Here is a 72,089-nt window from a genome sequence, read left to right as displayed (position 1 = left end):
AACCAAGAGCTAACCTCTCCTTCGCTATCTTTAGATCGGTAATCGAGAGCTAACCTCTCCTTCGGTATCTTTCAACCGGTAACCGAGAGCTAACCTCTCCTTTGGTATCTTTCAACCAGTAACCGGGAGCTAACCTCCCCCTCAGTATCTTTCAACAGGTAACCGGGGACTATTTCACCTCTACCACTATCACATAATAATGTGTCACGATAATACTCCTAGGCATGCATGGGTACAATCCACCCCTTCAGTATCTTTCAACCGGTAACCGGGGACTATTTCACCCTTACTAGTACTACAAATATATCATAGCATCCTAGCACATAAATATAATAAATTCAACATTCCAGACAGTTATCACAAAGACAATCATCTTTACTACATTCTCCTACTAATGGGTCGGCCTTGGTGCCTTAGACCCATTTCTATTGGAAGGTAACTCACCTCGTAAACTGAGTGTCGAAACTCGTGGAGGAAGTCTCTAACAGCTACTCCGATGACTCCCGGCTATCAGAGATACATAACACTCACTCAGAGTCTATAACACTACTCAGGGTAAAATGACCATTTTACCCTTCGGTCCAACTGGGACATACTTAAGTCCCAGTTCTAGCTTATTACTCTTGGCTCTCTTATGGTCCATTAAAGATTCCCTAAGGGCCCACTCATTGTCCAGTTTTTGAAGTAAACCTTATTTTCTTCAAACAGGCCCAAAAATTTCCATGTCCAATATAATAATTCTCAAGGGCCCAATCTTGGCCCAAAAAGGCCCAATACTCAAGTTCCATATTCCTTAGTCCAAAATGATACTTCACAGTGGGCCATGGGGCCCAAAAGTCCAGGCCCATCCTCTTAGGTCCCAAAAACCCAATTTTCCCAATCTGCATGCGTACGCGCGACATACCTGGCGCGTACGCTGGCCTTGACCAGGATGGGGAGTTTGACCCAGTACGTGCGGTGTACCAGGGAGTACGTCCAGTGTACTGGCCAGCTTCTTTGGGACTTCATTCATGACTTAATCCGTGAAGTCTTTACGTCAAAATTGAAGATCTAGGTCCTTTTAGACCTCATAAACCGTAAAGTCATGAACTTTATGTGCTTGCATGCAAGGTTGGGGTCAAAACATGATTTTGGTCCTTTTAACAATCTTTACGACCCACAAACACTTGCATGGTTGTGGCTTAACCATCAAGGTTCGATTTTTATGACTCTTAGTGCCTCTAAGAGCCCAAAAGGATAGCTATTATGGTATGAAATCATTAAGATGCCAGAAGCCTCAACAATGGAGTCCAAAAGCAACTTTAAACACCCCCTATAAACAAATATAAGGATATAATGGCCAAGGTTGGAACTTGATACCTCAAATAAGTCAGAAGTGGTGCTAATCTTTTGGATCTATGATCTCTTGGTGGATCCTTGCTCCTTCTTCAAGTTCCTTCCTCTTCCTAAGCATCAAAACTACACCAAAAACTCTCAAATCACAAGAACACATAAAAGTAGGCTAGGGTTTTCATGGAGGTTGTATGAGGGTGAAGGGAGGCTGACAAAATGGGGCTAATGCTCTTTATACAGTGAGTAAACCCTAAATTTTAGGTTTTAAAGAGCTTCACACGTACGTTGGGCGTACTCCTGGTACGCAGGTGGTATGTGCTTGGCCTCCGCGCTTCCTTTCCATGAGTACGCTGGGCATACACGATAATGTACGCCCCACGTACGCAGCTTCCTCAACCCATTAGCAAGGCCTAAAGGTCAAAGACCAAACCAAATTACTCCACAACTCAATTAGGATGAATAATAATAATGCCTGGAAAATCCCTAATGCTACATGTGTACAACCATGCTTTCAACAAGCCTTGATCATCAGAAATAGCTGAAACATTTAAATATATGTAATATCCCGATTTTCAAGTATTTATCTTTTAAATCCCCCACCCCCCAGTATGATAATTGTTTGCATTTTGGCCCTTTGTGGTGTTTTGGTGATTTTGGCTAAGGACTTTCTACGTTGGGCGTACGTTGTGTACGTTGGGCGTTCATGGGCGGAGCTTAGTATGCTGGGCGTACTCCGCGTACACATGGTGTACGTGGTGGATCCTCAAACCCTACTTCTTAGGGTTTGGTCTCTCTCTCTCTCTCTCTCTATATATATATATATATATATATATATATATATATATATATATATGTATATGTATATACAAACCCTACTTCTTAGAGCTGGGTACGTTGGATGTACTCAGCATGTAATGCCTTATTTTGAATCGTTTCATAATTTAGTGCTGTGACCCGAGGACCGGTCATCATAAGGCTTAGGGCCTTTGGAAAAGAGACCTAGACCCCCTTTTTCGTGTGGGTACTATCAAGTCTATTACGGTTATGTTAGCAATCGTTATGTTTCATGATTTTGAAATTTTGCAGATGGACGTCAAAACCACTTTGCTTAATGGGAAGCTGGCTGAAGATGTTTACATGTGTCATCCAGAAGGTTTTGTGGACGCTAAATACCCTAATAGAGTGTGCAAGCTTGAGAAATCCATTTATGTATTGAAGCAAGCATCTCATAGATGGAATCTTTGCTTTGATGAGAAAGTCAAAGAGTTTGGTTTCTCTAGGAGTAAGGATGAGTCCTGTTGTATGGCAAAGCTGGTGGGAGTATAGTTAGCTTTCTAGTTTTTTATGTCGATGATATAATTCTCATAGGAAACAACATCTCAACCTTGCAGGAGGTTAAGTACTAGCTTAGGAAGTGTTTCGCTATGAAGGATATATGGGAACCTACTTATATCCTAGGGATAAGGATTTTGAGAAATAAGAGTAAAAGACTAATTGGACTTAGTCAAAGTACTTACTTGGACAAGGTGTTAAAAGATTTTAGCATGGAGAATTCAAAGAAAGGGGAGTTACCGATCCAGAGCAATACCAAGTTGAGTAAGTCTCAAAGTCCGAGTACCGATGCCGAGATAGCGGAAATGAGTCGAGTGGAATATGTTACTGCCGTTGGCTCGATCGTGTATGCTATGACATATACTCGCCCTGATGTGGCTTTTGTATTGAGTATGGTAAGTCGATATCAAGGGAACCCGGGTAAAGCTCACTGGATAGCATTTAAGAACATTCTTAAGTATCTATGAAGGACTAAGGACTGGGTCCTTTTACTTGGTGGAAGTGAAGACTTGAGAGAGACAGGGTATAGTGACACCAACTTTCTGACTGACAGAGCTAACTTCCGATCTCAGTCGGGCTGGGTGTTTACCTTAAATGGAGGAGCAATGACTTGGAAAAGTTCCAAGTAGCAGACCGTGGCGGAATTAATGTGTGAATCAGAGTACATTGCTAAAAGCGAAGCGTCAAAGGGGGCTATATGGTTGAAGAAATTCATTGGAGACCTTGGAGTTGTACCAGCCATAAAGGAGCCTATGGAGATTTTTTGTGATAACGACGGAGCGGTTGCCTTAACTAAGGAACCGAGGGATAATGGAAGATCCCAGCATATCGACAGAAAATATAATTTCATCGGATATTGGGTAAAAGAAGGACTCCTCGTGGTCAAGAGGGTATCGTGAGAAGAGAATCTAGTGGATCCCCTCAAAAAGGGTATGAGTAGGATTAAGCATGTTCAGCATGCAAGGAATATTGGCCTGATGGACAATAATAGTTCTAGTGATTAGATAGATAGTTAGAAACTTGTAACAATATAAATGTAACTGACATTTGATGATTAATTAATGGAAGATTTATTTATGAGTAAAGTATACTATCTTTTGTCAATTGTTTATCTTGTGTTTCACTTTGCATGTTTTACTTCCCGAATAATGGGATTGTTCAAATTATCCACAGTCGTTCATACTTTTGAAGTAAGTTATGAAGTAAGGTTGTCATGAATTGGTTTGTAGATTGTTGACATAGCAAAAGTTTGCTACAACGTTCATGAGTACTCCTGAAATAGTATTTGAGTATTGCATTAAACTCACGATCATTTGAATCACTTCATGGAATTTATCACAAGTGATTGTGAGATGATAATATCGTATAATCTTTAAACCGAGATATATGAGTTGTTGTTTGCGAGTTGGTTGTGCATTGATAATGCGTAAAACGCATCAGTGACTTGATTTTATAGAACGTATTGTTGTGTACGATTTGATGAGTAAATAGTATAAGCATATAAGTCACAGTTTATATGTTCCCTTTATCCCAAGGGGTAAAAGCAATACCTTGGGCCTCTCGATGATTTTGTGTTCATTTATGTGGCGAGCTCGACAAGGACTGAGTTGATGTGTTCAATTATGTTCCTTATCATACAAATCAGAAATCGGGAAACAAACTGGTGGACATTGAGAATGATTTTGATCCATGTCTTATCCCACAAGATATCTTGTAGAACGGAGGATTATATGATCCCTTATCTAAGGACACACAACTAACTAGGTCAGAGTTCGACAACTGCTTTTAAGAGCTACGATTGCTAATCAGATTCTGAAGTCATACTTCCAGTTATGGTTACTAGACTTATCCAAGTGGGAGACTGTTATATTAGGTGTCTAAGCCCATAACTATAATTGGTATATACTTGATTTGATGGTAGCATGGTCTTTTTGGGTTGCCTTCACACTGGCAACTACACAGGATGACCATCGGAGAGAGGCTGATTTTATTTTGAATGATAAATTGGGGCATAAATATGATTTATTAATATATTATAAGAATAATATATTAATTAGAAATCATATTATCAAGTAGTATTTAATCAGAAATTAATTTAGCATTAATTTTGGGATTAAAGGAACTGATTAAAAGTGCAAGGGTAGTTTTCTAATTATTTGATAGTTGAGCTTTTGGACCATTGGATCACCCTTATTTGGGAGGGTCGAAACTCCTAGGTGGTTCTAGGTATTTTCGTCCAAGCCTTAAGATAAGGGAGTCCATGGACTTGCTTAGGCCCTAAGCTAAGGAATTAGGATTTCCACCTTAAAACCCTAGCTGGCCTCAAGTATAAATAGACCCCTTGGCTCTTGATTTCGTGCCACCCCTTGTGAAATCGTAGGAGAGACGATTTTTGGAGCAATTCACTGTCTCTCCTCTCTCTTATATTCATCCTCTTGCCCTAGTGTGTTTGTGAGCCATTAGAGGTACTACAATTGTGGTACTTGTTCTCAAAAGAAAGGATCTTCAAGTTTGAGTTTTTATTACTATATGGCAAGAAACGTATGTGATCTAATATTTCATATGTGATTTTTGAAATTATTAGATGCATATTAGGGTTTTCTATTTGTGTTCTTTTGTTGTATGTCTAATAGTGAAAGCATATATCCAAATTAGAGTTGCATGCACACATATGATTGTTTGTATAAAACCCATCAGTGGTATCAGAGCCTTTAGTTTTTGTTTTCAACTATATTTGATACAATAGTTTGAACTTGACAAATTAGGGATCTTGGCAATTAAACCCTAGGGCTTGTGTTAGAACAAAGTTCTATCAGGGTCGATTGATTCTAAGTGCGCAAATAAGAAAGTATGTAAAGTGAACAAGAATATGGCTTGAAGACGCAAAACTCAATTGTAGTTAATAAGATGTGTAAACCATAATGCACACATGCATTCATATATATAGTCTAACCCTAAGAGATAATCACGGATGGACAGGCCCAATCCGGATATATACAAAAAGCCCTAAGACGCAACACAATAAGCCCCAACAATCTCCCCCTTTGCGTCTTTGGGACCGAGACTTCAACTTTGTTTAGGAACCGAGGGCTTCTTCACCGTCTTGAACACTCTCGGTATGATAGCTAACAGATGGTACCGAAAGGTGATATACCACCGAAGCATATCAGTAAAAAATTTCTTATCAGCATCCGACTTCTGCTTGCACTGATGTATCAGATTGATGATGTGCTCCAAGCAGTCAGTAGAAAACAGATGTTTATCTACCAAAGTGAACAAGAACTTATGAGCATCACCCTTCGTAAACATCACAGTTAAATGAGTTGAGTCAATTTGCCCAATCTTCATCTTGTTCACATCACCAGGATTTTGAGTAGGCTTAACCGTCGGCTTCTTGTTCATTACTCTTGCTATCTCCTGATCCATTGTTGGAACTTCATGGATATAGGATCCCAACATTCTTTTTAAATGTTCTATAATCGGTTCATACTCCTTGGAATTATTGAGCAGAATGTTGACTAGCAAAATCCAATCGTGTGGATTGAGATTGGGAAGGTCAGCCAGTGATATCAACGAAACAAAGTTTGTAGTCCCTCGTGTAACCTTGAAATGGACGTTCACAAACTTGCCAGCTAGAGTCGGCTTCAATACCTTGATAGTTACAATCTTTTGTGCACTCCATGTCAGATATTGAGGTTGACCATATTTTAAGTACCATTCGATAAGCTCTCGGTCAACCTTTGGACTTGGAAAAGGAACCTCAACAGTTGTGTCAAAACAGTGAAAAGTAAATGCCTTCCCTGTAATCGGCATATCAAACTGTGAGTCCTTGGAATTGTCGCAGTCAAACGAAGCAATCGGTTCTAACCAGTAGATACTCGGTGCTTCAATTGCTTGACTGATCAACACATCCTGAGTCCATTCAGGAAATAGAGCCTTCTTACATTGTAAGATATCTTCGGTTTCTTTATTTTGTCGCTCTGTTTCCTCAGCCTCCTTTGTGATCTTCAAATTTTCATCTAACTCTTTATCCCTTTTCTTTCTTTTCAGAGCATCAACAATAGTCTCATCTATATCATCACTATCGCTGTCATGTACAATCTGTTTCAGCTTTTCTGTTGGGCCAGAACCTGAAGCTACATTATCCTTCAGTTCTTTTGTGATAACTTCTTTCTGAGATCCCTCTCCCCCTTGTTTTGGAGTAATAAAAGGCTCCGAAACACCTTTCATTTCATGAAGAATAGCAAGGGCGGGAAGCAGTTTGCTTGTGAGATGATTGCGGATGGTGAGAGTTAGAATCGGATCATGAGCACCAAGTATGTTGGTCAACATGTCCTTAACATTATTGACACAAATACGAAAGACGGATCTTTGGGTCTTCAACAACGAAATTTCCTTCTCTGCTTGAGCAAGTTGGACTTGCTAAACTGCAATCGTAGAGGCTTATCGTGTAATTTCTTCTTTTAGAGTACCCTCTTTGGCAACATCTGCATGCAGGGAGTCCAGTTTGGAGGAAACCAAACTAATGAGAGAGGCATTATCAGCTTTGTGTAACACCAAAAATTTTAAAATAATTTTTCGCATTTAATAAAGACAACTTCATTTAATATTCATAAAAACCATCATTGTTTGTAATTCGTTTCATAACATATATAAAATCCCCAAGATCACATAATATAAATATTACGCGTGTGTGCACTGATCAGGCCGGCGCCTTCCCGCGATCCTCACTAGTACCTGAAACAAATAACACCAACACTGTAAGCATAAAGCTTAGTGAGTTCCCCAAAATACCATATAACACATATTAGCCACTCGAGGCTATAACTCTGTGGGTCCGTGCACCCATACTCTGTGAACCCTCAGGTTCTAACTCTGTAAACAAGCATAGCATAAATCACATAGAAGAATGCAGTGCAACACATAACATACATAACATACAACTACTCTATCACATAGCTCTGGTTACCTACTCAAGGTAAAGTATAGTGAGAAGACTCACCTCGTGTGTCTCGATATCTCACAACCTGGGAATCCCTCGTGCCCGATTCTCCGAGCTCTAATCCTCTTATAACATCATAATGCCCCTAGTTAACACTTTATATCTCTAATGTTGACTATCCCTAAGAAGTCAACACAGGTCCACTCTGGTCAACGGTCAACGGTCAACTTTGACCGGACTCGGCGAGTGCTAGGGCGACTCGGCGAGTCTACACGTTCTCACCAATTCTCTAAGATCCCCTTTCTACACGTCGAGTATCCCCCCTTGACTCGACGAGTTCCTCCTGGAAGAATCGCGGGGCCACCCCGACTCAACTCGCCGAGTCTGAAGAACAACTCGGCGAGTCCCAGTGAATCTTCAAGCTACTCGCCGAGTCTGTTCATCGGAATCGGCGAGTCCATGCCATGCAACCGCTCAAACTGCTTCCTAAGGTCAGGTCTGCTCCGACAATTCACAGGTCTGGCCTTCCTAAACTGGTTCATCACGTAAAGCCCTCATTTCGGTGCTCATAATACACCCCATGACTCATAATTTACATTTTGACCTAAGGCATAAGGATTCCAATCCAAAACCTCCATTGATTCCCGAAATGCGCAGGCATGGGACATTCTGGACTCCTAAGGGTCCCAATATAGGGTTCCAATCGCTTGGGGGACTAAGGAAACACTCAATCTAGCCACAAAAGGGTTCAATAAACCCTAAATCCATATACACATCAACATAGAAGAATGCAACTCGAAAATATTACCTGAATAACGTTGCTCTGTGTCCCCAAATCCTCAGAATGTGGCTTCTCTTGTTGTTCCCTTAACCAAGCCTCCTCCTCCTTGCAAAATAACACTTCCAAGATCAATAATGGTCTTCAACCTTGCTCCAGATGCTCACAATCAAATTAGGGTTTCTCTCAGAGGACTAGGATGAACAATGACGGCCATAAGGCCCCTTATATATGTCCCAAACCTGGACGGTTAGGGTTTCGCTAAACAGCGCAGACTCGTCGAGTCCATATCCGGACTCGTCGAGTCTAGTCACGAACCTGCGACCAGATCCGCGATCCTACTCCGCGAGTCTGAGCTCCAACTCGCCGAGTCCCCTCTTAAAACACCTAAAAATCATATATATAACGATACCTGGAATTCCGGGCTGTTACAACTTTCCCGCACTAGGACTAGACTTCGCCCTCGAAGTCTCACTCTAAAAATAGCTCCGGATGCTGCTCCCGCATCTCACACTCCGGCTCCTAGGTCATTTCCGATCCCTTCCGGTGCTGCCACTGAACTAACACCAGAGGTATCTCCTTATTCCTCAGAACCTTGATCTTCCGATCTCTGATGGCCACTGGTCTCTCGGTATAATTCAGGCTCGCATCCACCTGAATGTCCTCTAATGGAATCACTGCCGACTCATCGGCTATACACTTTCTCAATTGCGACACATGAAAAGTGTCATGGATCTGACTCAATTCCACTGGCAACTCCAAACGGTAGGTCACCCGGCCTACCCTCGCAATCACACGAAAAGGCCCAATATACCGGGGCCCCAACTTGCCCCTCTTCCTGAATCGAATCACTCCTTTCCAAGGAGAGACCTTCAGGAGTACGAAGTCGCCGACCTGAAATTCAAGCTCGGATCGGCGTCTGTCTGCATAACTTTTCTGTCGGCTCTGGGCGGTCAGTAACCTCTGTCTAACCTGCTGAATCTGCTCTGTCGTCTGAAGCACGATCTCTGTACTGCCCATCACTCTCTGTCCCACCTCTCCCCAACAAATGGGGGTTCGACATCTCCTACCATACAACAGCTTAAAGGGCGGCATACCGATGCTCGAATGATGGCTGTTGTTGTAGGAAAACTCCGCCAAGGGCAAATACGCATCCCAGCTACCCCCAAAATCCAACACACACGCCTGAAGCATGTCCTCGAGTGTCTGAATCGTCCGCTCACTCTGACCGTCTGTCTGGGGATGATATGCGGTACTAAAATGCAATCTAGTACCTAACTCCTCATGAAATTTCTTCCAGAACCTAGAAGTGAAACGCACATCACGATCTGAAACAATCGAGGTCGGCACCCCATGCCGAGATACTACTTCTCTCACATACACCTCAGCCAATTTCTCTGCTGAAGAACTCTCACTAATGGCAAGGAAGTGAGCGCTCTTCGTCAATCTGTCTACAATCACCCAAATTGCATCAACTCCTCTGGCATTCCTCGGCAATTTGGTGATGAAATCCATAGTGATCTGTTCCCACTTCCACTCGGGAACCTCCAATCGCTGCAACTTGCCATGCGGTCTCTGGTGCTCGGCCTTAACCCTACGGCAGGTCAAGCACCTCTCGACAAACCACGCGACGTCCCTCTTCATGCAGGGCCACCAATATTCTCTCCTCAAATCCAAATACATCTTTGTAGCCCCGGGATGGATCGAGAATTTCGATCGATGTGCCTCCTCCATCAAAGTAGTACGCGTACTGCCCACAAACGGTACCCAAATCCGACCCTGAAAGGTCATCAACCCTCGATCATCAGTAACGAACTCTGAAACCAAACCAACGACCCGTTCCCTCTTCTGCATCTCCGGTTGCATAGCCTCAGACTGTGCCCCACGAATGGCATCCAGTACTGGAGCTATCACGGTCAACCTCAAACATACATTTCGTAGTGGAGTGCTCTCCCCCTTACGGCTCAACGCATCTGTTGCCACATTAGCTTTGCCCGGGTGGTACATGATCTCGCAATCATAATCCTTGACCACATCCAACCACCTCCTCTGACGCATGTTTAGGTTGGGCTGGTCCATCAAGTACTTCAAACTCTTATGGTCAGTGTATATCGTGCAACGAACTCCATACAAGTAATGACGCCAAATCTTGAGGGCGAACACTACCGCCCCCAACTCTAGATCATGCGTGGGATATCTCGTCTCGTGAGGCTTCAGCTGCCTCGATGCATATGCTATTACATGCCCTCTTTGCATCAGAACTGCACCCAACCCCGAAATAGATGCATCACAATAAACTACAAAATCCTCCATCCCTTCTGGGAGAGCTAACACCAGGGCTTCGCACAATCTCTGGCGAAGTGTCTCAAAAGAGGTCTGCTGCTCGGGTCCCCATGAGAATGCAACCCCCTTTTGGGTCAATCTAGTAAGTGGCACTGCAATTCTGGAGAAGTCCTTAATAAATCTCCGATAGTACCCTGCCAATCCAAGGAAACTCCTGATCTTAGAGGGTGACTTCGACACCTCCCAACTCATCACCGCCTCAACCTTGGTCGGATCGACCAATATCCCTTCCTGATTAACAACATGTCCTAGGAATTGGACCTCCCGCAACCAGAAGTCACACTTGGAGAACTTTGCATAAAGCTTCTCCGATCTCAAAACCCCAAGGACCTCCCTCAAATGTTCCTCATGCTGCTCTCTGGATCTCGAATACACCAAAATATCATCGATAAATACAATCACTGACCGATCCAACATCGGCCTACATACCCTGTTCATGAGATCCATGAATACAACCGGGGCGTTGGTGAGCCCAAAAGGCATCACCACAAACTCATAATGCCCATATCGCGTCTTGAATGCTGTCTTCTGTACGTCCTCATCCCGCACTTTCACTTGATGATATCCCGACCTCAAGTCGATCTTGGAAAACCAAGATGCTCCCTGCAACTGATCAAATAAATCGTCGATCCTCGGTAATGGGTAACGGTTCTTGACCGTCAACTTGTTCAACTCCCGGTAATCAATGCACATCCAGTGTGAACCATCTTTCTTCTTGACGAACAGAATAGGTGCTCCCCACGGCGAGCTGCTCGGCCGAATGAATCCCTTCCCCAACAACTCCTGAAGCTGCGAGGATAACTCTTGCATCTCTGGGGGTGCAAGACGATAAGGCACCTTAGCGATAGGCGCGGCTCCCGGAATCAAATCAATACCAAACTCCACTTGCCTCACAGGAGGTACTCCCGGCAGCTCCTCGGGAAAGACATCTGGAAACTCACGCACCACCGGTACCTCCTCAACTGAACTCGGTCTCTCGGAAGTCGCTCGCGTATCCATCACATACGCCACAAAACCCTTACAGCCCTGCTGTAGACACTGCCTCGCTCTGGCGGCCGAACAAAAGGCTGATCCCGAACGCGTACCCTCGCCGTACACCGAAAGAACTCCCCCACTAGGGTCTCGTATAGTCACCAGCTGACGCTCGCAGTCGATGACTGCGCTGAATCGGCTCAACCAGTCCATGCCCACAATGACACATACATCACCCATCGCGATAGGAATTAGGTCAATCGGAAACTCAACCCCAAAAATCTCTAACACACATCCCCGGAAAACCCCCGTGGCACAAATCACTCTATCATCAGCTATGGAAACTCTCAGAGGCCGACTCAATGCCTCACGACTAGCACTGATATGCTGACTAAAGGCCAGAGATACAAAAGACCGACTCGCACCCGAGTCAAATAACACTAAAGCAGGCACAGAATTCACAAGGAAGGTACCTACGCATAACCTAATATAAGCATAATATTTCAACATCAATATAAATACATGAAAGGAAACGTACCAGCCCCCACGTCGGGCGCAGCGCGGACTTCCTCCGCAGTCAGCTGGAAGGCTCTCCCTCGAGCTCTCGGTGCCTCGGTTTTCATAGGCCGACTCTCTGTAGCTCTGATGGCGGCAGGAGCAGATCCCTGAGGTGCTCCGCGCAGCTGCGGACACTCAGCCTTCCGGTGTCCAGTCTGGTTGCAGTGAAAGCACACTGCAAATCCCTTGGGGCAGTCCTTGGCCATGTGCCCCTCCTTGCCACATTTGTAGCAAGACCCCGCTCGGCAAACTCCGTCATGCCCCTTGCCGCACTTTCCGTAAGTGCGGCCCTTCTGGCTCCCTGGTCTGGGATCAGCAGGCTTGGCCCACTTGGCGGCCGGCTGCGACTGTGCCGGTCGCCGATCCCTCCCCTGAGACTCCGCCTCCTCCATGGCCTGGGTCTCAAGCTCGATCTCCCTCTTCCGGGCATTTGCCTGAAGCTCGGTAAATGTACGGTACGAGGAGTTTGCAGCGAACTCCCGAATATCCCGCCTCAAGACACTCAAGTAGCGGCTCATACGTGCCTGCTCAGTGGGCACGTGCTCAGGGCAGAACATCGCCCTCTCGTGGAACATCCTCGTGATTGCTGTAACAAACTTAGTACCCTGCTTGAGGGTCATAAATTCCTGTGCTAAACGCTCCCTCTCCACCTGGGGAACGTACTCATCTCGAAACATGGTGGTGAACCTCTCCCAGGTCACCGCAGAAAGCTCGGCAGGCATATAATGCGCCGTTGCAAACTTCCACCAGTCCTTCGCTCCCAAGCGAAGCTGGTTCAGCGCGAATCGGACCTTCAAATGCTCAGGAGACGAGAAAGTGAAGAAGCACCCCTCAATATCAGATATCCACCTCATCGCTGCCACCGGACCCGGGGTCCCATCGAACTCTGGTGGTTTTGTGTTGCTGAATTCCCGGAATAGTAATACGTCCCCACCCTGCGGCCTTGCAACAGTCACCGCTGCGGTAGCCGCTGCAGCAGCAGCCTCAGTAAGAGCGGCATAACGCTCGTCGAACGTCTCAATCAGTGTGGTCTTTATGGACCCGAACATCTCCGGAATCTCGGCCCTGATGGCGGCAGCTACCTCCTCCTGGATGATCCGACGAATATCCTCCTCACTGGTACCACTGCTCTCGGACGTGAAACGTGTCCTCACCATGATGTACCGCTGAAATACGACATACAATAAATTTAGAATCCCCACGAACACACTCACACTCGTCAACTCTTTCCTCCTTGATTCTTGGCATTCCAAAGATTCTTACTTGGGCTGCACCCCTCTCCGGTGCTTCCAGTAGTACGGGCCCAATACTACTGTCCGTATCGCACCAGAATACACTCCAAGTCCTCCTCTTCGGATTCCAGGTCTCAAGTACTCTATCATGCGTAGACCACTCTCTAATATATCTATCATAAGTCCCTCGCTGCTACCTACTCACTCTCAAGCATCTCATAGCAGCTCACCTCTCCCTAGACTAAGGCATCACAAATCAGGCCAATCTATTCCTAGTAGCAATGCCTAGCCTACTCTAGCATGCAGATACATCATATCAATATTAACATCACATAATGTAAGGGTATTTTGGGAAATCACCGTTCGGGCGTGGGCTGATCGTACACACATCTCTTGCTCTGCGTCTTTTAAAAATCTTTTAATCTTTTGAAAATTACATCTCAATCCTCAGTTTGAGTCCAAATACGCCCGAAGGTGTACTCGAATCCCTCAAACCAAGGCTCTGATACCAAATTGTAACACTGGAAATTTTAAAATAATTTTTCGCATTTAATAAAGACAACTTCATTTAATATTCATAAAAACCATCATTGTTTGTAATTCGTTTCATAACATATATAAAATCCCCAAGATCACATAATATAAATATTACGCGTGTGTGCACTGATCAGGCCGGCGCCTTCCCGCGATCCTCACTAGTACCTGAAACAAATAACACCAACACTGTAAGCATAAAGCTTAGTGAGTTCCCTAAAATACCATATAACACATATTAGCCACTCGAGGCTATAACTCTGTGGGTCCGTGCACCCATACTCTGTGAACCCTCAGGTTCTAACTCTGTAAACAAGCATAGCATAAATCACATAGAAGAATGCAGTGCAACACATAACATACATAGCATACAACTACTCTATCACATAGCTCTGGTTACCTACTCAAGGTAAAGTATAGTGAGAAGACTCACCTCGTGTGTCTCGATATCTCACAACCTGGGAATCCCTCGTGCCCGATTCTCCGAGCTCTAATCCTCTTATAACATCATAATGTCCCTAGTTAACACTTTATATCTCTAATGTTGACTATCCCTAAGAAGTCAACACAGGTCCACTCTGGTCAACGGTCAACGGTCAACTTTAACCGGACTCGGCGAGTGCTAGGGCGACTCGGCGAGTCTACACGTTCTCACCAATTCTCTAAGATCCCCTTTCTACACGTCGAGTATCCCCCCTTGACTCGATGAGTTCCTCCTGGAAGAATCGCGGGGCCACCCCGACTCAACTCGCCGAGTCTGAAGAACAACTCGGCAAGTCCCAGTTAATCTTCAAGCTACTCGCCGAGTCTGTTCATCGGACTCGGCGAGTCCATGCCATGCAACCGCTCAAACTGCTTCCTAAGGTCAGGTCTGCTCCGACAATTCACAGGTCTGGCCTTCCTAAACTGGTTCATCACGTAAAGCCCTCATTTCGGTGCTCATAATACACCCCATGACTCATAATTTACATTTTGACCTAAGGCATAAGGATTCCAATCCAAAACCTCCATTGATTCCCGAAATGCTCAGGCATGGGACATTCTGGACTCCTAAGGGTCCCAATATAGGGTTCCAATCGCTTGGGGGACTAAGGAAACACTCAATCTAGCCACAAAAGGGTTCAATAAACCCTAAATCCATATACACATCAACATAGAAGAATGCAACTCGAAAATATTACCTGAATAACGTTGCTGTGTGTCCCCAAATCCTCAGAATGTGGCTTCTCTTGTTGTTCCCTTAACCAAGCCTCCTCCTCCTTGCAAAATAACACTTCCAAGATCAATAATGGTCTTCAACCTTGCTCCAGATGCTCACAATCGAATTAGGGTTTCTCTCAGAGGACTAGGATGAACAATGACGTCCATAAGGCCCCTTATATATGTCCCAAACCTGGACGGTTAGGGTTTCGCTAAATAGCGCAGACTCGTCGAGTCCATATCCGGACTCGCCGAGTCTAGTCGTGAACCCGCGACCAGATCCGCGATCCTACTCGGCGAGTCTGAGCTCCAACTCGCCGAGTCCCCTCTTAAAACACCCAAAAATCATAAATATAACGATACTTGGAATTCCGGGCTGTTACACTTTCATATAGGAATGAACCTCTTCAAACTTCGTTTGTTCTTCCTTTAAAGACTGGGAAAGAGAGGCAACCAATTCATGAATTGTAGCACCATTCACATCCGCATGCCCTTTCAAAGAATCTAATAAGGTGTGTGTAGTGCGAATAACTTCATTAACATCAGCAGAAGCTTTCTTGCAAACTAAAGTCGATTCTTTGACAGCATCGGTTGATTTATCCATAGCTTTTGTATATTGCTCTATAGCTGTCTCCACAAAAGCTTTAAGAACAACCCCTCCATAGGCTTTAGTATCAGCAAGCAATGTATCCAACTTTTCATGAATATTTTCTAAGTGTTGGCGGTGAATAGGAGCTTCAATATCTTCATCAGATTGTAACCAATAGGGACTAAAGTATCTGGAGTCATACTCATTACTGTCGCCTCCTAGAGTAGCACCTGAATCAGTTGATTGGGTTGGCGAGAGAGGTATAGTGATGACAGGGGTTTCGGATACAGTAGGTGCCCCCGTATGAGATACGTTGACCGTTGCTGTTTGTTCAGGGATTGTAGTGGTTGTGACTGGGGTACTGATGGGAGTAGATAAAGGTGTTGTGGAAATAGAGACATAAGAAACTGGTGGAGGTGGTAGAGAAGTTTCTGTTATAGAAGTGGGGACAACCGAAACTGGAACTTTTGGTGTCGGTGTTGGAGGTGGCTGTTTCGGAGGTTTTTTTTTTTGGGGTTGTTTGTTTTGGGGAAGGGGTTGGAGTAGGAATTTGAACGACTTCTGGTTTAGGAGGTGATTGTTTTGGAGATGGAGGTGGAGCTGGAATCTTGACTTCTTGAGTTGGGGTAGGAGATCGAGGTGGAGTATTACTTCTTGGAGACATATGAGGAGATTCGGCTTCTTCATCATCTTCATTGTCAGATTGTGGAGGAGTTGGACCCTTAGGTTTTCGTGCCATTCGTTTAATCTTCTTTGGCTTAGAAGAAGTCTCTGTCTCTGACTTTCGCTTCTTGCTTTTGGAAGAATTAGAAGTTTTATGCTCAGTTGTCTCCTTCTTTGTAGTCACCTGTTTACTGTGGTTACTCGGCTTGTCAAGAGCATCCAAAGCAGCTTGTTGTTCGGTAGTGAGAACTCTCTGCTTTGTGGGATGAAGCTTGCTGTAGTCGGCCATCACCTTACTGTGCAGTGTAACACTGCGGTACATGGTCTCCAGAATGGAACCATAGTGATGAAACTTGGATGGGTCGGAGATGATGATCTTCTTCGTATGGAAGGTTGCAATTGACGTAATTAGAGTATCCTTCATTACCGGAACTTCCAGAGTATCAATGGCCCATCGAGTAATAATGGTCCAAAACCATCCACAGGAGATTTCGGATTGACGAGTGGAAGTGTTCAGGCTCTGGACAAGACATCAGTATAGCCCTTGCTAGTCCAGGTTTAAACCAATATACAAACCATAGAGAATAGTCAAGAACCCCTTGCTAGTGCCATCTGATCCAGCACTTTGTTCTACCAAGCCTTTGATCAGTAAAGTGAGAAGACCATTCCACTGAGATGGTAGACAGGACTTCTTGACTTTGGCAATGATTGTCAAGACATCAGTATAGCCCATTTCATACAACATGGAGAAGAGTTGTGCTGTGGTGATAAAGTCAGGAGAAACCACCGAAGAATCGACTGCGAGATGAAGTAAAGAAGAAAACCTCCCTCTGGAAATTGAGGCCTTCTTGTTGTGGATTTGGAAATATATTCGTTCCTTATTCTTGTCATATGATGCAGATGAGTAAACATGAGATAATAATGAAATCGGAACCGCCTCGAACTGGGTTAGGGCAATAACTAGCGGACAATACTTCAAACACTCCACAACGTGCAACATATAGGAATCATACACGAATGGAGTGAGTTCAATAATCATGTTCTGATTAGGCTTGATGGTAAGAAAAGGCAGACGAAGCAGTTTGATCTTGTGCAGAAGAAGAGGTCGCCATTGTTGAACAAGTGAAGAAGGTGAATAGTGGGAAGCGCCGTTACAGTTTAGTAATCTTTGAAGCGATAGAAGACAAGGAATCGTGCAATCCCTTTATATACCGTTGGTAGGAGAGAGAAAATCATGAAGATTGTGACGTTATCTCTAAAAAGTAGACTGAAAAAGCGCGATTTGACAGGTTGGATGTTCCTAGGTAGGCATCAACACGTGTGCGTATAGCGACCGTTCAAATTCACACGCCCAAAAGATTTCAATAATATGCATTTGAATTAGAATGTACCATCGGAACCTGAATTGCCCTTGATTCACTAGATGACAAAGATACTCAAGCATCTCATCAATAGAATGAGGAAAATTAAAAAAATTTCATGCATCAGAGTGACAAAAGATAAAGTAATAAAGCAAATGTGTATGGGTTGTGAGTGATGTTTGACAATTAGACGAAAAACAGAGGATTCCGGACAAGAATCACTTCCTTCGAAGTCAAGAGAGACTCAAAGTGCTTGTGTGGATTCCTGAGAATACGATCAAGTGTTTGTTAATAAACATTGAAAGGCTTCTTTTCATGACATAGGCTTATGGTGGCTTATCTTCAACCGAACATCAATACTTAGAATAAGACCGAGTGTCGGAGGAAGTACTTGTGAGACCGATGTGGTCTGTTGAACAAGTAGGCAGGTGTTAGTTTGTGATGACAAAAGAGTGTATAAAAATCTCAAAAAAAAAGGTGGATCTTTATGGGAAGAATAGTCTTGGTAATAGACAAATTCATAAAAGACCTCGCAAATAAAAGAGATTTCATTCGGTACCAAGTAAGTTCTTGAATATAGAAATTCACCGTTAATTAATTGTGGGTGTTGAATTTTGGGTTTCACTCAGCACATGGTATATATAGTCTAACCCTAAGAGATAATCACGGATGGACAGGCCCAATCCGGATATATACAAAAAGCCCTAAGACGCAACACAATAAGCCCCAACAATCTCCCCTTTGCGTCTTTGGGACCGAGACTTCAACTTTGTTTAGGAACCAAGGGCTTCTTCACCGTCTTGAACACTCTCGGTATGATAGCTAACAGATGGTACCGAAAGGTGATATACCACCGAAGCATATCAGTAAAAAATTTCTTATCAGCATCCGAGTTCTTCTTGCACTGATGTATCAGATTGATGATGTGCTCCAAGCAGTCAGTAGAAATTAGATGTTTATCTACCAAAGTGAATAAGAACTTATGAGCATCACCCTTCGTAAACATCACAGTTAAATGAGTTGAGTCAATTTGCCCAATCTTCATCTTGTTCACATCACCAGGATTTTGAGTAGGCTTAACCGTCGGCTTCTTGTTCATTACTCTTGCTATCTCCTGATCCATTGTTGGAACTTCATGGATATAGGATCCCAACATTCTTTTTAAATGTTCTATAATCGGTTCATACTCCTTGGAATTATTGAGCAGAATGTTGACTAGCAAAATCCAATCGTGTGGATTGAGATTGGGAAGGTCAGCCAGTGATATCAACGAAACAGAGTTTGTAGTCCCTCGTGTAACCTTGAAATGGACGTTCACAAACTTGCCAGCTAGAGTCGGCTTCAATACCTTGATAGTTACAATCTTTTGTGCACTCCATGTCAGATATTGAGGTTGACCATATTTTAAGTACCATTCGATAAGCTCTCGGTCAACCTTTGGACTTGGAAAGGGAACCTCAACAGTTGTGTCAAAACAGTGAAAAGTAAATGCCTTCCCTGTAATCGGCATATCAAACTGCGAGTCCTTGGAATTGTCGCAGTCAAACGAAGCAATCGGTTCTAACCAGTAGATACTCGGTGCTTCAATTGATTGACTGATCAACACATCCCGAGTCCATTCAGGAAATAGAGCCTTCTTACATTGTAAGATATCTTCGGTTTCTTTATTTTGTCGTTCTGTTTCCTCATCCTCCTTTGTGATCTTCAAATTTTCATCTAACTCTTTATCCCTTTTCTTTCTTTTCAGGGCATCAGCAATAGTCTCATCTATATCATCACTATCGCTGTCATGTACAATCTGTTTCAGCTTTTCTGTTGGGCCAGAACCTGAAGCTACATTATCCTTCAGTTCTTTTGTGATAACTTCTTTCTGAGATCCCTCTCCCCCTTGTTTTGGAGTAATAAAAGGCTCCGAAACACCTTTCATTTCATGAAGAATAGCAAGGGCGGGAAGCAGTTTGCTTGTGAGATGATTGCGGATGGTGAAAGTTAGAATCGAATCATGAGCACCAAGTATGTTGGTCAACATGTCCTTAATATTATTGACACAAATACCAAAGACGAATCTTTCGGTCTTCAACAACGAAATTTCCTTCTCTGCTTGAGCAAGTTGGACTTGCTGAATTGCAATCGTAGAGGCTTGTCATGTAATTTCTTCTTTTAGAGTACCCTCTTTGGCAACACCTGCATGCAGGGAGTCCAGTTTGGAGGAAACCAAACTAATGAGAGAGGCATTATCAGCATTCATATAGGAATGAACCTCTTCAAACTTCGTTTGTTCTTCCTTTAAAGACTGGGAAAGAGAGGCAACCAATTCATGAATTGTAGCACCATTCACATCCGCATGCCCTTTCAAAGAATCTAATAAGGTGTGTGTAGTGCGAATAACTTCAGTAACATCAGCAGAAGCTTTCTTGCAAACTAAAGTCGATTCTTTGACAGCATCGGTTGATTTATCCATAGCTTTTGTATATTGCTCTATAGCTGTCTCCACAAAAGCTTTAAGAACAACCCCTCCATAGGCTTTAGTATCAGCAAGCAATGTATCCAACTTTTCATGAATATTTTCTAAGTGTTGGCGGTGAATAGGAGCTTCAATATCTTCATCAGATTGTAACCAATAGGGACTAAAGTATGTGGAGTCATACTCATTACTGTCGCCTCCTAGAGTAGCACCTGAATCAGTTGATTGGGTTGGCGAGAGAGGTATAGTGATGACAGGGGTTTCGGATACAGTAGGTGCCCCCGTATGAGATACGTTGACCGTTGCTGTTTGTTCAGGGATTGTAGTGGTTGTGACTGGGGTACTGATGGGAGTAGATAAAGGTGTTGTGGAAATAGAGACAGAAGAAACTGGTGGAGGTGGTAGAGAAGTTTCTGTTATAGAAGTGAGGACAACCGAAACTGGAACTTTTGGTGTCGGTGTTGGAGGTGGCTGTTTCGGAGGTTTTTTTTTTGGGGTTGTTTGTTTTGGGGAAGGGGTTGGAGTAGGAATTTGAACGACTTCTGGTTTAGGAGGTGATTGTTTTGGAGATGGAGGTGGAGCTGGAATCTTGACTTCTTGAGTTGGGGTAGGAGATCGAGGTGGAGTATTACTTCTTGGAGACATATGAGGAGATTCGGCTTCTTCATCATCTTCATTGTCAGATTGTGGAGGAGTTGGACCCTTAGGTTTTCGTGCCATTCGTTTAATCTTCTTTGGCTTAGAAGAAGTCTCTGTCTCTGACTTTCGCTTCTTGCTTTTGGAAGAATTAGAAGTTTTATGCTCAGTTGTCTCCTTCTTTGTAGTCACCTGTTTACTGTGGTTACTCGGCTTGTCAAGAGCATCCAAAGCAGCTTGTTGTTCGGTAGTGAGAACTCTCTGCTTTGTGGGATGAAGCTTGCTGTAGTCGGCCATCACCTTACTGTGCAGTGTAACACTGCGGTACATGGTCTCCAGAATGGAACCATAGTGATGAAACTTGGATGGGTCGGAGATGATGATCTTCTTCGTATGGAAGGTTGCAATTGACGTAATTAGAGTATCCTTCATTACCGGAACTTCCAGAGTATCAATGGCCCATCGAGTAATAATGGTCCAAAACCATCCACAGGAGATTTCGGATTGACGAGTGGAAGTGTTCAGGCTCTGGACAAGACATCAGTATAGCCCTTGCTAGTCCAGGTTTAAACCAATATACAAACCATAGAGAATAGTCAAGAACCCCTTGCTAGTGCCATCTGATCCAGCACTTTGTTCTACCAAGCCTTTGATCAGTAAAGTGAGAAGACCATTCCACTGAGATGGTAGACAGGACTTCTTGACTTTGGCAATGATTGTCAAGACATCAGTATAGCCCATTTCATACAACATGGAGAAGAGTTGTGCTGTGGTGATAAAGTCAGGAGAAACCACCGAAGAATCGACTGCGAGATGAAGTAAAGAAGAAAACCTCCCTCTGGAAATTGAGGCCTTCTTGTTGTGGATTTGGAAATATATTCGTTCCTTATTCTTGTCATATGATGCAGATGAGTAAACATGAGATAATAATGAAATCGGAACCGCCTCGAACTGGGTTAGGGCAATAACTAGCGGACAATACTTCAAACACTCCACAACGTGCAACATATAGGAATCATACACGAATGGAGTGAGTTCAATAATCATGTTCTGATTAGGCTTGATGGTAAGAAAAGGCAGACGAAGCAGTTTGATCTTGTGCAGAAGAAGAGGTCGCCATTGTTGAACAAGTGAAGAAGGTGAATAGTGGGAAGCGCCGTTACAGTTTAGTAATCTTTGAAGCGATAGAAGACAAGGAATCGTGCAATCCCTTTATATACCGTTGGTAGGAGAGAGAAAATCATGAAGATTGTGACGTTATCTCTAAAAAGTAGACTGAAAAAGCGCGATTTGACAGGTTGGATGTTCCTAGGTAGGCATCAACACGTGTGCGTATAGCGACCGTTCAAATTCACACGCCCAAAAGATTTCAACAATATGCATTTGAATTAGAATGTTCCATCGGAACCTGAATTGCCCTTGATTCACTAGATGACAAAGATACTCAAGCATCTCATCAATAGAATGAGGAAAATTAAAAAAATTTCGTGCATCAGAGTGACAAAAGATAAAGTAATAAAGCAAATGTGTATGGGTTGTGAGTGATGTTTGACAATTAGACGAAAAACAGAGGATTCCGGACAAGAATCACTTCCTTCGAAGTCAAGAGAGACTCAAAGTGCTTGTGTGGATTCCTGAGAATACGATCAAGTGTTTGTTAATAAACATTGAAAGGCTTCTTTTCATGACATAGGCTTATGGTGGCTTATCTTCAACCGAACATCAATACTTAGAATAAGACCGAGTGTCGGAGGAAGTACTTGTGAGACCGATGTGGTCTGTTGAACAAGTAGGCAGGTGTTAGTTTGTGATGACAAAAGAGTGTATAAAAATCTCAAAAAAAAGGTGGATCTTTATGGGAAGAATAGTCTTGGTAATAGACAAATTCATAAAAGACCTCGCAAATAAAAGAGATTTCATTCGGTACCAAGTAAGTTCTTGAATATAGAAATTCACCGTTAATTAATTGTGGTTGTTGAATTTTGGGTTTCACTCAGCACATGGTATATGTATCTAAGATCATAAACACATATGTTGTGCAACCATAAACCTCAGTGGTAAGAACCGAGAGTCTCAAGGGTTACTATTATGAACCGATAGTAGATGGAGAATGGTTTGAGGATGGTGAAAGAAATGAAAGTACCTTCAACTATATAGGATGACAAAGCAGTGAAACTCTTAACTCATATGAGAAGAGTAAGGTAGCTCTAGACTGAGTAAATAAGAATTGCTTGTTTGGGAAGAAACAATAGGATTCGATCGAATCATTAAGGCCTAGCACTAGGTCGTAGAGGCTTGAGTCAAAATACAGCAGCATGCTTCCAGGGACCCTTAACTAGTTCATAAAAGACACATCATACCCGTACTGGCTCCATTTTCTGTTCTACGTGTATCCTTGGGATTGAAATGAGGCAAGAACAAATAAATATAACACACACACAAAAAAAAACCAAAATTTTGAATTTTTAAAGTTTTCTGAAAAAGAATAAAAACAGAAAAAGAAAAAGGTTTAAATAAGCATTAAACAATTTAAAGACAAGAAAAGAAACAAAAACACAATACAACCAAAGCCTTATCTTAGTGGAATGAAGCGAAATAGACGGAGCGATCGGTGCATTTCGGTTCCCAAAAAAAATTTGTGGAGCCAAAATAGACCGAGCGATCGGTGCATTTCGGTTCCAAAAAATATTGAGGAGCCGAAATAGACCGAGCGGTCGCTCCATTTCGCTTGTCTAAGTTTTAGTGATAAGATTGAGGATTCGGTACCGAGTCTGCTTCCATCATACCCAAGCCTTGTAAGATTCTGTTAAAGAATGCTTCAGGTAATGCCTTAGTGAATATATCGGCCAATTGATCACTAGATCGAACAAAGTGTACTTCTACGTTCCCATCTTCAACATGATCTTTAATGAAGTGGTATCTAAGTGCAATATGCTTAGTCTTTGAATGTTGCACCGGATTGTGACAAATCCTTATTGCACTTTCTGAGTCACAATAAAGAGGTATCTTCTTCATGCTTAGCCCATAGTCTCTCAGTTGATTTGAATCCAGATTACTTGAGAAGTGCAAGAGGCTGCATCAATATACTCAGCTGCGGCTGTGGATAATGACACACAAGTTTGCTTCTTGGACTGCTAGCTTACAAGTTTTCCATCAAGAAATTGGCATCCACCTGTGGTGCTCTTTCTGTCCAGTCCACATCCTCCTAGATCAGCATCAGAATAAGATTGAATGAAGAATCCAGATCTTGCAGGGTACCAGAGACCGAGTGAAGGGGTTCGCTTTAGGTAATGGAATATGTTCTTCACAGCAACCATGTGAGGTTCTCTTGGATTAGCTTGAAACCTGGCACAATAACACACAGAAAACATAATGTCTGGTTCTCTTTGACTTCACCAAGTCCCTTTTTGCACTACTGTACTTAGTGCTAATTTATTCCTAGGCTCACCCTACGGTAACTCCTCCAACCTACTCTCCGCCATCAACTGCATGAGAAGTTCCTGTCACTTTCACCTAACTAGCTTGCAGATACCATTACATATCACTAAGACCAGATAATTCTTTGAATGAGAGGCCCTGCCCTACAACGGTTGGACTCAAACAAGAGTTGCGGAATAGGGATAGACCTAACCTTCTGAAATTTTTTAATCCTCGCAATATGTAATGTAATGTATCTGTTTACTAGTTAATTGAAAATAACTAGAACTCCTATTAGCACAAAGCAAGCAGCATTCGGGCATTGAGTAGCCCATCCCAAACATATCCTATCCGGGCTATCATGCAACTCAATAAGCGTATACAAAAGGCATAACATGCATCTTCCTAAATCCTTAGCCCTATTCTAGCATGTAGTTCTCATATACACATAGCAGGCATAAAAGGCATCCTCCCTAGATCCTTAGACCTAATCTAGCATGCATTTCTCATAACCATATCATAAAGTGTGCAGGTATCTTGGGGAAAACTTACTTGAGCTCGGCCGGTCGCGCACATCACACACCTTTCTTTCTCAAAACTTTCTTACTTTAACTTTTAGAAAACATTTTCTTGTGAGAATATTTCAAACCCTCGGTTTGAGTCCAGGCACCCTGAAGGTGTGTCCGAATCCCTCAAACCAAGGCTCTGATACCAACTTGTAGCATCCCAAAATTCGAGTCCAAAAATTTCGTTTTTAATTAAGTGTTTTATAAAATCGTTTACTAAAAACATTGTCGATACCATATCAATCCATAAACCATCATGAACATGTCTCAAAATCAAAACATCGAATAGTAATAAAATCAGAGTACAATCCCATGAATCACATTATGCGGAAAATCCAATGTGCGTGTGATGTGCAGCTACCACGCCGACTCTTTCCCCTTCGATGAAGAGGTACCTGAAACAAAACTGAAAACTCTAAGCACGAAACTTAGTGAGTTCCCCCATCATACCACATGTCACACCCCAAAACCAAGAAAGGCGGAAACATTTTGGGGCGGAGGACGTCATGTAATGTATCACAACAATGTAAAGTAGTAAACAAGCAACAACATCATCCATTGCATTAATAGTATAATTTTAATTACAAGTGTGTTCTTTCATAATACACAACAACATAATGAATAATCAAAATAAAAGATGAGTCTGAACGGCTCCGTCTTCACAATACCTGGTCGTCGAACCTGACTATTTGTGACCTGAGAATACAAGTTATTTTGATAGCAAGTATCAGCCCAAAAGCTGGTGAATTCATAAGTATTAATGTGTCTTTAATTTGTAAAACTTGTAATGAAAGACTTGAAATTGTTTTGAAAGAAAGTTCGTATAAGTATGAAAATGTTTGTAAAACAGCTGTAAACGTTTGAAAACCCTAGAAATCCCTATGATTCCTACTAGTATAAAAGGGAGTCTTCTACCCAGACCTAACTTTTTTGAAAGTAATCTTCTATCAAGAACTAACTGTTTTGAAAGTAGTATTTTACCAAGACCTAGCTGTTTTGAAAGTAGCCTTCTACCAAGACCTAACTGTTTTGAAAGTAGCCTTCTACCAAGACCCGACTGTTCTGAAAGTAGCCTTCTACCAAGACCCGACTGTGCTACTATTATTATTATTATAAGAAATTGTATCCTTTGGTACTAGGATACTCAAATATAATTCACCTCATCGGTTGTGTGAATGAGTCACAAGATAAAGGTAATAATATAAATAACCTAAGTATTATCCTTTTGTACTAGGATAACTAACAGTGTTAACTGAAGACATCCGTAGATGTACATTTACCTCTGTTGCTAACAGTTGGGTAAAGGAATAGTTAGTCCCTTAAAGTATACCTGTAATGGTATCAACCGTTGACATCCGTAGATGTGCATTTACCTATGTAGCTAACAAGGTTTTAGGAATGGTTAGTCCTGCAAAGTATCCCTTGGTACTAGGATATTACGTCCAATCTATCTCGTCGATTATGTGATTGAATCACATAATAAAGATAAGAAGGAGAATTATATAACTGTATCTATACATGTAATATGTAATAGTAAATCATCATATATTATCTATGTAAACATACTCATGTAAGCATGTCTATGTGAACGTATTCATGTAAGGGTATCTTATGTAAACGTATTCATGTAAACGTATCTATGTAAACATATTCATGTAAGCGTATCTATGTAAACGTATTCATGTAAGCGTATCTATGTAAATGTATTCATGTATGGGTATCTATGTAAATGTATTCATGTAAGCGTATCTATGTAAATGTATTCATGTAAGCGTATCTATCTAATTGTATTCATGTAAGCGTATCTATGTAAATGTATTCATGTAAGCGTATCTATGTAAATGTATTCATGTAAGCGTATCTATGTAATTGTATTCATGTAAGCGTATCTTTGTAAATGTATTCATGTAAGTGTATCTATGTAAATGTACTCATGTAACATGTAATGTACTAGTATAGACTCATGAATGAACTGACTCTTGTGTGATTCCATGTACTTTTGGAATGGTAAGTAGTATCTCCTAACTATACCTATAATAGTTACTAATGGTGTATATGTATAACTTGAAGTGTGTCTTTGCTACCCAAAGGTACTGAACCGACTGAAGAAAACTTTTATGTCTCTATATGTATACATGATATATAACTGATGGTTAAACGACCTTCGAACGGATACCTGATACCCACCAGACCACATCCCAACGGGGAAAAGGAAACAAAGCGGGTTAGCCTTCGTAAGTCCTTTAAACATTACTTATATAACTATACATATACAGGCATGCATTTGATAATATAAAAGCATAAAAGAAGTTTTGTAAAACCTTTGAAAAAGATTAATATCTAAGGAAAGATCGACTTGATGTCAGTTTATAAAACGGTTTGAAAGTATTTGTTTGATAAAACAGTTAAGTATAAAGGAACCTTTGTTTGAAACACAATTGTAAAAGAGTTTGAGATGAAAAACACGGTGTATAATGAACAGTTTAATAAAGAGTTTTAAACATACAAAACGTTTAAGAAAATCATTTGAAGAAATTTGTTTGGTAAAACGGGTAACGTATAGTAAATCCATTTGCATGTTAGTTATTAATCACATGTGATTGATATAATAACTAGCATGTTTCAACTTGTATCCCCCCCCATAAAGCATTTAAAAAACATTTAGAAACATTTAAAAGATTAATTCAAGGGGTATGAACTCACCTGCAGTGAGCGGATCAGAAGGAAGTGTCGAATATGGTGCTAGGTGACAAATGGAGACTCGTACACACACACACGAGCCTAGTTAATAAACATATATATATATATATATATATATATATATATATATATATATATATAACTAATTAGTCAATTTATAACTAATAAATTAAGTTGGGACACTCCAGAACATGGAAACACTTTGATAAAAGTGTTAGGAGGCTATCGGGTTGCAACAAAGGAGTGCAAGGCTTCATACGGGAGTTTATGGTCCAATGACCATGTTTGTTAGAGCTTACAGCCCAGGGGAGTAAACTCCTTGCCGTAAACTCTCATTTGGTCACCAAAAGGGGCTTAAAACTCTAGGGGTTCAAGTGGTTAAGTGCTCCAAAGCTTAAACAAGTGTTTGGGTGAGTTTAAGGTCTTAAAATGACCCTAACTTGTGTTTACGGTTTTTGAACCATGTTCTTGGGAGTTTACTACCGTAAACACATGAGTTTATGGTAGTAAACTCATGGTAACCCATCCATTTCGTGAACTGAGGTCCTTAGGTCGACGGTGTAAGGTTCTAGGCTACTAGTCAAGGCTTAAAAGGGTGTTTAGGGCATTAAAACACACTTTGGGGGAGTTTACGGTTTTGGGAGATTCCCAAACCGTAAACCCATATTCTAGGGGGTTTTATGGTGCTTTTCTCGTGCTAAACACATCAAGGAAGGATTTAGACATGTTTCCTAAGCTTGTGAAGGGACTAGGGTCGTTTATGCACACTTTTGGGGTGTTTACGGTTTTGGGAGATCCCCAAACCGTAAACCCATATGCAAGGGGTCTTAAGGTGTTTTTCATGAGCTATAACTATTAGGGAAGGGTTCCATACTAGTTTCTAAGCATAAGGGAAGACTTGGGAGCACTTTGGCACCCAAAATAGAGTTTAAGGTCCAAGGAGATCTTGGGCCGTAAACTCCTTCTTCTTGTGATTCTTGAGTGATTTTTAACATATCTAAACATCTAGTAAGCTTTAAAACACTCTAGAGTAGAAGTACTTACAATACGGAGCAAAAGATTGAAGATCATTGGGAGAGAATTCGAGCTTTTCTCTAGATGAAATGGAAGAAATGAACTAAAAATGGCTAAGTGCCCTTTATATAGTCCGTTGAGTTTTTGGTCCAAAAATATTATTTGAGCCGTAAACTCCAACCTCGTGGAGTTTTGAAACTTTCATGATGCACAAAATACTCTAGGGCATCCTCTATCCTGCTATCACCCGAAGTGTAAATCCTAACATATTCAAACTTGTTCCAAAAAGTTTGAAACTCAACAACAACTTTTCTGACTTCTATTGTATTGAAGGTTTGTACAAAATAGAAATTTCGGGTCGTCACACCACATACCACATAATAATGTCTATTCCTTGGTATCTTCCAACCGGTAGCCATTAACTACCCTCCCCTTCGGTACCTTTCAACCGGTAACCAAGAGCTAACCTCTCCTTCGCTATCTTTAGATCGGTAATCGAGAGCTAACCTCTCTTTTGGTATCTTTCAACCGGTAACCGAGAGCTAACCTCTCCTTTGGTATCTTTCAACCAGTAACCGGGAGCTAACCTCCCCCTCAGTATCTTTCAACAGGTAACCGGGGACTATTTCACCTCTACCACTATCACATAATAATGTGTCACGATAATACTCCTAGGCATGCATGGGTACAATCCACCCCTTCAGTATCTTTCAACCGGTAACCGGGGACTATTTCACCCTTACTAGTACTAAAAATATATCATAGCATCCTAGCACATAAATATAATAAATTCAACATTCCAGACAGTTATCACAAAGACAATCATCTTTACTACATTCTCCTACTAATGGGTCGGCCTTGGTGCCTTAGACCCATTTCTACTGGAAGGTAACTCACCTCGTAAACTGAGTGTCGAAACTTGCGGAGGAAGTCTCTAACAGCTACTCCGATGATTCCCGGCTATCAGAGACACATAACACTCAATCAGAGTCTATAACACTACTCAGGGTAAAATGACCATTTTACCCTTCGGTCCAACTGGGACATACTTAAGTCCCAATTCTAGCTTATTACTCCTAGCTCTCTTACGGTCCATTAAAGATTCCCTAAGGGCCCACTCATTGTCCAGTTTCTGAATTAGACCTTATTTTCTTCAAACAGGCCCAAAAATTCCCAAGTCCAATATAATAATTCTCAAGGGCCCAATCTTGGCCCAAAAGGCCCAATACTCAAGTTCCATATTCCTTAGTCCAAAATGATACTTCACAGTGGGCCATGGGGCCCAAAAGTCCAGGCCCATCCTCTTAGGGCCCAAAAGCCCAATTTTCCCAATCTGCATGCGTACGCGCGACGTACCTAGCACGTACGCTGGCCTTGACCAGGATGGGGAGTTTGACCCAGTACGTGCGGTGTACCAGGGAGTACGCCCAGTGTACTGGCCAGCTTCTTTGGGACTTCATTCATGACTTAATCCGTTAAGTCTTTACGTCAAAATTGAAGATCTAGGTCCTTTTAGACCCCCTAAACCGTAAAGTCATGAACTTTATGTGCTTGCATGCAAGGTTGGGGTCAAAACATGATTTTGGTCCTTTTAAAAATCTTTAAGACCCACAAACACTTGCATGGTTGTGGCTTAACCATCAAGGTTCGATTTTTATGACTCTTAGTGCCTCTAAGAGCCCAAAAGGATAGCTATTATGGTATGAAATCATTAAGATACCAGAAGCCTCAACAATGGAGTCCAAAAGCAACTTTAAACACCCCCTATAAATAAATATAAGGATATAATGGCCAAGGTTGGAACTTGATACCTCAAATAAGTCAGAAGTGGTGCTAATCTTTTGGATCTATGATCTCTTGGTGGATCCTTGCTCCTTCTTCAAGTTCCTTCCTCTTCCAAAGCATCAAAACTACACCAAAAACTCTCAAATCACAAGAACACATAAAAGTAGGCTAGGGTTTTCATGAAGTGAGTAAACCCTAAATTTTAGGGTTTAAAGAGCTTCACACGTACGTTGGGCGTACTCCTGGTACGCAGGTGGTATGTGCTTGGCCTCCGCGCTTCCTTTCCATGAGTACGTTGGGCATACACGACAATGTACGCCCCACGTACGCAGCTTCCTCAACCTATTAGCAAGGCCTAAAGGTCAAAGACCAAACCAAATTACTCCACAATTCAATTAGGATGAATAATAATAATGCCTGGAAAATCCCTAATGCTACATGTGTACAACCATGCTTTCAACAAGCCCTGATCATCAGAAATACCTAAAACATTTAAATATATGTAATATCCCGATTTTCAAGTATTTATCTTTTAAATCCCGCACCCCCAGTATGATAATTGTTTGCATTTTGGCCCTTTGTGGTGTTTTGGTGATTTTGGCTAAGGACTTTCTACGTTGGGCGTACGTTGTGTACGTTGGGCGTTCATGGGCGGAGCTTAGTATGCTGGGCGTACTCCGCATACACATAGCGTACGTGGTGGATCCTTAAACCCTACTTCTTAGGGTTTGGTCTCTCTCTCTCTCTCTCTCTCTCTTTATATATATATATATATATATATATATATATATATATATATATATACAAACCCTACTTCTTAGAGCTGAGTACGTTGGATGTACTTAGCATGTAATGCCTTATTTTGAATCGTTTCATAATTTAGTGTTGTGACCCTAGGACCGGTCATCATAAGGCTTAGGGCCTTTGGAAAAGAGACCTAGACCCCCTTTTTCGTGTGGGTAATGTAGCTTAGATGATTTGGGATTTCGGTTTGTATTTTGGAGCCCAAGGGTATATTGATAAAGTGGCAGATCGGGCCTTTTATGAATTTTGGATTTTAGTTTAGAAAATTTTATAGCAAGGGGGACTTGATAGAAGTGTAGAGCTTCTCATTACCTTTTCGTGGATATAAATATTGTTGAAATGAAGTGGTTATGACTGTGTGACGTTGGGAAGGATTTAGAGAACTCATTAAGCTCTGTGCTTATGGTTTTCAGTTTGTGTTTCAAGTACTTTTGGTTCAACAGGGAAGAGCTCAAGGTGATTGCAACACATACACACTATATTTCTCTGCAATTTTTATGACTACTTAGATGTTTCATGATGTATTAGACACACTTTATTTTACTCTGGTTAATTATATGTTTGGAATAATCGTTTTAGTTATTTAAAAAAATTGAAAGTTTTTGGTATTATTTTTGGGACGTTATAAGTTGGTATTAGAGCCTTGGTTTTAAGGATTCGAACATACTCTTAGGTTTGTCTGAATTCAAAATGGGGATTTGGTAGATTTTCAAAAAGAAATGTTTTATAAAAAGAGTTTTCTAATAAAAGAAAAGGGGCGTGTTGCATGAAATCGACCAATCTCAAGTAAGTTTTCCTAAAATACCCGTACATGTTTATGTTATGCTTTGAATTGTGAATCTATGAATTACATGCTAGATTAGGCCTAAGGATCTGCTCAAGTTTGCATGATAGAAAGCTAAGAGAGATTCCTTTATATACCTACTGTATGAGCTTGTAGAATTGCATGCTAGTACTGATCAGTCAATGATAGGATGGCATGTTTAGGTTATGTTTGTTTTGATACTCGATGCTCGATCGCTGCTTGCTTTATGCTTTAAGAGTTTTTGTTAACCTCAGCTAACTAGAGAGCGAGTATATTAAGCTACATATTGTTGAGAATAGATACATTTAGAAGGTTAGATAATAACTCTATTACGTAGCTCTTGTTTGAGTCCATCTGTTGTAGCGTGAGACCTTTCATTCGAAGAATTATATGGTTTCAGCGATATGTAATTGTATTTGTGACCTAGTTAGAGTATGTTAGGGGAGTTCCTTATGCATATGAGGGTTGGGAGTAGTGTGGTGGTTGCCCCAGGTACATTTGCCATTTCTAGGTTTTTGGCTTGGGTAGGCCGGGTTGCTTTAGATCTTCCCAAGTAGTTTAGTTAGATCCATAGCGTGTTTCGCGTCTCTCAGCTGTGGAAATATTTGGCGGATGGATTGGCCTAATATGTGAGGCCTTGTAACCTAAGAGGAATTAGATGATATGCTATATTGAAATCTTTCTTAGTAGTAAGTGAGATTGAGATGTCCTCTGTTTCGATGTGACTTGCAGTGTTACTGCACAAATGTTGCTTGCTTTGTGATTTGTGGGACTCATGATGATATGAGGCTAATATTAAGTGAATATGTTAATTCACATGTGGCATAGGTTAAATAATCTCAGAGTGATTTATTTGACCTGACTGCGCAAGTCTCGTTTGATTCTAACCATTGTAGGGATGAGTCTTTCACTCGATGGATTATCTAAGCTTTGATGCATGTGATTGTATTCATGAAGTAGTTAACTGAGATTATTAGGAGTTCTTCAGCAGCTCATGGCAGGGGGAGGTCGAGAGCTTAGGAGAGCCTAGGATGTGTTGTAGTGGGTTGGCCTATGTTGTTTAGCGATGGGTATTTATTTGAGAACGTTTGTATAATAATGATAGGGTGGATGTAGACAAGAGTGGTTACTTAGAGGACCCGAGATGATTCTTGAGGAAAGTATGGTTAGGCGTGGAAGGTAGTATTAGGCCTATACTACTAGAATCACATGATCCATACTCGAGTCGAGTAAAATTTGGGGGATTTTAAGCAACTGGTTAAAGAAGGAGGCATGGTTTGGCACCATGATCTGTTGTGGCATATTTCTACCTTTATCAGTTTATCGGGTATGATCGTCCAACTTGAGGATGGGTCAGATGATTGTTCGGGCCTCAATGGCCAAGCCAGTTAGGTTTCAACGGTGCAAAAATATGGAAGGTACTTGATTCCAAGGTCCGGAGGTCCTTCTTCTAGTAGTGACAGTTGAGTCGCGGGACTCAAGAAGGAAGTGAGTATGAAAACTGGCTCGAGGATTGCAGCTAGAGTTTCAGTGATTGGCAGATGGATTAGGATGTCAATATCATAGTCAGGGGTTATGAACTTCCAACTTTCCATGATCGGAGGAAAGTGGGAGTATACATGGAATTTTCAGATATGGGATGTGTTGGGTTTTGAGCATTCTAACACTTCCTAAGTGTACATGCAACCCTAAATACCTTGGATCTATGTTTTCTCTATTATACATGCAAATAAGAACTTCCAAGGTATTATCCTAATCTAGCATATAAAACAATGGATATAGTAGGATAGAATACATACCTTTTTGGTGTAGTAAGTCTTCATGAAGCTTGAGTGCTTAGTGCCCCAAGTGTGACACCTCAAATGGAATCACAATCATCAAAACACTTGGAATGACTTGAGAGAATTCTACACTCATCAAAATCAGCTAGCCCTTTCTTCACTATCTCTAGTGGCCGATTTTTCCTCAATAATAAGATGCTTATATAGTTACACAATTAGGGTAAACTCTTAATTGTCATGGCTTTCCATTTCCTTGGATCCATGGGTACAAATACACCATGGAGCATCCATGGACCATCCTATGGGTTTTAGCCCAACTTGATTATCCATGGAGCATTAGCCCACTATACAAGTATGGATGATTTACACAATCAACCCATATATTTAATTAGTCTTCTTTTGATCACTTAATTAATCCTAGATTAATTCTTGATCAATACTAATTAAATAATCTTATTATTCTTATTATTAATATACTAGAACTTATAATATATTAATAACCATAAGTGTCTTATTTCTCTCATTCAAGTGCATGATGGTATGCAACCCAAATGGACCATGCCGGGTCGGGTCAAGTCTTACCAAATATAGTTATGGACTTAGACATTAATCCAACAGTCTCCCACTTGGATAAGTCTAAAACTATTATTGCGTATGACTTCAGGAACCAACCGGCAATCGTAGCTCTCAAAAGCTTCTGTCGAACTCTGACCTTGTCGATGAACTCTGACCTTTGTCAGTGACTTGTCCATTAGATAAGGGATCATATATTCCTCCATTCTAGATATCATATGGACTGAGACATGGATTATAATCATTCTCTCTGTCCATTTGTTGTTTCCCGATTTCCGATTTATGACAACTGACTAATTGAACAAATCAAATCAGTCCTGGCCCGGCCGAGCACTTCCATTTGTCATCATCAAATCATCGAGGGGCCCACAGATATCGCTTTTATCCCGAAGGTAAAAGGAACGGATAAACTTCGACTCATATGGCTTGTTCTACTACTTGTTGAATCATACACAAAAGCACGTTTTATAGCACCGAGTTACCGAATGCGGTTTCGTGCAATCAATGTACTACCAACTCATAGTAACAACTCATATCTCTAGGTTTGAAGAATATAAGATATTATCGTCTCATGATCACTCGTGATAAAATCCATGAAGTGATTCCAATGAGCGCGGGTTGAATCCAATACTCAGAACTTATGAGCACTCATGATTGCTGTAGCCTTGTCCAACACCTTAGACCTCTACAACCCATCATGACAGTCTTAATTCATATCTACTTCCAACATATGACCGACTGTGGATGGTTTGAATAACTTAGTCATTCCGGAAGAATAACCCAGTTTATTCGGGAAGTCAAAACATGCAAAGTGAAACACAATAATAATAGAATCCAATATGGTATCAACCCTTTGAACATAAATAAAACACCTTTTATTTATCACCATATGATTACACATTATTCATTGTACACTGTTTCAGCTATCAACTTTATTCTTGAATTTAAAACAATAGTTGTCCCATGCTCCAAGCATGTACACTATGTTTTCTTAAACACTAGTCATGCCACACACCAAGTATGCATACTATGTTTGTCTATGATCTTTACTTTGTGAACTAGATCAATTGAACATAACTTCAATGATTCTCTTTTCACACTCCCAAATCCTTACTGCAAATGCGAGAATTCCAAATTCATGCCATTTACAGAAATCTGTTAGATTCTAAACTTATATGCATTGATCCTCTTGTAACGATTATGCACAAAGTCAGAAAGACTTGACAACAATCATTACAGAGTATTCCAAAGGAGATCAGCTCCTTGGAAACATCCTTCTTGCATTAAGTTTCCTAATCTTAAACAGATTGAAAATTCTAACTTTGAAACATTTCCAGATTCCATTTTGACTATCACTTCTGAACAAGAGTTGCCTCCTTACAGATTATGTCAATATGGTCCTTCCAGAATTATCACTATACTTCCAACTGTCCTTGAGCAACCAATCTTTGGTAAACCTTAGATTGTCCTCGACAATTGTTTAATCCTTTTAGTCATATCCAGTTCTAAACCTTTTCCCTTCTTAATGCCCCAGGCATTTGGAAAATTTTAGAACGGATGATTATAGCACATGTAATCGATCCTATATCCGAAGCATATGGGACACGATTCATGATGTCTCACATAAAGACTAAACCAGTCTTTTGCTATAACATTTCCATTTCAATTTGCCAAGTTCTCATAATTCAGATTATGAAAAGGGATGCCGTAATCATAATCGAATTTTAGAACGCAAATAATGGACCCATATACAGAATTTCCTTATGTTGAGCCATTCCAACATGAAATTCATATATTTCCTTGACTAAATGATTAAAACCTCAAATCTAAACCTTATAGATTTGATATGAAGTATAATTTCCTCTCCCTTAATTATAGCAAAACAACTCTTTCCCAATTGAAACTTTTGTTTTTCTATAATTAACATTGCTAACTTGCTCCCACTAACATGATGATTAATAGCATAACACTTATGCTCCCACTAGCTTTGACATGTACTCAGAAATCAGCTGGACTTCTAGAAATCAATACTTCATTGACTTTCTTACCAAAGTTCAGATTTCTGATGCTAGATTGTTTTGATAAAGCTGTATCAAAATCATACACCTTCCCTTAGATAGCACACTTGTGTATCTAAACAATTATGAAGAGGGATACCGTAATCATAATGTTTAGACCTTTTTGCCACTTCTCACAAGTCCAAATTAGTGTGCCGGTTAACCACACGCGCTCCACTAACGACTTTGAGAATGCAAATATCACAATTGCTATCTAGCTAAAATCTACTTAGTGAAAGTGTTTCCTCACCATCATTTTCATGAATCGGAGAGAAACCTTATGACACTTAGATTTACTGGTGTATGTGTTCTTATCCATGTGAATTGTCAAAAACCATAGTCATAAGACAAGGATAATGACAAATCCAAACTCATATGGATTGAACTCAATCTTAACTTCTTGCCACCTGGCAGCTCAAGGGCCTGCCATTGCTTCCAAGTTGTTGTGCAACAAATTGAGAACTCTAAGAACTCATATGCAAAACCAACTTTAACTGGAATGGGCACAGACTATGTCAACACGATAGGTTATAAACCTCAAGTCGTGTGCTAGTGAAGAACTTCAGGTTTTACTCTTGATTAGTTCTTGAGACTTTCAAGACCTTTAAGACTCCCACTGTCCTCTTGACCTATAAGACTCCCTTGTCAAATATCCAAGAGATAGTGCGGATTCTAATCAAGACAAACACTTCACACAATTGGCCTAAGTTGGTCTTTGTTTTATCCAAAACATCACAACTTACCAATTTCAAATGTACAAGAGTAGAAAACTTTTACTCTTACATTTGACAAGTGTTTTAAACCTTCTTTAAGACATGTCACTCAAGTTACAATCTTGGAGTATGACTCTAATACTTGTATTGGAACGAAGTATGACTCATCTTCTTGATTTAACCACTTCAACAATTCAAGATCCCTCTTCTTAGTCATAAGAATGCACTAAGATTTCCTTAGAGAACTAATTGTGCTATGGTTTCTTAATCATTAAGATGATCACAAAAGCTGATACTAAAGTACTCTCCCATCTTTTCAGATTTGAGAAACTTTTATCCTTCTGCCTAAATTGATTCTTCTTATCGATCTTTTGTGGTGGACTTAATCAGTGCACAAGAATGTGTACTCGATCCCTAAGTCCTTTACTTGACTCACACATCCATGTGAACAAGTAATTAGTCTTAATTTTCCAAAACTTGAAAATTCTCATTCATCATGCTATACAACTTGCATGATTCCAAGTTCCGGTCCAATTGAAACTTGGGTGATGAGAATCTTTCCTTATTTGGTAAATCTAGACATTACCACAAATGAAAGACTCAATTTCATATTTCCACTCTTGCTCTTAATGGAATTATATAAGCAACAATTTTTTCCTCAAATGCCATTGTAAGGATATTTTAAAATAAATAAAATCAAAAATTTTCCTTTTATTTTAAAACTTTGCGGAAAAACTTATCCTTACAATCCATATGAAAAACTTGTTGTTATCTATTCCTTAAGCAATATCTCATAACTCCTAAGAAGTAGCTCAAGAATCCGATCTTCAAACTATGCGATAGAAATCCATCTACGCCATCAGATTCAGCATATTCTTTCTTTAAGTTTCTTCACTTTTTCTTTGATTCTTAAAACATCACCATGTGACCCAGTCACATCATGTATCAAGAATCTCAGAATAGAAACTTAACAGAGTTAGATAGTGGAATTTACCTGAAGTAGAGTCAAACTTATTGACTTTAACATCCTTAGGTAAATTTGGCAGCTTCGCAACCAATGCCCCTTCCTTTGGCAATGGACCCTTTGATAATGGTACACGGGACTATCACAGACTTAGCTTTTCTCTTTAGCATTTGGTCAACCGAGTTGACTATGGCCGATCCCTTTCCATTGGGAAGAGAATGCTTTCCGAGATTTCCTGTGTCACTATTGTCAATGTCCATCAAGTTTTAAGAAAGTTGATCTTAGATAAGATCATTAAGGGTCTTGTCATAGTCTATTTCATAGGTGTCCCAAAGGAACTCACTATGTGACTTAGAAAGTGATTGAACCACCAACTTTCTCAAGACTTTGACACCCAACTCTCCCGGCTTGTCAATATGTGACTACATCTCCAAGATGTGATCACACCTAGACCTTGCCTTGCCAATAGGGCTTGAGTGACCTTAAACTTTTCAAGAACTTGTGGGTTAGGGAGAATAATTGGAGGAGGCGAAAGAAGTATGATTTCCATGGGACATCATCTTCATTTAGGAAAGCTTGTTTCAAGAGATTTGGAAGATCATAGGTGCCTAAACCAGACAACTTTTGGGAGATATTCAAGATAGTTGATCTTAAGTCCTTAATATGACACCCAATATGAAATATTAAGGCTAGGACCCAACAAACTATTTTATAACTTAGAAGAGGTATGCCGTAATCCAAGCTATAGAATATTTGAAGGTAGGTGAATGACGATTCACCAATTTCCACCAAGATAAACGAAATGTATAATTAGGTTTTAATTGGTTTTGAAACTCCTAGATCTTTGAGATTCATTGAACTTTTCAAAGGCACGTTTCAATCTCGAGTGTGCCCTTCAGGTTTTGTGACTGGGATGCCGAGGATCACAAAACAAGGTGTGAAGTAACCATGCAAATCACTTGGTACCCTTAATAAATTACCCCTCAATCGATGTGCCGGTTAACCACACACGCTCCATCGATACTATGATAAATATTAAGTCACCCTTTACCTACCTTGTTAAGTCCAAGTTAGTGTGCCGGTTAACCACACACGCTCCACTAACGACTTAGACAAAGTGTAAAGTGTAATTTCATGGATTAGCACCTTATTCACATTTTTCCTAAGTAACTAAGATTGGGTATTATTAAAAGTTTAGTTACTTAGTATTTTCATTAATACTTTTAATGAAGGGAGAATTATAGTCCTGTCAAACCCGTTCGGCTAACGACCCTCCACCGGTCAAGCAAGCGGTGGGTGAGAGTGGACACCCATTAAGTTGCCATTTTATAGGCAACAACCTTATACCCACCTTATAGACCGGCTTCGTGAATGAGGCGTACTAGCGGTAAGACTGACTTTACTCTCATACATATATATATTATTAACTTATAATATTATAAAGTATAAGGGTTGAATTTTAACTTTTAAAATTCTAAGGGCTAACTTGGAATTAAAGTATTCATTAGAGAAAACTTTACAAATTCCAAAACTTGAGGGCAAGTTTTGAAACTATTCAAAACTAATTAATTCCATAACTTATGTGTTTAAAGTAGTTTTAATCCAAAAACTCTTCAAGTTCCATAACTTGAGGACAAGTTATGGAAGACTTTAAACTAATAAAAGAATTAACTTTTCTTTATTTTATAACTTATGGAATTAATTAAGGTTACACCTTTTTTTTATTTTATTTTTATTTTATTAAATGAAGAGACTCTTGGTCCTCCATAACTTGAGGACAAGTTATGGAGTCATAAAACCATTTAATTAGAACTAGACTCTTCATTTTGTAACCTTTGCCAATTTTTATGAGTTTTATGATTCTTAAATGTGACTTTTCATATAACTTGAGGACAAGTTACAAAAACACATTTTAGAATCAATTCTTAGATTAATTTGGATTAAAACCAACTATCACATAATTTTCATCATTAATCCAAATTCACTCATAAAACAAGATAACACAAAAAACTTTTGGTGATCCATAACTTATTCTTAAGTTATGTAATCCTTTAAAACATTAACACCAAATTTTGTAACTCCAAAAAAACTTTGAATCAATTTTTTTTTTTAAAACCTTTTCAAATCCATAACTTATGGAGGTTTCAAAAAAAAAAAAAAACTTTTTAGATCAAACTTTTAAAACTAATAAAATAATCATATTATTTTATCTTTTATTAAATTTGACCTAATTCAACTCATAAAGCAAATTATTCAAATTTTACAAATAATTAGTTTTTCACAAGAACAAGTAATTATTTTAAAATTTGACAAACTTCATGTTTTTTTTTTTCAACTTTGAAAATAAAATATTTGCATCAATATAACAGAAAACAACCCGTGGCTCTGATACCACTGTTGGGTTTTGAGCATTCTAACACTTCCTAAGTGTACATGCAACCCTAAATACCTTGGATCTATGTTTTCTCTATTATACATGCAAATAAGAACTTCCAAGGTATTATCCTAATCTAGCATATAAAACAATGGATATAGTAGGATAGAATACATACCTTTTTGGTGTAGTAAGTCTTCATGAAGCTTGAGTGCTTAGTGCCCCAAGTGTGACACCTCAAATGGAATCACAATCATCAAAACACTTGGAATGACTTGAGAGAATTCTACACTCATCAAAATCGGCTAGCCCTTTCTTCACTATCTCTAGTAGCCGATTTTTCCTCAATAATAAGATGCTTATATAGTTACACAATTAGGGTAAACTCTTAATTGTCATGGCTTTCCATTTCCTTGGATCCATGGGTACAAATACACCATGGAGCATCCATGGACCATCCTATGGGTTTTAGCCCAACTTGATTATCCATGGAGCATTAGCCCACTATACAAGTATGGATGATTTACACAATCAACCCATATATTTAATTAGTCTTCTTTTGATCACTTAATTAATCCTAGATTAATTCTTGATCAATACTAATTAAATAATCTTATTATTCTTATTATTAATATACTAGAACTTATAATATATTAATAACCATAAGTGTCTTATTTCTCTCATTCAAGTGCATGATGGTATGCAACCCAAATGGACCATGCCGGGTCGGGTCAAGTCTTACCAAATATAGTTATGGACTTAGACATTAATCCAACAGGATGTAGTCCCGACATGAGTCTAGAAGATTGTGGTTTTCTTTGTCGATGGATATGGCATGGTTGGAATGCACAAAAGGGTTTTGTGATATGGTTGCTTTAATATGAGCTCAGGGGTATGCTTTCTTGAAATTAGTTAGGAAAATTCCTAGTTGATTGTTTTAGGAACCAAGGCAAGTGAATCAGTAAGAGCAACTTATGTTGTCTCTAATGTATCCTGACTAATAGAATGATGCTTCTTATAATTATAAGTAATGCCCACGATGAATTGTGTGTTGGGGAATTAGGTGAGGTGTGTGGTAGCTCATTTGTTTCTTGATGAGGAAATGGTGTCATGAATGGACATAATTATTGTTGTGCATCTGAATGGGATCCTGATATTAGTGGTGGTTATGATTGGGAGGTTTTCAAGGTTTCCATCAGAGATCCATGATAACTTTGTGTTCACTTGGTCCTTATCTAGAAGGCTTGTTTGAGATGAATTATGTCTGCACCATCATTTTGTGGTAGTTCGAACCCTAAGTGGGGGAGAACCGACTATTTTGGTTGAAGGATCATTGCTATGGTTGAGTTCGTAATCTGAGCAAAATGGGTCATAGGGATTTGTGGTTCGGGTACATAGAACTTCATTTTAGGATTTCATCAGGACGGAGGTTCATAGCAGGTTATCATGAGATGTATGTGTTCATTAATGTAAGAGTCGTCTTCACGACAAGAAGATGTTGGATAAGGAGCTTGTTGTAGCCAGTGGTTCCTTTCAGAATTTTGTTGAATAGATCAAGAGGCATTTGGGATGCTCAGGTTGAGCATCGAGGGATGAGGGATTCCCCAATTAATTATATAGATTGTTATCCTTGTTCTAGGGTGGCCAGTATCGATCGGTAAATTAGCTTTAGATTTTGGTATGTTTAGTCTCTCAGGGGTATTGTGCAAGCAACGGATTGGGTTATTCGGTTAGTTGTTAATGTTGTCTCGGTCGTTGGCCTTTTCGTGCATCATCAAAAATGGAGGTTCTTCAAAATTTCAAGTTGTGTCATTTGAAGTTCAATGGATGCACTTACCTACCCTCAAGTTCCATGTGTTGTATATTTTTCGTTGGTTTCTGGGTATGGTTACCCTTAGATGTGGTGTGGAATTTTGGTGCATAGCAGGCTAAGGTTTTGGCAGCATTTCTATACCACCTTGGGAGTTTTATTGAGCTAGTTACATAATGGTGAAATATGTTCAGTTTCAATCAAGGTGTGGGATCTTGTATCGATTGTTCATGAGGATGTTTCTATGACGGTTGAGGTTCGTCTAGTTGGCGTTGCTATCAGTATGTGCTGTGAGAGGAATTGTACATGGTAGAAGAGTATGGCTCATGTTGTGTTCGGATAGCATTGAGAGGGATGTTGTTTGGTTTCCTGCAAGTTGTTGGACTGATGGTTGAGTATCTTTAGCTCCATATAGTACTATTCGTGAGTCTTCATGCTATGGAGGTGATGATGACAAGATCGGTTTAGTACCGTAAGCTTATTGTTTGGTGGATGGCAGGTGTCAGGATGTATCGTAAACCAGTGATTGTATGATCTATATGGGTAAGACCCGATACTATTTTGATTGAGACTCTTAGGTCTTGGACCGTTAGTTTTCTTGGATTTTTGGGTGTTAGTGCATTGTGGGAGTCGGGAGATTCGAAGACCAACTGGTTGGATCATGTAAGCAATTAAAGGTTATTAGGAATGATAGTGGTGCACCAGTAGCCACTTGCAAAGTATTTGCATGATGGAATTTGGTTGCCTGAGGGTTGTTTATAAGGAGTTTGGTTACTAATGTTGGGCATCAGTTATGGAATCTTAAGCCATGAAGTCCACTGTGCATGTCTCGAGCGATCCGTCAAGTGGGGTACTATAACACCTGATTCCCGGTATGTATTAATTCAAGGTTTCTTGTATTTGTTCTGGGACTCGACGAGTTGATGGCCCATCTCATCGAGTAGAGTCATGACCACGTGAGAGTTTAAGTGGCCTTATTTAAACAACTTATCCCAAGGTTTGCACCTTATTTAAACAACTTATCCCAGCCTCCTTCGTCCCTATCACTCCCATAAGACAGTATATCGAAACCCTAGCCTTGTTTGTGTGCTCTAAGGCCATTTTGGTGTATTTTGGTGGGTTGTGAAGCTTGAGAAGAGAAAAGGAGCTTGGGAGTGCAGGTTGGGGCTTAAAGATCCAGGGGATTTGTTCCATTTCCAGTTCATTCAAGGTAAAAATCTCTTGTCTTGGTCTTCTATGTGATTATTCATCTTTGGAGTTGGGATTTTGGGGGCTTTCTAAGCCATTTTTGGATTACGAGTCGGAGTGTAATAACTAATAACCATTAAATCCTTCTGTCAAAGGACCAGATGAGAGCAGAGAAGGTCCCTTAGTTGTTCAAGCTCATTAGAGGGCCTGGGAGTCATGGGACTTGACAAGTGCTTAGAGCAAGCTCGACGAGTCCAAGGGAATCTCCTAAGGACTCGACGAGTTGTTCATAAAACTCGGCGAGTCGTAGAATAGACGTGTTCATAAGAGCGAGGTGGGCTCAATGAGTTCAAGGTGAACTTGGCGAGTCAGATAAAGTTGGCACTGAGCGTAAGATCGAAGAAGAACCTATCGAGTTCTTGCCAGACTCGACGAGTGGAGACGGGGATTTGCATCGAGTTGAGGGGTATGGAGTCGACGAGTTAGTAGACCAACTCGACGAGTCAGGTCAACTGGAAGTTGACTTTGACTAATGTTGACTTTGACTAGATTGGTATGACCCCGGTTAGGGTTGCATACTCAAATGAATAACTTTGAAGTATTGTCGTGTAAGGATCGACGGGTCGTGGGTAGTCGACTTGTACGCTGAAGACAGTTCAGACACTGCACGGCATCGAGGTGAGTTACCTTCCAGTAGGGGTGGGTCTAAGGCCACAATGCCGACCCACCATTAGGGGTATTTTGTGGATAATTGTCTCTGTGATAATTATCTTGGTATGTTTATGTGATATGGTCATAAGATATGTCTGTATGATATGCAATGTGTATGTTAGTGGTAGTAGTAGGGAATAGTGTTTCCCTAACATTGGTCGTTAGGATCGAAGGGTAGGTCGGTACCCAGATATGCCCGACTGTATGATTATATCTTAATATTGTATGACAGCAGTGGGGGTAAAAGAGTCCCCGGTTACCGGTTGAAAGATATCGATGGAAGGTACCAGTTGAAAGATACCGATGACGATTACCAGTTGAAAGATACCGATGGCAGATACCGGTTGAAAGATATCGATGGTAGTTACTGGTTGAAAGATACCGATGATATGATATTATATGTGATATGATGGGGGAACTCACTAAGCTTTGTGCTTATAGTTTTGGTTTTGGTTTCATGTACCTCTTCGTCAAAGGGGAAGGAGCCGGCGGTGTAGCAGTGCATCACATACACATGGTTTCCGCATTGGGTTTTTGGGATTGTACTCTGATTTTTATTACTTTTGATGTCATGTGTTGGGACACAACATTATGATTTTTTAATATGTTGTTTTATTGACAATGTTTTGGTAAAATGTTTTATAAAATATTAATTCAAAAATGAAAGTTTTGGTCTTTAAATTTGGGATGTTACAGGTACACCTGAGCTGACATGGTATTCGGATGCAGTGTGAGAATTTTTGGATTGACCATCCTTGTGCTCGTGGGATCAGCAGGTTGGTGATGACTTGTTAGGAAGTCAAATGCGTATTTGAGGTTGTTAGGTGCAACCTCCAAATCAGGGATTTGGTGTAATTCACTATCGGTATATTTTGAGCATTCTTTCTGCATAGTAGAATGGTATTTCTAGTCAGGGACTATGGAATGAGTGCGATGAATGAATGATCAATAGTACTAAGGAGTAATCTTTGCTATATTCTTAGGAAGTTCCTGTTTTAGGTGGTTATCTCTATGTTATGAGGTCTTCCAGTCGGCTAGAGTAAGGTAGTTGTTTCAGTTCTTAGGTAGGGCAGCCAAAATTTCTTCGTTTGGGCAGAGGGCAGGGTGTTAAGGTTCATTCCTTCGAAGGTATAAGCAATTTCTACCAAGGCATGGCTTGGATGGTAGGTTTGGGAGGCGGTTGTCGGTATGGGATAAATCTTAATACTTACTCAGAATTCAGGAAGTTTAGGCAGGATCGTGTAGCGGAGGAGGACGTAGCAAGGAATGATTTCGAGGACAAATTCTTATTTAGGTGGGGGAGAGTTGTTGTAACATCCATTAATTTCACAAAAAAATTTAAACTTTTTCAAACATCCAAAAACACAATTTATTACAAATTGTTTTCAAAATAGTTTTTCATCGGATTAATTCCCATAAATCATACCACAAAACATGCGGAGGTGCACGATCAAGCCTTCGTCTTCCCGCGATCCTCTATAGTACCTGAAACAATAAACCAAATTGTAAGCCCAAATCTTAGTGAGTTTCCCCCAAAGTACCAACACCCAAACAGATAACATAACAACATGTATACTGAGCCTTCAGCCTGACTGGACCGCCTCGCAGGGCCTACAGCCTATCTGGACCGCTCTCGAGCCTTCAGCATGACTGGACCGCCTCGCATGGCATACAACCTATCCGGACTGCTCGACAGGCCTTCGGCCTTACTGGACCGCCTCGTAGGGCCTTCAGTCTATTCGGGCAGCCCTGGGTATGTTGGCCTTCAGCACAAAGCAGGACCTCCTCAACCCAACCATACACACATATATGCCAACATACTCTTAAGACATAAACAATCAACAAACAAGAACATATCGTACAAATCCCTAGGCATAACATTATCCTATCTACCAGGATATCGATCTAACAAATCATAACAACACAACAACATTCTATCTACCACGATACCGATCTAATAGATCATAACATCATAACAACATCCTATCTACCAGGATACCGATCTAACAGATCATAACTGCATACAAGCATACTATAATCAGATTAATGATCCAAAGGGCTGGCCTTGGTGCCTTTGACCCTTTAGTACAGTGAGGAAAACTCACCTCATAATGCCGAACTGAATTGTAATCCTCTAACTGCTGACTCACCGAAAATCCTGAACTATCACAATAAACGAACACTAATCCACAGTTGGATTATCAATATTGACTATGGGTTCAACATAGGATAACAGTCTGTTTTTCCCTTTCTCTAATTTGGGCCAAGGCCCAATTCCAAATCCATGATCTAAAAGGTCCAAATATACAAGGCCCATATTTGGCCCAATTTTCCAAATTGGGCCCACTCTTAAAATGGGGCCTCATCCTATGGCCCATTTCCAAAATTGGTCCAAAACATTATCATTCATAATTTCCAGCAAGGCCCCAAACCAAACTGGCCCAAAGGTGGCCCAAATCTGAAGCCCAACTCGCGAAAACCCATCAGAGGGCATATGCGAGGCATACCCCAAGGTTATGCGGGGCGTAAACGAGTCTTGTGTTGACTGGAAAATAGGGACGTTGACTCAGTATGCTGGGCGTACTGCTCTCTATGTGGGTCGTACGCAAGCTGTACCAAAACCCCAATAAGTGCTTAATGGATTAAGCATGTAAGCCTAAATTCTAGTTCCATGGACCAAATGTGTCTTAGAACCATAAAGTCTCAAACTTTATTACTTTGGACGTCCAGAAAGTCCTTAATGCAAGGTCTTAATCCATTAATACCTTTCTACCATTTCATGGGACACTTTTAGCCATTGGGACCACATTTTTATCACTTATAACCCCTCCTAGGGTCTGAAATGACAGCTTAACATGTCTAAAACATAACATGCACAATATTGAGACTTTTTGGGACAAGAAAGGTGTCATAAAGCTATCAAGGCAAGATCTACATCATACAAACAAATGTAGAAGCTTTTTACCTCCTGGAGCTTCTAGAGGACAAGATAATCTCAAATCTTCAAGCTTGTCTCACTTCTCCGACACCTTGATTCAACTTCTTCTTATTAAACTACTCAAAACACATACTTTTAGCTCACACACTCAAGAGAGAGGTTAGGGTTTGGGGAAAAATGCTCAAGACTATGGAGGCTGAAATGGTAGAGGGTTATGAGCTTATAAGGGCGCTTACAGACTACCCAAACTGTAAATATTATGGTTTTCCCCTAACGTTAGTATGCCCAGCATACACAAGTGTACGCCAAGCGTACTAGGGCGCGCTTATTACGCTCATCGTACCCTTATGTACGTGTAGTGTACTCCTACTAATCTAAAGTTACAACTTTAGCCATTAGGGCATCTCATGGCTACACCCTCCTATCCCCAAGGACTAAAAATGACAAGGATGATAATAAAGGGAGGATTCGAAATATCTGTTAATTCGGGATGTTACAACTCTCCCCCAGTTTACCTAGACTTCGTCCTCGAAGTATGATGCAGCAAACAGATCTGGATAATGCTCCCGCATCTCGGAATCCGGCTCCCAGGGCCACTCGGATCCCTTCCGATGTCGCCGCTATACCTTTACTAAAGGTATCTCCTTGTTACGCAGAACCTTTTTCTTCCTTTCCAAGACAACTACTGGCTGCTCAATAAAATTCAGGCCTTCGTCAACCTGAATGTCATCCAATGACACCACCGCCTCCTCATCCAATACTCACTTCTGTAATTGCGAAACGTGGAAGTGCTATGAATCTGGCAGAGCTCCTCTGGAAGGTCCAGTCTGGATGCCACACCGCCAAACCTGGCAATAAGCCGAAACGGTCCAATATATCGGGGACCTAACTTTCCCCTCTTCCCGGAGCATATCACACCCTTCCTAGTTGAGACCTTCAGCATCACCATATCGCCAACCTGGAACTCCAACTCGGATCAGTGTCGGTCGGCATAACTTTTCTGTTGACTCTGAGCAGTCTACAATCGCTGCATGATCTGTTGAATCTTCTTGGTAGTCTATAGAACTACCTCGGTCCGACCCATGACTATGTGGCAAACCTCGCCCCAACAGACGGGGGTACAACATCTTCGACCATACAACAGCTCGAAAGGTGGAGCACCAATGTTGGAATGAAAGCTTTTGTTGTACGAGAACTCTACAAGGGGTAGGTGGGAATCCTAGCTCCCACCGAAGTCAATGACGTAGGCTCTCAATATATCCTCGAGGGTTTGAATGATCCGCTCACTTTGGCCGTCTGTCTGCGGATGGTAAGCGGTGCTGAAATGCAATCTCGTGCCCAGTTCCTCAAGGAACTTCTTTCAGAAATAGGAGGTGAATCAAACATCACGGTCTGACACAATAGAGACCGACACCCTATGGCAAGCAACGATCTCACAGAGATACACATCGGCCAACTTCTCGGCTGACGAACTCTTCCAAATAGCCATAAAATGGGGGCTCTTGGTTAATCAGTCGAAGATGACCCATATCGCATCATATCCCTTCGTGCGTGCTCAGTAACTTAGTAATAAAGTCTATCATGATCTGCTCCCATTTCCACATGGGAATCTCCAGAGGCTGCAGCTTTCCATGCGGCCTCTGATGCTCAACCTTTACCATCCTGCAGGTCAAGCACCTCTCGACGTATCAAGCGATCTCTCACTTCATGCACGGTCACCAGTTACTCAAACTCAGATCCCAGTACATCTTGGTGGCTGTTAGGTGCATTTTGAGCACCATTTTGCACATATTTTAGTCCCTTCTTATGCATCTATTTAGCATAATTGTCCTTCATTTGTCTTGTATTTCATCATATTTCATGTTAGTCTCTAGAACAACCTTATTTGCACATTTTTGATGTCTTTTTCAGGTAAACCGGAGGTTCGAACGCGCTTTGGGAGGTGTCGGGAAGCATTGGTGAGGATTTCAGGATGATCGGGGGAAGAACGAAAAAGTTGGAAAAATCAAGTTTGGAATTGGAGTCAGAGAGGTACACGGGCCATGTTGGATTTACACTACAAAGAAGCACGGGCCATGTTGACCAGAAAAGAAGAGGCTATTGACCAAGTTGAACACAGGCCGTGTCATTTTTACCTTATGTCCAACACGGGCCGTGTTTGACCCAGAAACCAACTTTTGGCAGTTTTTCCTATCTTTCATATTACGGGTTAAGGGCCATTTTTACAGACACACAACATATCAAAGCATATTTGGAGAAGGATATTCGAAGGTTTTTGCAAGGTTTTGATTAGCAATCATTTGGAAATATTATTTTTATTATTTGTAAGTTGTAATTGCATACATTTCCATCTTTTAAACTTGTGATCTTGTTCTAGCCATGTGTGGCTAGAACCCTAGTTTCTCCAAATTCATGTTTTGACTTCTTGGTAGTGATTTCAATCATATGACATGATGTTTGTTTTCAATTTCTATCTAATGAATTTGATTTTGCTTTAATCGAATGTTTGATTCTGATTGTGATTCTTATTGGCCATTTGAATTAGGGTTAGGTCATTCAAATTATCTCTTTTACAAAATCCGTAATTGTTTTGTGAAATTGAACAAGTAACAAGCATTAAATTGATCTCTATTGAATGAATTTAGTGTAAATCTTAATCATACGCTCTTACACTCCCTAGCTTGTGAGGAGTATTGGGTGTTGTTGGGAACATTCACATAAAACTTCATGCGGTCTTTTAATCTAATTCTAAGAGCTTGTTTAGATTAGGTTAGTAAGGTTAGGGTTAATCAAAGAGCTTGTTTTGGTTAATTAATGTGGTGAATGGGAAGTGTTAGAGCTTATTAACACTTTCAAGTACTAACTTAGATAGAACTGAACGGATATTGTGTCATCTTTGAGTCACATTGCTAAGTTGTCATACATGAAGTTGGATCCCTTACAAAATCTGAATTTAATTCAATCATTTAGCTGATTACGTGTGTTTTTAATTTGTTGTTTAGTCATTGAATTCTAAACCCCCCTATTTATTGTTGGTGACCACAGTACCTTGCGCAAAGAGGTATAGACTAATTATCTTGTGTCTCTGTGGATCGACCATACTTGCCTTGTACTTCCATTTAGTGCAATATAGTGGGATTCTTTTGGAGTGTAGCGTACCCCTATCATGTGTTGGGTTTGACACGCCTAACAAATTGGTGTCGTTGTTGGGTACACGATGTTACTAATTTTTTATTCCTAGATCTTTTCGTGTAGATACACCATTACCACTTGATTCGGTGATAGAGAAGATTGTAAGGAGAATACGGAAGCAAGCCAAGCTTCGTAAGAGGCAACCGGTTTTCGGGACTTCTTCATCATCTACTCCCATGGTCATCAACATTTGGGAGGACATACCATTCTCAACTATATCCACATCCGAGACAGAAAGCCTATCACTCTCATCTCAACCATCCTCACCCAAAAATACCACTCCACCCTCTTCACCTACCTATAATACCCTAAACACTACACCCACAAAAACTTCAACCACTACTCACACAATGGGAGATAACCATGGAGGGAATCCACCTCCACACCCACCACCTGAGCAAACTCTACCTCAATGGTCAAAGCAAGAGGTTACTCAACAACCTCTTTTCATCGCATATCCGGCAGCCAAAAATCTTGAACTTAAATCCGGACTCATCCACCTACTTCCTTCCTTTATAGGTTTGGAAAATGAAGACCCTCACAAGTTCCTCACCGAGTTCCATGTTGTATGTATGGGCATGAAACCACACAATGTCACGGAGGATCAAATCAAGCTTAGGGCATTCCCCTTCGTATTGCAAGATGTAGCCAAAGACTGGCTTTATGACCTCCCACCGGGGATGGTAACTACTTGGGTAGATCTTGCAAGGTTGTTTTTGGATAAATACTTCCCAGAGATGAAAGCTTCAGCCCTACAGAGGGAAATCATTGGAATCAAGAAACATAAGAGAGAGGATTTCCACACATATTGAGAGAGATTCAAGAAACTGTTTGCCCGTTGTCCTAAACATGGAATTACCGTGTATCAGCTTCTCCAATACTTCATTGAAGGCATGACTCCAATGGAAAGAATACTTCTTAATGCCTCCAGTGGCGGATCTTTACCCGACAAGACTCCCACCGAAATCCACAACTTAATCAAGAACATGGCTGAAGATTTTAAGCATTCAACTCATGATGAAGAATGGTACACGGATGCACCCCGAGGTGTAAAGGAAGTCCAAACTCCTCAAATTGAAGCTCAATTGTCCGAGCTTACAAACGTTGTAATGATGTTGGCTAAAGACAAGGGTGTGCAACCCACACCTTGCCCTTGTGGTATATATAATCAAGTAGGGCACCCAACTGACATGTGCCCTCAACTTCAAGATGAGGAATATGAAGAAGCAAAAGCCATGGGAGGCTATTCCAGATCAAATCAAAGAGGATACGATCAACCACGGGGCGACCAAAGATGGAACAACAATCAAGGTTGGGGAGGAAATCAACAGGGAAGTTATCACCCAAGTCAACCAAATCAATACCAACAAAGACCACCTTTTCCACCACAGAACTTTCAGCCAAGGCAGCCACAACACCCTCCTCAACAAGCAGGTTCATCAAGCATGTCCTTAGAGGACATAGTGAAGAGTTTGGCCACTAGCACCCAAACTTTCCAACAAGAGACAAAAGCAAGTATAAAGATTTTGGAGCAACAAGTTTCACAGCTTGCTATTTTTGTAAGCAAACTAGAATCTCAAGGAAAGTTGCCCGCCCAAACAGAAACGAACCCAAGGCACATCGTGTGTACCATCATTTTGAGAGGTGGAAAGAGCTACGATGGTCCAAAAGTGTCGGTTGGTCAAGAAGAAGAAGAAATAGTGGTAGAAGAGGCAACCAAAAAAGATAAGAAGGAAGATAAAAAAAACCGAAAAGAAGCCCTTCGTCACTGAGTCTAAAGCCACACCTGCTCCATTTCCCGAACGATTAAAGAGCACAAAGAAAGAACGGGAGGAGAGTAAGATTATGCAAATGTTCCAGAAAGTTCATATTAACATCACACTCCTCGAGGCCATCAAGCAGGTACCTAGGTATGTAAGGTTCCTTAAGGATCTTTGTGTATCTAAAAAGAAATTGAAAGGAAACCAAATTGTAAAATTTGGGGAAAATGTATCCGTGGTTTTGGAAAAGAGGATGCCCCCAAAGTGCAATGATCCTGGTGTCTTTATCGTGCCATGCAAATTGGGGAATCTTTATGTACCTTGAGCCATGCTCGATCTAGGTGCATCCATAAATGTCCTACCATATTCTATCTTTAACCTAATTGGTTTAGGAACATTGAGCAAAACCAGTATGATCATCCAACTTGCCGACCGGTCTTTGGTACATCCAAAAGGTGTATTGGAGGACGTGTTAGTGCAAGTTAATGAATTTGTTTTCCCGGCTGATTTTTATGTCTTAGATATGGGAGATGATGACTCTCCAAGTTCAAGTTCCATACTTTTATGTAGACTTTTCCTTAAAACATCTAAAAAATATTAATGTCTACAATGGAACTTTAAGTATGGAATTTGATGGTGAAGTTATCAACTTCAATGTTCATGAAGCAAAAAAGGTTCCTTCCGATGTTCAATCTGTCAATCTTGTGAATTTGATCCAGCCCTCAACTAAAAAGGGATTAAATTTGTCTAACAATGAATTTCTAGAGTTAGTTTTGTCACAAAAACTAGATAGGAACAAAGCCAAAGAGATTGCAAAGGAGTTTGATATGAATAATGAGGTGCTGGAGATTTTGGAGTTTATTGATGACAAGAAGCATATGAGGACTGATGATATGAAACCCAAGCCACCTACTACCAAAGCCAAATTCCTTCCACCGGTGGAACAAGCACAAGATTCGGGAGCAAAAACTCCACCAAACCCTTTAATGATAATAAATGTTGATTAGGAGAGCACTCAGACGGTCAACAACTCAAATAAACTATCGAAGCAGGAAGAGAACGAGTTGATAACCCAGCTGAACAAATACCAAAAAAGGACTGAGTGGACAATCTCTGATATTAAAGGTTTAAGTTCTTTTTGGTTTGTGCGAAAAAAGAAAGCCAAAGGAAGGTTGAAGGATCCATTGAAAGAGGTGGCAAGAAGATTGATGTGTTGGGGAGGCCCACATACTTAGAATGAAGCATATGCGGGGGCAACGTCGAGCCAACGACTTAAAACAACGGCGCCTAACCGGGAGGCAACCCGGCGGTATTTTTGTTTTTCTTAAAAAAACAATTTCCATTTCTTTGTGTAACACCGTAAAAATTCAAACAATTTTTCACATTTTAAAAACCATGTATTTTCAATTACATCAACATTTTAAAATATTGTATCATCACTATCTCAATACAAAACCCCCAAGATCAAAACATATGAACTCCAGTGTGCGTGTGTACGAGTCATGTCGGCGCCTTCCCGCGATCATCACTAGTACCTGAAACACCACACTTAACACTGTAAGCATAAATGCTTAGTGAGTTCCCCAAAATACCACATAAACACATATCAGCCACTCAAGGCTGTAACTCTGTTGACCCTCTGGTCGTATATCTCTGTAGGACCCTCTTGGTCCCATAACTCCGTGGACCCACTAGTCCTAACTCTGTAAACTCCGAATCGTGCATATCACATATCACAATAAATCACAACACATAATATCATACAAATACACTGGCATATAACTCTAGAATACTCTGCCACATAACTCTGTTACTACACTACATAAAGTATAGTGAGAAGACTCACCTCAGATGTCTCAGTATATCTCTGACTCGGTAGAAATATGATCTAGCCTCCGCCTAATCACACAAAGTAAATATTCTCATAAATATAACTCTCGAGACTAGACTCAACCCTCTCTAGGTGAAAGACCATTTTACCCCTCTATGAGCTCAAAGGCCACATTGTTTACCCAACCCTAAAAGTCAACAAAAGTCAACGGTCAAACTTTGACCCGACTCGTCGAGTGCACTTGGGTGACTCGGCGAGTCTACACTTGTCTACTGACTCTCTTAGTACCTTTTGGCACGTCGAGTCCCTCCCCTTACTCAACGAGTCACACCTGGCATGAATCGCGGGGCCATCCTGACTCAACTCGCCGAGTCTCAAGAACAACTCGGCGAGCTCCGCCTTGAACTTCAGTCCCCAAACTCTCCCCGACTCACCGAGTTATTTCCCCAACTCAGCAAGTCTACTCACTGAGTGATTTACGGGAAATCCTCACCCTACTCACCGAGTCTAATCTTTGGACTCGGCGAGTTCATGCCATGCACAACCTCCATAGACCTCCTGAGGTCAGATCTGTTCCTTTAATCCATAGATCTGACCTTCCCAAGCATGATAATCACGTAAAGTTCAAACCTTGACACTCATATAACATCTAAATGGTCTAACTTGGTGGTTTAGCCCCAAAAATGACATCCTAAGCTCATGGCTCCCAAAATAACTCATAAAGCTCCAATGGTTAAGGTCTCCACACCTCTTTGGGTCCAGATCCAAAGCATAGACTCGAGAAGGGACCAATTGCTCCACTTATCCATCCTCTAAAGGGGGTTAGAAAACCCTAACTCTAAGAATCAACACCAAAACTGAAGAAGGTCCGAATAAATACCTCAATATGAACTCTATGAACTCTAAAGTCACCAAAACCGCACCTCCTTCAGCCTCCTCTTGCCTTGGTCACCTCTTTCTTGCAAATACACCAACAAAAAGATCAAGAATGGCCTCTCCTTCCTCACAAACGCTCTAGATCTCTTAGGGTTTCTCTCTGGGGTTTGGTAGCTGCAAATGATGGCCCTAAGGGCCTTTAAATAGGTCCCAAACCCAGGAAATTAGGGTTTCATTAAACAGCGTGGACTCGCCGAGTCCACTCATGAACCCGCCGAGTCCGGCTGTGAACCCGGATACTAATCCGCGACCATACTCGGCGAGTCTAAACACCAACTCGCCGAGTCCCCTCTCAATCTCCAAAAATAAAAGGAATAATTAATATACCTGGGAATCCGGGTGTTACAATTTGAGTTTTTGGGTTTTCAATGTTCCAAATGCATTTAAACATAGTTTAAAACCACCAAACGGACTTCGGGATGCAAAAACATTTCATTTGAATGAGAGTGAAATTTTTGGGTTCAAAAAAAGTGGAAGTGGCAATCAGAGGGGTACACGGCCCGTGTTCCTCTTGCCTTACAATGAACACGGGTCGTGTTCATCAATGGCAAGCACTTCGACAGTCAGAGGGGTACATGGCCCGTGTCATTTTTCCCTTAAGACCAACATGGGTCGTGTTCAGCCAAATCTCACATATTTTAGACCCAACACGGGTCGTGTTCGCGTATCAGACCTAGTGGTTTTTAATGCTAAAAATCAGGTTTTTGCCCCATTCTTCCACACACTCATTCCAAAACAGCCCCTTTCCCCCAAGAAAACCCCAAGGTCCGATTTTCATCAAAAATCCCTTGATTCTTCATGATTTTGGTTTAAATCTTCAAAAAGGTTTGATTTTCATCTTCCCTACTTCATCTCCTACATTTAATACACCATCTTATTGCATTTTCATGGTGGATTTGGGGGTTTTGACAAACCCTAGGTCCGAAAATTTCATAGAATTTTGGTGTTTTTGTTCTTAATTCTTCATGTAGGCAAGCTTCGGGAGGTTGAAGACGGTCTTTCTCACCAACAACAACACATTTCCACTAACGATTTGGTACATTCTTTCCTATTCTTCACTTTTGGAATTTGTGTTCTTAAGGTCAAATTGCATGTATCTCTGGTCATTTTAGACTTGACAATAACTTGGAAATCAATAAAAACTGAGTTTCCCGTGAATTTTTGGTGGCCAAACTTCAGTTGACCGGACCCGTCGACAGTTGACTTTTTGACCCGTTGACTTTTCATCTTTGCCCCATCTTTTGCATATGGAAGGTGAATGTTCTGAACGACCGAGGCATACTAAGGCCTTGGCCTGTCGTCATAGAATCCCATTACCGCCATCTAGGTCCCCCATCACCCCAGTCTCAATCCCCACCTAATTCGGCCCATGGTGGTGTGGTTTGTCTTGGCCCCATTCAAGCTGCCAAACTTGAGGCCTTTCTCCAATGCGCGCATACTACCCAACAATTTGAGCATGTTCCATCTCTCCGCGAGTTGCACATTTACAACCAAGTCCACACCTTGTTCCAGAACATTGGATGGAAAGGGTTGTTAAGGTTCCACGAGCTCAGCTATAAAGTTCCAACAGCCAAGTTTTTGTCTTCAGTCTATTTGGACCACGGGGCCCCCACAGAACACACCTTTGACCCCAATGAACCAATCCCAGGATATAGTGATCTTACGTGGTGGACCGACCTTACGCGTCAGCTTCCCTATGTCTCAAGTTCGGATAAGGCCTCATCTCTCATCCACCCTATGATGAAAGTGGCCCATAGGATTATTGCTTCACTTGTTGTCCATAGAGAAGAAAAAAGCACCATTAAAGCCATTGAGCTCAAAAAACTATATGCTATGGCCCACCCAGATGATAATCTCATTCCTCACTATGGCTCATTCATGTGTAACAAACTCACCCACCTTAGCACATCATGGTCCGGAAAAATATCTTGTGGTGACATTGTCACTTTATTTGCCAAAAGTGCTCCAGTCGGGGCCCCATATCCTGGAATTCACCAGCCTCTACCTGGTGAGACCTACCTTACCACGGGAGTCCTTAAGTCTATTAGAATGTTTCGGGCGGAGGACGGGAACCATAATTGGACCATAGGTCAAAACCACGAACCAAGGCTCCTCATCACCCCTGCGAACCGGGATATCCTTACCCTCAAGCAACCTAAAAACTTCACCCCCTGGCAAATCACACCATATCTCTTCCCCGACTCCTTCTCTGAAGTGGAAGAAGAGGAAGATGGAGAAAGTGACGAGAGTGGTGGGGCAGAACTACAAAATTCTCCTCCTATGGGTGGTGCCAGCTCATCCCATCAAGTTGGACGCCCAGCCTATCACCAGCAATATATGGATCAATTTAAATCGATACATACCCACCTCGACACTTACAATCAAGATCCCACAAGCATGACTCAAAGTTTTTCTTCTTTCACCACTCAATACGCACGGGATCAAGAGCGCCAACGTAAACATGAGGAGGACTTTTGGGCTTGGACCCAAAACTCCGATTATTTTCCTTATCCTCCTCCTCCTCCGCAATAGGTTGTTCCGCCCTCTCCAAGCATCAGCGACAATGCTTATCTTTAAGCTTGGGGAGGGGTAGAGTTGTACATTAGGTGCCTTTTTCATTTTTCATATCCATGCATCCTTTTCATTTTTCATATTCATGCATATTTTCAAAAAAAAAGAGTACAAGATGATGAAATTCTTTACATACAATAGCTCCATGAAGTGGGAAATCGAGAACTCAAAAAAAAAAAATACTAAGGTGACCGGATAGTTACCGGAAGTGTAGAATCAGCTATCATAATTAGGGGACCCAAACACCGTAATTCGAGACCCCAGCCTTAGATAATAATAAAAAAATGGCATACTGAAACGTTTTGTTGGGCGGTAATAACAACTTTAGGATGATTTGCTTCTGAATGTTTAAAAAGAATCTTTATCGGCAACTCTAGACCCACAGAACACGGACCTATTTGTTGACACGCATTACCCTTGCAGTAACAGAGAGCTTAAGTATCAGATCCACACAGTCAAGAAAGAAGAATGGGTACAACTGTCATATCTAGTACCCAAATAAAAAAAAAGATGCACTTAATCAAATAAACTTTCAAAAATTCAAAAGTTGATTGAAGAATTCAAAGCTCAAAAAGAAGATACAAATCCAAGTTTAATCAAAATTAAAGCCATCTCGAAGTCAAATCTGGTGAATGAAGAACTGTGTGATATGATACTTGTGGCTCTCGAAAAGTGAAAGCATAGGATCTGGGGCCCTTCGGGTGGGCTCACTGTTTCAGCGAAAGCTGATTCGCCGTGACGGGTTCTTAAGGATGCGTCGATTCTGATTCTTGACCATCTAGTCTTAAGGACATGAGATCCGGACTCTGTTATTTTCACCTATAAAGCTAATTAAGGTATGGAGTTTAAATAAAACTATGGTTGGGTTATTGGGTTACATCGTTTTGGGTCTTCTTCACTTTGGGAGTCTGTGATATGTGGAAGGAAGCAGGATGGTTGCCTAGGCATTAGCGATTGGAGCCACATTGATGTAAAGCCTGATCGTACTTATATAGATGATTTACTTGTGTCTTAAACTTATTTTTGGTACATTTTGCTTCTTTAGTGCTTTTGTACATATTTTTTTTTTCTTTTTCATGGTTTTCATTGTATGCATTCATTCCTAGCCTTTAGGATCCTTCTGTCCCTTTTTTCTCTATGTTTATTCTTGCCATCTAGAAATCATCCTGTTTTGTCTGGTTCTTGTTCTTTCTTGGGGACAAGAAAGGTATAAGCTTGGGGAGATTTGTTAGGTGCATTTTGTGCACCATTTTGCACATATTTTAGTCCCTTCTTATGCATCTATATAGCATAATTGTCCTTCATTTGTCTTGCATTTCATCATATTTCATGTTAGTCTCCAGAACAACCTTATTTGCACACTTTCATGTATTTTCAGGTAAACCGGAGATTGGAACGCGCTTTGGGAAGTGCTAGGAAGCATTGGTGAGGATTTCGGGATGATCGGGAAAAGAACGAAAAAGTTGGAAAATCAAGTTTTGAATTGGAGTCAGAGAGGTACACGGGCCGTGTTGGATTTACACTGCGAAAAAGCATGGGACGTGTTCGACCCAGAAACCAACTTTTGGCAGTTTTTCCTATCTTTCATATTACGAGTTAAACGCCATTTTTACAGACACACAACATATTAGAGCACATTTGGAGAAGGATATTCGAAGGTTTTTGCAAGGGTTTGATTAGCAATCATTTGGAAATATTATTTCTAGTATTTATAAGTTGTAATTGCATACATTTCCATCTTTTAAACTTGTGATCTTGTTCTAGCCATGTGTGGCTAGAACCCTAGTTTCTCCAAATTCATGTTTTGACTTCTTGGTTGTGATTTCAGTCATATGACATGATGTTTGTTTTCAATTTCTATCTAATGAATTTGATTTTGCTTCAATCGAATGTTTGATTCTAATTGTGATTCTTATTGGCCATTTTAATTAGGGTTAGTTCATTCAAGTTATCTCTTTTTCAAAATCCGTAATTGTTTTGAGAAATTGAACAAGTAACAAGAATTAAATTGATCTCTATTGAAGGAATTTAGTGTAAATCTTACTCATACGCTCTTACACTCTCGAGCTTGTGAGGAGTATTGGGTGTTGTTGGGAACATTCACATAAAGCTTCATGCAATCTTTTAATCTAATTCTAAGAGCTTGTTTAGATTAGGTTAGTAAGGTTAGCGTTAATCAAAGAGCTTGTTTTGGTTAATTAATGTGGTGAATGGGAAGTGTTAGAGCTTATTAACACTTTCAAGTACCAACTTAGATAGAACTGAACGAATATTGTGTCATCTTTGAGTCACATTGCTAAGTTGTCATACATGAAGTTGGAGCCCTTACAAAATTTGAATTTAATTCACTCATTTAGCTAATTACATGTGTTTTTAATTTGTTGTTTAGTCATTGAATTCAAAACCCCCCTCTTTACTGTTGGTGACCATAGTACCTTGCGCAAAGAGGTATAGACTAATTATCCCATGTCTCTGTGGATCGACCCTACTTGCCTTGTACTACCTCTTAGTGTAATACAGTGGGATTCTTTTGGAGTATACCGTACCCCTATCATTTGTTGGGTTCGACACGCCTAACAGTGGCCCCCGAGTGAATAGAGAAACGAGACTTATGAGCCACCTCCAGCGCGATCTGTCTAATCCCGATAGACACCGGAACCCATGCCCGACCGCAGCAGGTCAACAACCCACGACTGTCCTGAACAAACTGGGTGATCTTGCCCCTAATCCTTTCAATCTTCCAATTTTCCTCTCGCAACCCTCAGCCCGGGCCTCTCTGATCAATCCCAATATTGGAGATTCCACAAAAATCCTCATACAAGATGTCGGAACCGAAGATCCATCCAACTTGTGGCTTAAGGCATCCACCACCACATTCGCTTTACCCAGATGTTAAAGGATCATGCAGTCATAATCCTTGACTATGTCCAGCCACCCGTGCTGCCTCATGTTCAGGTTTGCTAGATCCATGATGTGTCTCACGCTCTTGTGGTCCATGTAAATGGTACAGCGGACCCCATTGAGGTAATTCCTCCAGATCTTGAAAGTGAACACCATTGCTCCCAAATCAAGATCATGCATGGGATATCTCGACTCATGAGGCTTCAGCTACCGTGATGCGTAGTCTATCACCCATCTTCTCTGCATGAGGACCACTTACAATCCGGTGATGGATGCATCATAGAAAACCACAAAATTCTCCACTCTCACCGGGAGGGTCAAGACTGGAGCCTCGCACAGTCGCTACCGAAGGGTCTCAAACGTTGTCTGCTGCTCAAGGCCCCACCAAAAATCTACCCCTTACCTCGTGAGACGACTGATGAGTACTGCACTTTTGGAGAAATCCTGGAAAAATCTCTGGTAGTACCCTACTAAACAGGAAAATCTTGATATTCGAGGAAGATCACGATACCTCCCACTGCATCACTGCCTCGATTTCGGCCGGGTCCACCAATATCCCCTCCTGGTAACGAGATGTCCAAGGAATTGAACCTCTCGCAACCAAAACTCACATTTCAAGAACTTAACATAAAGCCATTATCACCTTAAAACTCTCAAAAGCTCATGGAGATGCTCCTCATGTTGCTCCTTGGTCTTGGAATACACCCAGATATAATCTATGAACACAATAACTGAGCGATCGAGCATCGGCCTGTTTTCCCAATTCATAAGGTCCATGAATACAGTTGGTGCATTTGTGAGCCCAAAAGACATCACCACGAAATTGTAATGTCCGTAATGAGTCCGAAACGCGGTCTTCTCCATGTTCTCCTCCCTCACCCAAACCTGATGGTACCCGGAACTCAGATCTATCTTTGAAAACCAAGATGCTCCCATGTAACTGATCGAAGAGGTCATCTATCCATGGGAGGGGATATCGGTTCTTTAGCTTCAATTTGTTCAGCTCCCTGTAATCAATGCACATCCGGTGTGAACCGTCCTTCTCCATGACGAAGAGAATCGGTGCTCCCCATGGAGAACTGCTCGGGCAAATGAAGTACTTGCCTAGCAGCTCTTGCAGCTGAGATAACAACTCATGCATCTCTAGTGGTGCCAATTAGTACGATGCCTTGGCAATAGGGGCTGCACCTGGAACAAGGTCAATCCTGAACTCGGTCTGCCTCTCAGAAGGCACTCCGGGTAATTCCTCCGGAAATACATCAATTAACTCTCTGACAACTGGAACCTCCAAAACCGAGACTTGATCTCTGACCCGTGTATCCACTACATACACCGAATAACCCATATACCCATGCTGAATATATTTTCGAGCTATGGCGGCTGAGCAAAACCATGAACCCAACCTGGTGCCCTCGCCATAGATAACCAGTTCTCCCCCACTTGGGGTTCGAAGCACTACATGCTAACCCTCACAGTCGATCATGGCCCCAAAACGACTCTGGTAGTCCATATCTACTATAACGCAAACATCCCCCATGGGAATCAAAATCAAGTCAATCTTAAAAGGACACCCCGAATATCTCTAGATCACAACGCCGATAAACTGATGAGGTAGATACCTTGTTTTTGTTGGCGATGGAAACTCACAAGAGACACTCTAGCTCTCCTAATGGCAAACCGAACCCTATGCGAAACGATCAAGAGATAAATGACTGAATCGCCCCCGAGTCAAGCAATACAAGAGCAGATAAAGAGTTCACTAAAAATGTACCTAACATAGTGGGAGCCTGCACCATCTTGGCAGCGAGTGATGGACAGTTGACCTTAGTATGGCCAACCCGATGACAATAATAACATATCCTCATATTCGGAGCAGGGGCGGACTAGCGACAGTCCCTCACAAAATGACCCCCTTGCCACATTTGTGGCACCCACTACCAGATCGACATGCTCCAGAATGAACCTTCCCGTACTTCTCACAAGTATGGCAACGTTGACCTCTCGTCCTAGAATCGGCGGCCTTGTGTCGCTTCGGCACCGACTACGCCTGTGTCGGGTCCTGCCTCTGCTCCTTCAACTGAAGCTCGATCCCCAACTCACGCCACCTAGCGGCCTCCTGTAAAACCAGTAACGTATCACAATGTTGGATAGCAATGAACTGCCTGATGTTAGTCTTGAGCATGCTCAGATAATGGATCGTCTAAGCCTACTAGGAAGCAAACTCTGGGCAAAACATCTCCCTCTCGGTAAACATCCGGGAGGTCTCCGTCACTGACTATGTACCCTGCCTCAGATCCAAAAACTCTTGAGCCAACCTCTCACACTCAACCCTAGGAATATAGTGAGTGTGGAACATCTCCCTGAACTGATCCCATGCCACTGCGGCTAATTGCTCATCAAAATACGACCCAGTAACCAATCTCCACCAACCCTTCGCTCCGGACCTTAGCAGGTTACGAGCGCACCAAACCTTCTGGTCAATAGAGCAGGAACAAGTGAAGAAACATCCCTCCACATCAGATAGTCACTTCATAGCTACAATCGGGTCCTAAACTCCATCAAAGGTCGGGGGCTTCGTGTTATCAAAGTCTTGATACTAAAACACTCGTCCTGACCCAAAACTCGCAGTTGCCACAGTTGCATAGGTCGTAGCAGATAATCCGCATAAATAACAGGGACCCAACTCCCAACAAAACCCTAAGAGATGTTAATTCCTTGCTACGTGTTGGATTATCAATCTTGACTATGTGTTCAACATAGAGTAATAGTCCATTTTTTCGTTTCTCTAATTTGGGTCAAGGCCCAATTACAAATCCATGATCCAAAAGGTCCAAATATATAGGCCCATATTTGCCCTAATTTTCCAAATTGGGCCCAACTCTTAAAATAGGGCCTCATCCTAAGGCCTAATTCCAAAATTAGTCAAATTTTGGTTCATAAAAGAATTCAACATTATAGATGTAGGTGTTCTCTTCTACTTCTTCGTCTTCATCAATAAGTAACTTAAATAAAATGTTTTTGGACAGCAACTTCTGGACAACAAATCTTGGCAAAAAAACTTAGCATGAAATTAATAAAACTTGGCATGAATTTTTGCTCTAATACCACTTATGATGCGTGTATGGGTTGTTTTGTATTGAGATTGAATAGTGTTTGAGACAAAAACAATAAAAGGATAGATTTCATAAATAAACTAAACCTATAGCTTGTAAATCTAAAGACAAAGTAAGACCCACTAGTTTGAATTCAATCAGCTGAAGGATCTTACCCAAATGATGATAATTTGTGAACTATGAAAATATTTCAAAGTGAACAACAAGATTCTTTGATTAACATTCGTCTATCACTTTTTCCATGCATAAACTTGGCTTTATATGAAACCTTTATTACAAACTTGGTGGTTACAATCCAACCAACCAACTACTCATTAAAACTAGTAAATGAAAATTAAGGAAACTCTTGAAATAACACAAAAAAAAACGTCCAAGACACTTGGGAATGAAAAAAAGCGCCTATGCTCCATTAAAGAGCCATAAGAAGCATTAAAGTGTAACCCTAATCCACCAAAAATCTGGATAATGCTCCCGCATCTCGGACTCCGGCTCCCAGTTCCACTCGGATCCCTTCCGATGTCCCCACTATACCTTTACTAAAGGTGTCTCCTTGTTACGCATAACCTTTATCTTCCTTTCCAAGATAGCCACCGGCTGCTCAATATAATTTAGGCGTTCGTCAACCTGAATGTCATCCAATGACACCACCGCCTCCTCATCTAATACGCACTTCTGTAATTATGAAACGTGGAAGTGCAATCGATCTGGCAGAGCTCCTGTAACATCCCAAAAATGGAGGCCAAAAAATTTCATTCTTAATTAAGTAATTCATAACATAGTTTACCAAACATTTCCAATGTCATAACAATTTTAAAAAAAACCATAATAGTGTGTCTGAAAACCATATCATTGAAAGTAATAAAAATCAGTGTACAATCCCAGAAAACTCCATGCGGAAATCATGTGTGTGATGCGCCGCTACACCGTCGGCGCCTTCCCCTTCGAGGAAGAGGTACACGAAACCACAACCAAAAACTGTAAGCACAAAGCTTAGTGAGTTCCCCCATCATACTGCATACTATATAATATCATCGGTATCGTTCAGCCGGTAACTACCATCGGTATTTTTCAACAGGTAACTATCAGCGGTATCTTTCAACCGTTATCCGCCATCGGTATCTTTCAACCGGTAGCTGTCATCGGTATCTTTCAACCAGTAACTACCATCGGTATCTTTCAACCAGTAATTGGGGACTATTTCACCTCTTACCACTAGCATACAATAGCAAGATATAAACATACAGTCAGGCATATCGGGGTACTGACCTACCCATTGGTCCTAACGACCTATGCCGGGGAAAGACTATTCCCTGTCACTACCACTAACACAACGTTCATATTACGCAAGCATATCTCATGACCAAGTCACATAACCAAACCAAGATAATTATCTACTAAATATCCATGTTGATGGGTCGGCATTGTGGCCTTTGACCCACCCCTACTGGAAGGTAACTCACCTCGATGTCGTGTAGTGTCTGAACTGTCCTCGGCGTGAAGGTCAGCTCCCCTCGACTCCTCAATCCCTACACGACAATCCTCAAGTCATCAAACATAACATATGACCCTAAACAGGGTCAATACCATAACCAGACAAAGTCAACCTTGGTCAAAGTCAACATCTAGTTGACCTGACTCGTCGAGTTGGCCCGCCAACTCGCCAAGTCCACACTCCAGTAATCCAATACAACCTCGACTCCGCTCGTTGAGTCTACCAAGAAATCGATGAGTTCTTCTTCCTTAAAACTATCTGGACCATCTTCATCTGACTCGCCGAGTTCTTACTTGAACTCTGCGAGTTCTTCTTCCTCACAAGAACATGTCCAGTCTACGACTTGCCGAGTTGTATGAAGAACTCGTCGAGTCAATTTCAAAGGTTGGGAGATTGCCTTGGACTCGCCGAGTCTGTTCATACACTCATCGAGTCCCATGATTCTCAGGTCCTTTTCGCGTCTAAACATCTACGAGACTTCCCTCCTTAACAACTGGTCCATTCGCAGAATGGATTTGGTGGTCATTACACCTCGACTCGCTGAATCCCAAGAACAACTCGGTGATTCCATCCTTGGCCATTACTATACAACCGATTTAAATGGGTCTTAACACATCAAAACCATAGATTTGGCCTCCTAATGTGCATTTTATATGTAAAGTTCCAAACTTGGTGCACAGGCATGGGGTTTTTGGCTAAAAAATCCATAAAAGGTGCTCTACAATGTGCATGGGGCTCTCATGGCCATAAAGTTGGCACCTCTATGCCATGAGACCCCTCCAATGACTCAGATCCGAAAGTAGAACCCCATGAATCACTTTACAAATTCGAAAATGGCTTAGGAATTACTAAATGCACCCAAAATCAAAGCCGTAAAGACGAACAACCAAATGGAAGACCAAAATAGGGGGCATTTACCTTGCTTGAGCTGAAAATGGAATAAGATCTCTGGATCTACAAGCCCCAACTCGAATTCCCAAGCTTCTTGCTTCCTTTCAAGCTTCACAGACCGCCTAAAAGCACCAAAATGTCCTTAGATCACATGAAACGGCTAGGGTTTTGATATACAGCTTCTTGGCAGAGATAGGGACGAGCGAGGTTGAGTTAAGTCTTTTTAATAGGGTGCAAACCCTCAGATTTAGGATTTCCCTCATACCGCACCTACTCGTTAAGTCAGTCTCCCGAATCGTCGAGTAGTTCACTTCAAATGCCCGCAGATCACGACCCTACTCGACGAGTTGGGCCACCAACTCGTCGAGTCCCAGAGAAAATGTAGAAATGTTTAAATTAAATGCGTACCGGGAATTAGGTGCTACAAGTCTCCCCCACTTATTCTAGACTTCTTCCTCTAAGTCTGCTGCTTGATCCTGAAAAAGGTCGGGGTAATGCTCCCTCATCTCGTCGTCTGGCTCCCAGGTCCATTCCGAGCCCTTGCGGTGCTGCCACTGCACCTTTACCTGTTCCACCCTCTTGTTCATCAGATCGCTTGACTTCCGGTCGAGGATTGCCACTGGCCGCTTGATGTAGTTCAGACTGTCATCAACCTGAATATCCTCTAAAGGCACCACTGATGAACCGTCCACCAAACATTTTTGTAACTGGGAGACATGAAAGGTGCTATGAATCTGACTGAGTTCGGCTGGCAGATCCACCCTATATGCTACCCTACCCACCCGGGCTATAACACTGAAGGGTCCAATATACCTGGGGTTCAGCATTCCCTGCTTCCTGAACCGAATGACGCCCTTCCATGGCGACACCTTCAGGAGTACCATATTCCCAAACTGGAATTCCAGGTCCGACCGTCGCTTGTCGACATAGCTTTTCTGACGACTCTGAGCAGTCTGAAGCCTGCTCCTAACCTGCTGGTTCTTCTCTATAGTCTTGAGTACTACTTTGGTACTCCCCATGACTCTTTGCCCAACCTCTCCCCAGCATATCGGGGTCCTACACTTCCACCCATATAACATTTCGAAGGGAGTACGGTCGATAATCGCATGATAAATATTGTTATAGGAGAACTCAGCCAATGGAAGGTAAGTATCCCAACTACTTCTGAAGTCTAAAACACAAGCCCACAGCATATCCTCGAGAGTCTAGATGTTCCGCTCGCTCTGACCATCCGTCTGCGGGTGGAAGGCGGTGCTAAAGTGCAGTCGAATACCCAGCTCATCATGAAACTTCTTCCAAAACCTGGAAGTGAGCCACACGTCCCTGTCTGAAATCACCGTAACTGGCACCCCGTGCCGCGCCACTACCTCCCGGATGTAGATGTCGGCCAACTTTTCGGCCGAAATACCATCCTGAATCGGAATAAAATGGGCGCTCTTGGTCAATCGATCAACGATGACCCAGATCGAATCCACCCCTCGTGCGGTCCTGGGAAGCTTCCTGATGAAGTCCATGGCAATATCCTCCCACTTCCACAGTGGGATGTCCAACGATTGGACCTTTCCGTGAGCTCTTTGGTGCTCAGCCTTGACCTTCTTGCAGGTCAGGCACCTTTCCACAAACCAGGCTACATCCCTCTTCATACAGGGCCACCAATAATCGAGACGAAGATCCTTATACATCTTCGTTGCCCCGAGATGGATGGAGAACCTGGATTTGTGCGCCACTGCCATCAGTACTTGGCGCAAACCCCCATGATACGGGAACCACACCCTACGGTGAAGAGTCAACAATCCCCGGCTATCATAGTCGAAGGAGAAAACCTGACCCACAATTCTCTCGCTCTTCCGATGTTCCTCCTTCATGGCCTCTTGCTAGGCCTCCGGAATCTGCTCCAACAACGGAGTCACAATTTTCAACCTCAGACAGATGTCCCTGATCAGCGCTGCCTTGTGGCTAAGTCCATTGACCACGACATTGGCCTTCCCCGGGTGGTAGAGGATCTCGAAATCATAATCCTTTACCATATCAAGCCACTGACGCTGCCTCATATTCATATTTGGCTAGTATATGAGATATCTCAGGCTCTTGTGGTCCGTGTTAATGGTACAATGAACCCCATAGAGGTAATGGTGCCAAATCTTGAGGACGAAAACAACAACCCCCAGCTCTAAATCATGTGTCGGGTAATTCACCTCGTGAGGCATTAGCTGCCTCAAAGCATAAGCTATAACATGCCCTCTCTGCATCAATACCGCGCCCAAGCCTGAGATGGATGCATCACAGTATACCACAAAGTCCTCCATGCCCTCTGGCAGGGCTAAGATTGGCGCCTCGCACAATCTCTATCTCAACGTCCCATATGCGGCCAACTGCTCAGGCCCCCAACGAAAGACCACGACTTTCCTCGTCAACCGGGTCAGGGGCACGGCTATCTTAGAGAAGTCCTGAATGAACCTCCGATAGTAGTCTGCCAGTCCCAGGAAGCTCCGAATCTTAGATGGAGACCTCGGAACCTCCTACCTCATCACCGCCTCCACCTTGGCCGGGTCAACCGAAATCCCGTTCTGGTTGACAAGGTGCCCAAGAAACTGCACCTTTCGCAACCAGAACTCGCACTTGGAGAACTTAGCATATAAGCCCTCCCTCCTCAATGTATCCAGAACTTCCCGCAAGTGCTCCTCATGCTGATCTCACGTCTTGGAATAAACCAAGATGTCATCGATGAAGACTATCACAGAACGATCCAACATCGGTCTGCACACGCGGTTTATGAGATCCATGAATGCAGCAGGAGCATTGGTGAGCCCAAAATGCATCACCACAAACTCGTAGTGGCCATAGCGTGTCCGGAATGCAGTCTTTTGTACATCCTCCTCTCTGACCCTCATCTAATGATATCCTGAACGCAGATCAATCTTGGAGAACTAAGATGCTCCCTGTAGCTGATCAAAGAGGTCATAAATCCTTGGAACTGGGTAATGGTTCTTCACTGTTACCTTGTTCATCTCCTAGTAGTATATACACATCCGATGTGACCCGTCCTTCTTCCTCAAAAAAGAATCGGGGCTCCCCAGGGTGAACTGCTCGGTCTAATTAATCCCTTGTCTAACAGCTCCTGCAACTGCGTAGACAGCTCATGCATCTCAGGAGGAGCCAACCGATACGGTGCCTTGGCTATCGGAACCATACCAGGGACTAGCTCGATCCTGAACTCTACCTGCCTCTCTGGAGGTATCCCAGGCAACTCCTCAGGGAATACATTCGCAAACTCTCGTACCACGGGCACATCGTCCACCATCGCCTCACCCGTTTCTCGGGTATCCATAACATTGGAGACGAATCCCGCACAACCCTGTTGAAGGTAGCACCTAGCCCTTGCTGCTAAACATAAAGCGGGTCCTCGCTTTGGCCTCTCGCCCTAAATCACCAGCTCTCCCCCACTTGGGGTCCTGATCCGCAGCAACTGCTACGCGCAGTCGATCACCGCCCCATTAGGGCTTAGCTATTCCATACTATTAAAAACCTTGTTCGCTTGCAAAGGTATGGGAACCAAGTCTACCAGGTAACGCTCCTCGAACAGTCTCAAAACACAGTCCCGGTAGACCTCTGATGCTCGCACAGACCGGTCGTCCGCAATCTCGACCACCAAAGGGAAATCCAGCATGCCCTAAGACTCAGGGAACTTCTTGCTAAGCTCAATAGAGACAAATGATCGGGTAGCACCTGAATCAAACAATACCTGAACTGGGATACTGTTCACATGGAACGATCCTAAACAAAGCACATACATAATATATGAAAATCATAGCGACATAACATAAAGGCATAAGAGAGAAATCGTACCCGTCACAGCATCAGGTACAACGCATGCCTCCTCATCCGTCAGCTGAAATGCTCGGCTCCGCACCATTGGAGCCTCTACCTTGGCCTTCCGGCCATCCGCCACCCGTGCTGATGCTGGGGTTGGTGCCGCCGTTGGCCCTGCTATCAATCTAGGTCAGTTGGCCTTTTTATGGCCCCTTTGATTGCAATGAAAGCAAATCAGGTCTGATATCTGAACTATAGGAGCAGGGGCAGTACAATCCTTACCAAAATGTCCAATCTGGCCGCACTTATAGCAACCGGAACCCGGCCCAGTGCGGCAAACTCCTGCACTTTCCACAGCGGTCCCACCCCTGTTGGCCCTTTAACCTCGCGTTGAATCCCTTGGGTTTCTTCGCCGAAACCCCTGCAACCTGCGCAGTCTCTGACTTCCTCTTCCTGAGGTGCTCTAAATCAATCTCCCTCTCCCGCGCCCTGGAAATCATGGAATCTAGGGTCGGGGAGGATGAATACCTGACATGCTCCCGGATATCAGCCCTCAACATATCATGGAAGTGAGTCTTCCGCATTTCCTCATCCCTCGCATACTGGGGTACCAACAATGCTCTCTCTTGGAACTTGGTGGTGATCTCCGCCATAGTCTCCGTAGTCTGTCTCATATCCAAAAAACTCCCTAGCCCGATGTTGAAGCTCCACAGCTGGTGCAAACTCAGCCCTGAATCTGGTCACGAAATCTGACCAAGTCATAGCCTCAACAGTTGGGGCTCGCAATAAATCACCAACTAACTCCCACCAATCTTTGGCTCTATCCCTCAGACATCCCGCAACAAAGCGGACCTTCAACCCTTCCGGGCGGAAGCTCGTCAACTGCACAGACTCAATGTCTTTGATCCATCTCCTGGCAGCAATGGGGTCCTTCACCCTGTGGAAATCTGGCGCACCACTCCCTCGGAAGTCCTTGATGGAAAGTGTGTGTGTACCCGTTTAGCTAGACGCCAAATCACTCCTGAATGCCTGAAGGCGATCCTCCATCAGATCAATAATCCCCTCCTTGATCGACCCGAAGATGATCGGGGTCGCATCAAGGATACCTCTCGTGAACTCAGACACAATGAACTCGTGTAGCTCGCCATCAACATGCCCAGATCCTGCACCCGAGCCTAATCCTGATCATGATCCTGAAACTGATCCTCCTGCTCCATGTCACGTGATCGCCATACTGAAAATAAACACATAAACGTCAGGATCATTCATACCCCCGAGAGGTATCACGCACTCTCCAAGTTTCCTGGTTCCATCTCGGCCCTCCTTGACTCGAGTACGGATCCTCTGCTTTTAGTAGTACGGGCCAATACTACCTTCCACATCTATCCGTACTTTCCTCAAGGATTGCTTCAACTTCACCAAGTCCTTTTACCGATACCCTTTCCTACTAATCTCGTCCTAGCCTTTCCTAGGGCACTCTCCGACCTACTCTCAGAATCAAAAATCATACACATAACATAACAAGTATGGGTATCTTGGGGAAAACTTAATTGAGCTCGGCCAATCACACGCATCACACACCTTGTCTGTTCTCAAAATTTCTTACCTTAAAATTTTAGAAAGTGTTTTCCTTAAAAAATCTTTTAGTCCCTCGGTTTGAGTCCAGACACCCCCGAGGGTGTGTCCGAATCCCTCAAACTAGGGCTATGATACCAACTTGTAACATCCCAAAAATCAAGGCCAAAAAATTTCATTCTTAATTAAGTAATTCATAAGATACTTTACCAAACATTTCCACTGTCATATCAATTTATAAAAACCATAACAGCGTGTCTGAAAACCATATCATTGAAAGTAATAATAATCAGAGTACAATCCTAGAAAACTCCATGCGGAAATCATGTGTGTGATGCGCTGCTACACCGCCGACTCCTTCCCCTTCGACGAAGAGGTACCTGAAATCACAACCAAAAACTGTAAGCACAAATCTTAGTGAGTCCCCCAATCATACCACATACCATATAATATCGTCGGTATCTTTCAACCGATAACTACCATTGGTATCTTTCAACCGGTAACTATAATCGGTATCTTTCAACCGGTATCTGCCATCGGTATCTTTCAACCGGTAACTGTCATGGATATCTTTCAACCGGTAAGTACCATCGGTATCTTTCAACCGGTAACTGGGGACTATTTCACCCCTTACCACTTGCATACAATAGAAAGATATAAACATACAGTCAGGCATATCGGGGTATTGACCTACCCATTGGTCCTAACGACCTATGCCGGGGAAAGACTATTCCCTGTTACTACCACTAACACATCGTTTATATTACGCAAGCATATCTCATGACCAAGTCACATAACCAAACCAATATAATTATCACAAAGACAATTATCTACTAAATATCCCTATTGGTGGGTCACCGTTGTGGCGTTAGACCCACCCC

The sequence above is a fragment of the Lactuca serriola genome, chromosome 2 (assembly GCF_051521515.1).
Source record: "Lactuca serriola cultivar US96UC23 chromosome 2, Lser_US96UC23_V15, whole genome shotgun sequence".
In the NCBI taxonomy this organism is placed as follows: domain Eukaryota; kingdom Viridiplantae; phylum Streptophyta; class Magnoliopsida; order Asterales; family Asteraceae; genus Lactuca; species Lactuca serriola.
The sequence above is the reverse complement of the archived record's forward strand: the minus strand, read 5'-3'. Positions refer to the sequence as shown.